This window comes from Haemaphysalis longicornis, unplaced genomic scaffold, assembly GCF_048455015.1.
Source record: "Haemaphysalis longicornis isolate Haplotype H1 unplaced genomic scaffold, Haemaphysalis longicornis Haplotype H1 scaffold_8, whole genome shotgun sequence".
Taxonomy (NCBI): Eukaryota; Metazoa; Arthropoda; class Arachnida; order Ixodida; family Ixodidae; genus Haemaphysalis; species Haemaphysalis longicornis.
This window is the reverse complement of record NW_027526445.1, coordinates 103,741,504-103,813,592: the sequence shown is the minus strand read 5'-3', so window position 1 is coordinate 103,813,592 and position 72,089 is coordinate 103,741,504. Positions and strand designations below refer to the sequence as shown.

General features: G+C 45.4%; 1 long non-coding RNA gene across 1 annotated transcript; it reads right to left on the bottom strand.

Annotated features, from left to right (window-relative positions):
* Positions 1-19,278: 19,278 nt before the first annotated feature.
* LOC144148184 (uncharacterized) lies at positions 19,279-26,085 on the bottom strand. The gene is made up of 3 exons (XR_013317995.1): positions 25,999-26,085; positions 20,569-20,705; positions 19,279-19,381 (listed from the first exon to the last, which is right to left on the bottom strand). It is a non-coding gene; the product is annotated as an uncharacterized LOC144148184 (long non-coding RNA).
* Positions 26,086-72,089: the final 46,004 nt, after the last annotated feature.

Genomic DNA, 72,089 nt, shown 5'->3' with positions numbered 1-72,089 from the left:
ATTGTTCCATAATAGCAAATATCCAGTAGTGGCTAGTCGTTTCTGTGCGTAACAAGGCTATCGTTGCAGTTTATGCTTTGATACTTTTGTCACATCAGTGTGTCGTCAGACATGGTGTCAGACATGCTCAAAATATTTGGGTATATCGCGTAAATACTTCTATTCTCACCATATTTATACATTGCTTGTGCCGTCGCACAAGACCAGAACGTAGGCAATAAATATTGCCTGGTGGGAACACTATGACTTCAGATTAGCTCGTGCAGCGCAACAACCACTGCCACTTTCCAGTTACATTGATTTGAAATCAATTTGTATCTAAGAGCTTGGAGGAAGCGATAGCCCCACCGCTTAACTGCGCAGACGTGTATGGAACATCTTAAAGGTAGCGCACTTAAACACGGACGCTAGGAAAAGACACGACACACTAGCCAGCCCAGTTGTCACTTCTGCACAGACGTGCTGTCTCCTACGCTGTAGTTCACAGATATTGCTATTGCATTTATATTGGACCTGGCGCGTGGTCGAATACAAAATTAAAAGATAGCCCGGTCGCGGAAACCTCTCACTATCGTAAGCTCCCTCGGCACCGTGGCGAAGCCCAGCGTTCTCAGATAAGGGGTACGGGCGTACACAACTATACCTGCGCTGTTGGAGACAACAAATGGCCAACATGTTGTGCATCAATAAAGGGACACTGAAGGAAATTTGTCAAGCTTCCGTTTTTTCTTGCACTGCGTAGACTGTCTCAAATTAACACACTTTTCATCGTTCATGGGGTTGATAAGTCGGTAATTATTTTATAAAGCCGGAAAGAAGAAAAACTACCACGCGTGGTCGGCGGCGGCCACCCAAACAAAGCTCTCTGAGGTCGGGAAGAGGTGCACCATGGCTGGACGATGTCCAAGATTAGCATTTAAACAAGTTTTGGTTTCGGTTCTGTAAAACAACGTGCTTGACATCCGAAGTTATCGTTGGATGGGAATTCTCGATATCTCAATAATCGTCATACAGCGCTTCTGCCTTAATGTCGGCTGTAAAATGCCTAAGATAAGCCTCTCAGGACGGCTTGGAATAGTAGCAATCACTAGCCGAGGCCTACGGAGTGGATGAACGCCCTCCGCGTCACCGCAGACGCTCGAATGCCATGCGCTTTTAGCCCATATTTTGAGCTTGTATCGTAAAAAGTGTGTTCGCACCAGGCCAAGGGTCTGCTGATTCTGGCCTCTGCCCACTGCCCTTAAGCAGTCGGGGCTCATGGCGACAGCACGCCGAGAACTCGCTGGCGCGTCAGTGTCAGTCTGCACGTTCTGCGGACTCGTTCGTGGAGCAGTCAACGTTACGACCCAAAAATAGTGAACACAGTATAGAAAACTTCAACCGAAAACGAAAACATCAACTTACAAAAAGGAAGTAATGTATCCTCAGGAATTCGAACTTGCAACTTGTAAAATTCCATGCCTGGCGCACAGACAGACAGACAAATGTTTTTATTTGGATGGCTCGAGGCCGCAGGCATGGAATTGGACGCCGACCTCGATATAACGGAACTGGAGCTTTTTGCCATAGAGGAAGGTATTCCTCTTGCACGCCAGGTTGTCAACGATCATCCAGAACGGTGTTACGACAGGGTGGAAATATTGACTGACTGCACTGAGGCACCGAAATGCCTCATTGGTCCACCCCGGCAAAACAGCACCGCCCACGCTATCAAGCAGAAATGCGAGGAACTTAGGGCTGACTCTGGAGTACTGGTAACGGTACGCTGGATTCCTGCCCATCAAGGGCACCCAGGAAACGAGAAGGCTCATGAACTTGCGAGCGAGGCTTCTTTACACCGTTCCCAGTTCATGCTGCCTGTAAGACCATATACGCTGCTTACTGATCCAGATGTGGAGCGCCACCGTTGACGTAATCGAAGGAGGCAGGAATTGGCCACTACTATTCACCTGGCGCACTGACCACTGGGACAGCGCTGTCTGAATTCGAAATATGAGGGTATATATTGTATAACCAGCTTACACTTTTATTCAGTTTTGGCATTTCAAGCAGCATAGGTGACTATTTGTTGTATAGCGCTCGTGCAGTAAGCTTCCCCAAAATGTCCACAATATCTCACGTCTAGCAAGTGCATTTCTTAGACGGAAGAGCATTCGCAGAAACGGAGTCGTGCTTCTGACCGCTGTGCTTGTTCACCCAGCGCAAAAAAGTGCTTTCTGCTCCCTAGTTTTACGCTGTAGGATAAAAGTTTCAGTTGATTTTATTTCCGTAGTACCTATATTGAATTCGATTACGTCTCCCGCCTTCAAGTGGCCTCAGATTTTCTTACTAGCGCACCAGTCAGCGAGGCGTCGGATGTGCGCTTGCGCAGCACTTGTGTGGATCGACCTGGACTTGCAGCTTCATACAGTGTAGAAACTAACAAAACGTGCATTCTTCCATTCACAAAGGTACCGTCGCTTAGTTTTAACTGAGCGAACGAACTGCGACTACCCGTCGGACTCCAGCAGAATAAACGCTGGGCCGGCTGACTCTATAGGGAGGTCGGCGAGCCGTGCAGTAGTGCAGTAAAGCCAACTCATCTCCTGCTTACGTGACACGACCACGCCACAGAAATTGGGCGTGGATGAAGAGAGGAAGACGGCATTTTAGAATTGATTTTTCTACTACATAAATTCGCGTAAACGGATTCAGAGTGATCGAAACAAGGCCTATGGGCGCCATACTACACCTTTGGCTATTACTTACGCAATGTTTACAAAAGTCACTTCAGAGTGTCTTGAAGAAATGAGAATGCTCTATGAAAAGCAATTATCTATGAGCGAGAACAAAAATTGCCCCTTCTCTTAGTCTTTACAGCCTTACGTTCAGAAATCATTTGAATATCGAGCAAGAACGCCACCGAAGCATGCCGTAGCAGGTGAAACGCGGCTTTCCTGGTGTGGTGAGGTAAACACGCATGCGCCGGCTGTCTCTCATTCCGATCCTCTTCGGCGTAGGCACTTTGGGAAACGTTCCTGCCATGCATTGCATGGTTTTTGTTCCCATTGCAACGCACTACAGAATTACAATGCAGCACCCAACTTCGCCATTACCAATGCAAAAATACAGCGGGCAAAATAGTTTACCTCTCTCCATTTCGACGCCACTGCTATCGCACAATTCTGACGTAATGAGCGGTTAGTTGTCGTAAACGTTTTTGTTAGGCGTTATACACAAACTCTTCCCCGCCTGATAGCTCGAGGTATTCACAGAGAGTTCACAAGCTAAACACCATTCATTCAGTATGTAAATAACAGTGAGCTGGTCTGGGCACTGAGCCGGGTATATTTTGAGGTAAATGTTTGTATATTCCCCCATGCCTGCGTTTCAGATTTTTGTTTATTTACAATAAATAAATAAACGTTGACATCGGGGCGCTTGCAATCTTTATTGTCGTTATAAGCAGGCGTACCATTGGGATAATAGTATCATTTTTTCTTCAAGTGAATTGGTTGATTCAGCAACTGCGGTTTGAATACTTATGACTACAAATTACTTGCTAACAGTCGTTTAGCTTTTTATATTAGATTCTTCGCTTCAAACAATCACGTACTCTAACGATGGTCAGCATCTTTTAGGAGTTCATTTCCAAAACTGTTTTTCGCAAAGCAACTGTTTCTTGCGGAAATGCTTCTTCCCCTATAACTTTCCACCGTACCTTCTCCTAAATCCCTTTTCGAGTGACAGCGCTGGTGCTCTGCTAGCTTAGTGGCCGGACGGGTACATTCCGTTGGAATTTAAACAAAAGCTCAGTCCAATATTGTTTTTATGTACAGTTTCTTCAAAACTGCCCGATATCCCTTTTGCGGTGGCTCTCTCTATAAATAATCTATTTGCAGGAAGCGTAGTGCGGGACGCTGAATGTACACAAAATGAATACATATACATCGATTTCAACGGGCTCTGCTTACAAAAAGTTCGAGTCACGGAGAGAAAAGTGTTCACCTAGAGTTATTGCATGATCCTTTTAATGAATTCGACGGAGGATCTCTTGTCTTTCTTGGATGCACGTGTGTGGTGCGGGAAAAGTAACAGAGCTTGTGGGAAACGTAATGTACTATTGCTCTCACAACTCTTACTGTTGCTGGCCGTATACACCCTAGTTCGTCGTTGATGAGTTGAAGACATTGCAGCATGGAAACGTGAGAGCTACTGCAGTGTGGACTAGGGAAAGGAGAGACAAAAGAATAAAATAAAAATTCTCTATCCCGCCTCACTGCCGCCTACATTCCTTCCGATTGTGTAGTTGATGCTTTAAAAATTCATATACCATTCTTACGTTCCCTATACCATATAACGTTCTTTCCTTCGTTGTTTCTATATCGAAATGTTTATTTGGAAATCTATTGTGCATTTGTTTTAGTGTTTCCTCCTAAGGCGGCTGTGAATCTGACTTTAACAGCACCAGCAGGGTATTTGTAACGTACCGGCCGGGGAAACCGTCAACCATGGCCTCCTACCGCCATTTGTGATGTCATCGTTTCTCCTAGGCTTTTGTTTTATGCAGTTGCGTAAAACTCAGCTTTAACCGCCAGCAAGGACGGCTTTATAACATTTATCGATTGCTGCAATATTGAAATACTTCCAAACCGCTATTGATTGCCAATTATTACACAGTGATTCTCAAGCTGAAAAAAAAACTCACTAATTCAATTCGTTTATTTATGACGTTTTGAGCTTCGGCACAACATTTTAAGCAAAGGTAGTAAAAACAAATTTTGTTATTTTTGTCCCATAATTAAAACGCAGGATCTCCATAGAACAATCCTGCATGAAGGGAAAGAATGTACCTAATTCCCTTCGGTGCTTATAACACCCGGTTCCAAACGGGAAGATGGAGGACAGTGGCAGTTATTTTCTGCGGAACAACCGTTTGCCTTGGCAGTACAGTCGGCACTCATCGCTGGACCTGAAGTTGTTTCTGTTTCCGCCGCAACCAGTATAAAAAAATAAACGGCACGTATGGGTTTTAGAGTCGTAGTAGTAACGCAAGGTGTACGAGTCGCAGACACCTTGGTCCGGTGGGAGGTGGCATATTTCTGCTGTAATAACTGAAAAGAAGTGGAAAAGATGTGCATACTTTCAGTTGGAAAAACTAAGACACAAATGGTCATTTCTTGTTTAATACACAATCCACCGTTCTTCAAACACAAATTAGAAATAAATATGGCTACTATAGTTTGAGTTTCCGTCAGTGGTGTCTGTCATGGCATGTGTACGTAGCCCGGAGTTACCAACTTTGTAGCAATTTGTTCTATACGCAGTTGGTGTCTGACACCGATCATTTTGAGCACTACTGGGATTTGCTGCCAATCGTTTCGATTGACATCGGTGTACTGCTATTTGTTTTTTTATTTCACAGTGCCCAGAGCATGCCGATTGTATAAAGAACACACAGAAATCATTTGATCGAGGAATACCTTACCATCTATGTGATTTCTGTGAAAATGTTTTCTTTAGGATATTGTCCCCATAAATTGATGGAAACTAGATTCATTCTTTGGCAATCTTGTTCAATTTCTTTCCAAAGAAAAATCACGGAAGAACTTTTAGTATCTGTTTCCCTCCGGCCTTTCGGAAAACAATGTAAATTAGTTTCTAGATGAAGGCGTCTTTTATGTGTGGCTGGTATAGAGAGTGTCTCCTTTTCTTTTGATAATTTTCGTTTGCTCCAGTGCAGTTGCTGCGCCCGTAACAACAGATTCAGGTATGAAATTGTCAGTATGCCATGATGAAAACATAAAAAGTCTCCAAGTATTGTGCAATGTTAGGAGAAAGGTGCAGGTGATATGGCGTCTTTGTTCTACAGTTTTCCAAATGAAAAATAATAGGCTATCTTAATAGTGTGTCTAGCAGTATTGAACTTTGGTGGTGGGTGGGAAAGACCACACGCTGCTCGCAACCCACATAATAGGTAGAGCAAAAACACCCAACTTGGTTGAAATGCGTTTTTATATCAATGTACAAAGCTTTTATCTCCGATTAGAAAAACTGCAATATTTACTTTGCGTATGCATATTTGTCGCGCCTAAGCATGCAAACAAACTGATAAATCCGAGCGAGGCGATAACCTGCAGGTGTTGTTGATGGCCAGCCTATTAAATACGCGAATCAGTTGGGGAAGGGAAATGGAATTTTAGAACGGACGTCCTGTTCATTTTCTGACATCATATATGAGAGACAAGCTAACAGCAGGACCTTCGTGTTGTACACTTTGTTTTGTAAGCGTATTTATTCATTTTATGTGCTTTTAACGTCCAATTTCTTTTTCGCAACAAAATTTTCTTAGTTCAGTATCCATTGATGTACCCAATCCTATACTTTCAATGCTTTGTTTCTCAATAAGCTAATTTTTGCGAACCACCGTTAACATTTTCAAGCTGAAATTTTAATCATTTTATTTCTTACAGATCCTTCACTAGACCGTTTGCGCTATCGACATTTGAAGACTCTGATAAGCCAAAAACAGTCTCTAGAATTAAGCAATGATACTTACAGATAGCAACAGCTTTATACAACTTTTATTTAATAAATGACCCTCCAACCAAACGTTTCTGGTCGTACTAATAACGCTAACCCCAATTTGATATCAGAGCAACGAAGATTTTTAAAATCAAGGATCATCATTACTAACGGTTTGTCGCAAAAGGAGCCGTGTATCCAAGCAACAACAAAGAGAACCCGAAAAATCTTTAACCAAAAAATTATCAAAAATATATGCGATTCTTACTTCTAGTGTGACGCTTACTGAACAGGATTAGTCCGTGTTTCTGTTTAATGTGGCGATATGAGTCTAAAAGCACGAGAGCGTTCTCTTTCCCTGCTGCCGTCTTCGGCTTGTTTTTTTGTTAATTTGATACCACATAAGAACATTCAGGGTGCACACAGTGCTTACCTTTCATGCAAGTCCTCATGCATTGGTAGCGATGTCTGAAGTTGTTGCTGTTTCCCCCGCAACCACCGTATATAAACAAGCGACACCTTCCCTTTCGCGGATTGAAGTAATAGCGATATAGGTGTCCTTTGCAGGGGCCTCGTGAGGGTCGATGGGTGCACCGACTGTAATCGTCTTCCTCTTCCTCTTCCTGTCCTTCTTCACCGCCTTCATTGGCCGTAGCTTAATTCGATGGCACAGGAAAAACATAAAATTTGTATTATTTTGTGCAGCCGAAAATCATAAAAATATCTCAAAACCAACATCTAGAGAAAGTCCTTTTTTTCCGGTCAGAGCAAAAATCACGCACAGCCGAAACTGCTGTTATACTTCTGTATACAGCGTTAATGCACTTATATTCACTGCTGTACTCTCATCTATAATACGTCTTCGCAAATATTTATCAGAAATTATGAAGGAAATTGTGTACGTATTTTTTAATATGTTATCACGCACTTGTGCATGCATTCTTATCTATAATATGTCTTCGCAAATATTACTGAGTACATTTTGAGGCGAATCTAGTTTTCAATAACGATATCGCTAGCAACATACCGATAAAAGGTAAGTTATTTGCCGATGATTGTGTGCTATACCATGAAATCGAATCTGCTAACGATCAAGAAATTTTAAACATATCACTGAACAATATACAGGAATGGTGCCTGAAGTGTCAAATGTCTATTAATCTAAAAAAACTTTCAATGACTAAAACCCGTAAAAAACATCCACTGAATTTTCGATATCATGTCAGTAATTGCTATTTAAACGCCGTGTCCAGTTACAAATATTTAGGTGTTGCTTTTACTTCTTATTTACGGTGGAATAAGCCTACGACGTATATCACAAATAAGGCAATGAGAAAGCTCGGATATTTAAGACGAACATTGGGAAATTGAACGAAGGAGGTGAAATTACTAGCCTATATAACATACATTAGCCCCGTACTAGAATATGCCGCGCCGGTATGGGACCCGTACACGCGAACGAACATCGACAAAGTAGATAGAGTAAGAGCAAAGCCCTAAGATTTATTTTTAATTCCTATAGGTGGGGCGTATCCCCATCGAGTCTCCTTCAGGCCGCAAACTTAGAAAAATTAGAAACGCGACGTCACCGGGACAGGCTAAAGTTGTTCTATTTAATATATCATAAACTTGGCATAGACAAAGCAAACTACCCCACAATGACCGATCGTCGCCCGACGCGTTCATATCACACGAAAAAGGTTACAGATTTTTCTTGTCGCCCAGACGTATTTAAACATTCCTTCTTTCCTCAAACAGTCGCTAGTCGGAATTTCCTACCTCAGAGTACGGTCGATTGCCCTACTGTGGATATATTCATGAAAAACCTCTCGTTTTAAGTAGCTGTCTCATTGTTCTCGTCTAACTTCTTCCTTAAGGGTATATTTAATATTGCTGTGGGCTAATGCTCCTTCTGGCTTTCATGTTCTCTGTGCCGTAGTGGTTTCTTATCTGTAAACGGTGCCTTTCAAAACAGTTGTGCGCGTACGCATCGTGTTCTCCTTTGTGTAAACAGTGTTGCCGTTTTTTTTCTTTCTCGTTTTTACAGCAAAGCTGTAAATTGCTAGGATCCAGCAGATCGTCTCCGGTCCCAGAGCGATGTAGACAGGAATCGCTAGCGAGCGTAGCGCCACGTTGGAGAGCCCACTCAAATACCCGGAATCGTAAAACTGCGCGCCACACCCCCGGGGCATGAAAAAAAATCATACAAATTAAAAATGTCCTAGGGCCTTCATAGAGCATGCGCCGTGATTACCATACCCGCGCTATAATAAATTTCTATCCACGATTCCTGTGTGTTTTGTAGCGTAAGCTACACTGGCCAAGGTTGATCAGTTTCGCGTGTGCCGTGAAGGGCCGTTCTGCGCAGGCGCGAGGGGCATTGGATTTGATTCGAAGTGATTGGCTTGGCTTTGCTCGGCTTGGATTTGAATTGGATTGGATTGAAGTGGATTTTTCTGGATTGTTTCTCGTCATAGCCGTGGCAGACGCACTGGCGCCGGTGGCCCCAGGTGTGCGCCTCAATTGCGCAGTAGCCAAGTCTGACCCTGCGTCGGAGCCGCTTGATAGCCGTTTCACGTGGCTCGTGAAGAGCCATGGTGAGCATGCGCGAGGAGCAGTGACTGGACAGGACTGGACTTTCAGTTAATAACCAGGAACAATGCTCAATCGCAAATTACAAACAAACGTGTTTTTCTTCGTGCATCCCTTGTACTACGACCCAGTCAATCCACACGTTGAGGCTCGGCACCGCAGCTTTTCTGGCCATTCCTCTTCACGGGGTGGAAGGGCTCTGAATTTTTTTTTGTTCTTCTTCAGCGATGTATAAACGTTTTTCTCCGAGTACATTTTCCTTTTTTAAGTTATTCCTTGTATAGCAATTTTTGGCATCGTGCCGTGTTTTTCTAATTACAAATAGTTGTTATCAGCTCACTCTTCTGCAGTGGCGCGTTAGTGTCGTGCGCGTAACATTTCTGTGCAGGTATGCACTTCCTCTGTTGTGTTTTCTTTCGTTTTCTTTTGTTTTTTGACAAATGTTGTCAGTGAGTGTCGTGTTATTTTTTTCTGTGTTGCATTAATATGTACCGAGTTAACTACTGCATCCTTCTGAATGTAAACATGTAATCCCACCATGCCCAAGGCCTGGCTCTCAGGCTGGCAGTATTCAATAAATAAATGAAATAAAATAAATAAATATATTTTCATGTGTTCTGGGCATTACTACATAGCGGAGCATATCAGGAAATAGCACGAGGACGCGGGTTGGACTCCAGGCCACGACAGCCGCTCTTCTGATGGAGGCGAAAAGGAAAAACGCCCGTGTGCACGAGATTTCGGCGCAAGTTAAAGATCCAACGTTGGTCAAAATTAATCCGGGGCCCTGTAGTACGGCGCACCTCACCGCCTGCGTTGGTCGGTGCATTTAACCATACAAACTATCAATCAATCATGATTATCAGGAATAATATAAACTAAGCAGAATCTCTGCTGTTTTCTTTTACAAATCTCCAGCAAGTGTACTAATTTTTCTACAACATATTTTGAACTTTATTACTTTCAACATGATAGCATACTGAAAATTTTGCTCGGGCGCAATGGTAATTTTTTTGTGAACACATGAGGGTTAACAACATCAGCTTATTTTGGATGAGTGTCAGGGCAAGCGTAAATGAAAGGGGCAGTTGCTTTCAATGGTCAGCAATGGGGTAAGCAACAGTGCCAAAAGGGATCATGTAGCGGCGACACAGTTAGATCACCGAACCAACCGCTGTAAGCGTGTCTCGTTGCTTTCGCAAGTTGCGTACGTAGGCATACCCCTAAAACGCTGCCGTTGGAGAGCAATGCGTGCTTCTTGATAAATACGGTGAATATTTGGGCAACCAGGATCAGCACATTGTATTAATATGGGTCTGGTTTGGCCTTGTTTATTTTGAGAAACCTGATTCTTTACAGTTAAACAGGTGTAAGGAGGGAACGACGTATTTCGAACTTTTTTCACTCTTACAAAGTCAGGGCGACCTGGCTAGGAAAAGTTTCACTTTGATGACTCAGTTGAATTGAAAACGCATTCAATACAGAAATATAAAGTCTTTAGGAAAATAGAGGTATGTGCAGATAACAAATACTCATAATATTATTTGTACAGAATTTGATCACAACTTTGTACCAAACAGTGCACAAATGCACGTGGAAAGCAAACTATGCGTGCAAATTTTAAAGGCTTCCTAAAGACTCCAAGTCACTGGATGAGTAAAATATCCGTATACTACCTCCTGAATGTACGACGCGCGTTGCGGGTAGTTCAATTGGTTAAGCGCTGTTATCACCTCTAAGAATAGCGCACGAGATGCAAATCTGGGCCATGAATATCCCATACGCGTGGATTCAAAATGTAGTGGCTTCTCGTAATAACTATATGACCATGTTTCGAAGTACTAACCTGTCTTATTATTGTTCACAGGGCGTGAGTGGCTTCTCTGAAAGGTTTTTATTATTTTACCAATGGTTGAAAAAAAAAATGGTTTGTTTTCCGGTAAAATGCCGCCGCTCTTTAGAACGCAATATTGCTTGCGCAAATGCTTATAAAGGTAACAAAAATTAAAAACCAATCGCGTTTGCCGCCGTAAGGATTTATTAATACCCGTACCCCCTACCATTTTTCTCGAGAGAGGTTTTTCCTAACGATGCCCAAAATTAAATGCGCCATGAAGAGACCGAAAACTATATAGCCTAGTATTTGGATTCCTTCCTCCACTCGAGCCGCAAGTAGAGGACATCCATGAAATTGATTTGCTCATGCATAAGCATTGCGAAATCTTCCCTTCAACTGAGTGAAGTGCGCTAATGGAGTGGAGGCGGTGATCAAAATACGGCCCATAGTTTCTTATTTCGGCAAGTGGGGAAAATGCTATGTATCGCATTGCCCACAGGTACTCCAAGCTTTGAATACGCGGAGGTAAAGTACCTATTTTGGTGTGTTCCATTATCTGATAAGATTGACAAATCGAACGCTTGGTTTGAAAATAAATGTAGTGTAGTTGTGTATTTGTAGTCTTGTACACTTCATTTTCTATGTTTATTTCTCCTTATCACTTTGTGAAATCGAATGCCCAACTTGAAACGAAATAATGCAGCCTTTAGAGTTTAAGACTTTTCCCCTTCTCTCTCTCTCTCTCTCTCTCTCTCTCTCTCTCTCTCTCTCTCTCTCTCTCTCTCTCTCTCTCTCTCTCTCTCTCTCTCTCTCCCTCCCCCTCGTCCTCTCTCCCGTTTATAAAGAGAGCATTTTTGCTTTACCATGTAACACAGGGTTCTTGTAACTCAGGAATATTACACGTTTTCGCAGTTTGATTCCAATGAGAAGCTATGTAAACACCTGCTGCATAAACCTTCATTTTCAATGGGTACCAGAGAGATAAAGGTTGCTTGTCTGCATTAACACGCACCGCTCTCAAATGGCGCGTTTTCTGTTTTTCAGCTGTTGCTTTAATACAAATTGGGTATATGTGTTTTTGTATTATATCACTGTACCCCATGACTTTATCCAAGTTGTTGATGGGGACGAATTTGTCTATTACGCAATGAAGCATGTTCGCCAGTGACCAAATGTTTAATGAGACTGGTGCAAATATCTTTTTTTTTTTGCATACACTAGGCAAATATTAGTCCCTGTCAGTCAAATGTTTCTTTCCTTGGGGGAAGAACGCCAGGCCTTTTTAACGACATTTTGTAGCTTAGCGCAGGACCACATTTTTCACAACACCGCTGCTGCAGCGTAATGATTGTTCCCCCATCACTGATCTCTCTCTCGGTTGCCTTATCCAACACATTTCGGACTGATCCAAAGCGAACATGTTTCCTTAGAACAAGAAGGTGTTCAAAAGTTTCCTAATATAAAGCACCTCCTTCTCAGGTTCAGGGTCACATGTTTCTTTGTGTGCACCTGTAATGCAGTTGGGGTGGACATGGTGTAAAAATGTCGCTTGTGTGAGTATGGGATCCATCGTGCAACAGGTGACTTTTCGTAAGCAAGCCTCTTATTTAGTGTGTGTGCCGATGATCAACAAATAGGGGCTATACGTCCGAAACAATAGATGCGATTCGTAGGTGCATAGAAATAACAGTTGAAGAATCAAAATATAATATAAGTATCTACGCATTGCCACACAATTTTGAATCCGTCATGAGGGAAGAATACCATCTTTAAACGTTCGCGAGTGTTATAGAAAATGAAATATTTCGAAGTCGCCCAATATTACCAAATTGGAATGACTGTTTGTGCAAAGCAAAGAACAGTCAGAAGTAATGTGTTTAAGTATGGTTGGTGAAGTGATCCTCCGTAGGAGATTTTGCAATATGTCCCAGGTTAGCAAAGTAATAAAACGACAGTTACACAGCTGTAGGATGTGGCACGTCTACCGATGGGGTAGGAGAAATGGGTCCTGGTAATAGGCAGACGACTTGACAAGCCCTCGACACAGTGCTAAAGATGATAAAAAGGGCAGAAAAAGGTAGTTCAGCTTCAGAGAGAGAGAGAGAAAGAGTGCAAGAGAGGGCGAGAGATCTGTATTCTGTTTTTTTTAGTCTAGCTTCCTTCATTGTGCGGATTCAAGGAGCATGTGAGATAAATAGGAAATATTTTCTAAGAAGGCCTTTTATTCACAGTTGTGAAACGGTATTCCAAACCGGCTCTCACTGATTCGTCGAAATGCATGGGAAGCAGGCAGCTCCGTTTGAAACAAGCAATGCAAACGAGCAATACACAGTCTTCTGACTTCGGAAGTTACAAACCATTTCTTTGTCAAACTTTAGAACTCAGTCATTGCGATTTTTCTGTTTCGTAAAAACGCTTGGACGCAACAAGCCAGCAAAAGATTTCGAAACGACGAGAAAGGCGAGTGGTGATACATCCAGCATATCAAGAGCAGAAATTTCGAAAATGTAAGGGCCAGTGCAGCGAAAACGCTGCATTGCACTTTAAAAGTTGACGAGTTCTCAGCCATGAGGGGCTTGAAGAATTCCTTAAGCTGCTACTGAGCTGCAAAGGAACCAGCTGACGGCCTTTTCGCCGACTTTTGTAGTTGTTCTTGTGTAAAGTGTTTAATAAACAGAAGAATCAGTATTTTCGCCGACAAAAAAATAATTTCTGTTCTAGTGCGCTGGGAACTATGAAGATTCCAGAACAGCAGCCCACGCTTTTTCACCACGTTTGGTAGTACAGTAATGTGCCTGTAAGAAGTCAGCTCTCACATCTGACATTTGGTTCGACTGAGTTCTATGCGAAGTTTTCTTTGTTACCCAAGGTAAAATTCACTTCTTTTTATCATAAAGACCGGAACGAAGAGAGATGTAAAAGAACGATTTCAAAGGACACAGAGCTGGGACTCGAGGAGCTCGTCGTTTCTATGAACTCGCTTGATGTGGCCTAAGAAATAAAGAATTATTCCTTGGGATTACCTAATACTCTTCGGTACCTCCCTTCTTTATTTTTCAGACTCCAGATGTAGAAAACTCAGTTGAGCTGAAGACGCATACGTAGAAGCTTATCTAGTGTGAACCCAAGGGCTAGCATGAATCCTGGGCAAGCTGGAGAATTATCGCAAGCGGGTGGCTCGTGGGGCAGACGCTGATAAAGCGATTGCAAGCGTTTAAGTAGTGACCACGACCTCACTACCTGTCGCTTGGTGCTTTTAAGTGCGAATGCACTTTATAAGCGACCCCAAACCATCCACCGCCGGCGGCGGCGGCGGCGTCCGCAGTGCTCCTCTATATTTAAAAAAGAAACAGCACCCGGCGCCAGGTTTCGATCCGAGGACTTTGCGGCCGCAGCGCGACGCTCTACCGACCAAGCCACGGACGCGACGCTGATATTAGTGTTAGTGACGCGCCTTATATCTTTAACGCATTCAAACTACGTCGTCAGCGGCGTGCGTTGGCGACTCAGCGGCGTTATAGCGGCTTGATAACTGCGTGGTGTACACGTGATACTACAAACCCGATGGAAGAGATGGAAGAGAAGGCGGCGAGGCGGTGGGCTGCGGGGGCCGAGCGCAAGCGCCGTAAGCGGGCCGACAACCGTGCATTCGCACTGTCACATTCTCCTCCTCGGGGAAATGCGGGGGAATTTTTTTTCAAGCATCGTGCTTGTGATCCCAAGTACGCACGCGAATCCAAGTGCCCCCTCTGGCGAGATATTGGAGCGCAGTGATGATATCCCACGTAATCAAATTTGATCTTGCGCCCTTCACTACGGCGCGCACCATGGCGAAGGCGTAGCTTTAACAAGTTGATGTACAAAACGTGAAGGCGCGGTTGCCGCGAAGTGACATCTATTCTCTAACCATCGTCCATAACTTCAATTGTTTCCTACTACCCACAGCACCATCACGTGCACCAATCCCTTGTATGGTCGAGAGGACCTGCTTCGAGACCAAAGCAGATAAGCAACGAGAACGCCTACGTGATTAAACAAGAGCGAGCGGAAAAAATCCCATCTAGAACGGCGCACACATAACAAGGAAATCGAGAAATGAGCATGAAAAATGGCGGATGTAAGCACTATGTCAGAACAGAGCTGAAAGAGGTCAACGGCGCGAAGAAAACGGATAGGAACGTCCCCGGCCTTCACGGCGACAGCGAACGTGGCCACGTTCCTGCAAAAAAAAAGGTCTAGAACTAGCGAACCAAGAACATTGCGGACGAACATCACGAAGTGACACAACTACCCTTCAAAGATGAGTGCGGGAATCACAAGCTACACGGATACCCACAAGGAAAAGGAACCTTCCCCGCCACACCCCCGATAATCAGAACTGTAAATGAATACGGCACCAGAGAGCTCACACATTCAAGGAAAACTGGTGCCGCGAAGTAACCCAGTCGAGGCTTTAAACGGCCACCACGCTACACAACCAAGCAACAACGCGCTGGAATCACAATCACTCCCACTCCTGACCTCAGAGGAACTGTCCTAAACTCTACGCAAGTGAAGTGCTCGACAAATGCAATACGTCCTTGGATATTATATATATATATATAGAGAGAGGGACTTATTTATCGATCGCATTGATGTCCTAACGGAAGTGGTACTCTCTTCCCTGGTATCCATGCGCTGTCTCAGCTGGAAGCTCTGACTCAATGAGCAGAAGCATGACGGCCGTGTAAAATCCAAACAGCGCCTCCCACTGCTGTGAGGGAAGGGTAGGGGGGTGGAGGGGTGGTAAGTTTGGGTTTTCCTCGCACTCTAGGACAATGTAGTCTGAGATTTCCTGGCTGTGGGCGGTATTTGCTTTAGGCTTCACACTGAACAGGGAACAGGAGGTGCATTTGCATTGGTTGTGGGGCCGTGTTTTATTGGAGTTTACTGAGCGTCGTTTATTGCGTTTTTGTAAGCGCTGGATTGGGGAGAGGGAGTGCTCTCTGGATGAGTCTGTATCGCTGTGTGATCTTTTGCGGCGTTGTTAGCCATGCGAGCCCGCTTGTCTAATCTATAGCCTGGTTTTAAAAGCCTGCGGCCTTACGATGGGACCTCTGGACCTCTGGACCTGGACCTCTGGACCTGGACCTCTTGGAGGCGTGGGTATTTGTCCACCTAGGTTCGACGCTCCCTATATGTTTCTTATTTCTTAGATGCGATTGGTCAATTCTGCAACGCAGGCCGACGTGAAATTTCTGCATAATAATTGAGAACCCGTTATCACACAGGTCAATTTGGTTTGTGCTATTGCTGGGCTTCAGCTAGCTTTAATGCTTCTTTTGTTGTGTCTTGTTGAAGGGTGGCGCAAATCACTAGATATGTTTTCGTTGTTACCACATCACTTTTACTCGCTTTCCATCGTATGGCTGCGTCCGTGTAAGCAACCCTAAGGAGTTACTCATATTTTTTGCTAAAGGTTTTGGCCCTTGCTGTGCGTGTTCCTTGATGATAGTCTGGTTGCATAGATATACTAATGACAGGAATCCCCTGTTTTCGTAGATCGGCATCAGCTGGACATTACAAGGACAGCGGAACTTTATACTTCTAAAGATGTTGACTGGGGCCTATGAAACGAGTTCAACAGCAGCCACTGTCTCGCAAAAGGATCAGAACGCGAACCCACAGTGAATGAACGAAGACAAAACCATGACCAACTATTTAAAGCCGACTGCAACAAACAAATGCGCGATGTGAGCGTAGATATCGTCCACGGTTGAAATTTGGTTTTGAGATTGCGAAGTGTGAAACCTCTCCTGACGAGATAACATAAATTGAAAGGGGATGCGTCTCAAATAGTAAGGAACGGCTCCCGATTCAAGATTTCACTTCAAGTGCCAGGTCGCCGGAAGAATTCAAATATAGAAAAATGATTTTACACAGCGCAAATAGTTCACATCTTTTGGCAAAACGAAATATTACATGTTTTTTGAAGAAAAAAAATTCTACATAATTCTTGCTCAGACAGAAATCTAAGTGTTGTAATTTTTATATATTCATCCCTTCCCCTTACAGGAAATGGGGGACTGCTTTTCAGAACGCCTTGATTGATCTACTGGCAGCCTCAACTTCTTTTACTCCTGTGGCTGTACAGAAAACAGGTTTAATAGAAGCGAGGTTACATGGAAAATCCACACTATCTATGTTGATCTTTCTGATTCCTTTGCAACAAGCCAATCGCGGTACTTTTTGTTGAATCGTGAAAGTAGGGACAGGGTTAGGGTTACTTGACATGTATTCTACAGAATTTTGAAGAAGCGGTTTCACGAGATTGTACCTGGTTTAGTGCATCAAGACTGGCTTTCCTAAGATCACTTGGACGATTTAAATCCAGTCTTACACATAACGGCTTACTCCTATCCGAAACTAATTAAATTATCTTTCACTGTATTAAGGTACACAATTGCGTAAATTTTCATTGCGTTCATTACTTTTCGCATATATTCGTAACTGCTAACGCAATGTCATGTATAAAATTTCAATTCCTGCGTATATGAATCAGCAAACCACCTCACGGCATCGTTTATTTTGTGCTCAAAATATTTGTTTTGCTCCTGTTTGTACGGTGTTTTGTTTAAAAAAGGCTTCGCGAATACGTCAAAGTAATAAAAAAATAAAAATACGAAACAAATCTTCTCACCAAGCATGAAGAAGAGCAGAAGTAATCCCAAGCAAAGAAAGCGCTTCATGTCGCCCTGAAAAGTTCATTGAATTTGCAGTTGCAAAAGTGCATTCACGTGTATAAAACGCTCAAGATAATATTAAGCCTTTTCTGTTTACCTAAATGTAGCCAAAACGAAGGGTACTCGTGCTTCTAATATACCTTATTTGACCAAGAACTCAAACAAGAGAAATATGGCACGTTTATAACGAAAACCTAGCCAGCAGTCTTGCTGTATGGTAGCAAACAGGCAATGTATAGAATAAGGGGTATTCTCAAGGAACTCACCCAAAACTAAGACTTATGCTGTCAATTATTAGGACTGATTTTTTGTGGCATAGACACCACTGATAAAACTATACTCGTCTGATATTTGAAATCACCTGCTGTTTTCTGCACAATCATATTTAAAAGAGCAATATGTTGTACTCAAAGATTTCCTGTTTTCTTCTGGGAGAACTTTGTCCTAGGTTTACTTGTCTTTTGATACGGGGTTTGAAAATATTCCTATTTTCGTTTGTTTTTCTGTAATACTATAGGTGAAACCAGTAATATACTCGAGGCAGTTTATTGAAACAATGTTGCATGCCTTCTGCTCTTTTCAAGTTCACTGTAGCAAGGACTATGTTATTGGAAAGCGGGTGCTCCATTTTTTCACATTTTACATAGCATACACAGTCAAAGAAAAGGTTATCAAGCCCTGATCTTACATTACTATGAATCTGCAACCGAAGCTGGAAATATTTTATCACACGGGGCATTCGACAAACTTCAGAAAGTGGGGAGCATGGCCACATGTCAATTTCTGTACAACATCCATTTGCTGTAACATGCACGGTCTCAGCTGAGTTAAGGAGACCTTTGTGTGGTGTTACGTAGGCTGTAGTACCTTAAAAATATCCCGATACGTCGTAAGAATGCGATAGCACCTTGGAAAGGCAAGTTATGGCCTAGGTGAATTCTTGCTGGCGGATTAAGACGAAAGAACCGGTTTACTGAAGTTGTGGATAATTAATTAGACGGGGGGACAAAATACCCAATTTGCAATGTCAAAAAAATGCTCCTTCCAAAACCATCGTTGACAATTTCAATGGAAACTGTCAACGCATTTTACTTGTTGCGGATGAAGCCGTGACCTCTACGAGAAACATTGTCGTCAAGCCTAGTTGGTTCTGCTTTACTTCTTGCGATTTATTAAAGCTGTACAAACAACCGCCAAGAATGGTTAACCTGGGATATACTGAGTCACCAGCTTTATCGGACCGTACCACTGAAATCCTAATGGGCACATACGAGACTTGTAAACACGTTTTCAGTGTCCCCAATACACTGGTAATTTCAGCATCGCAACAATTATCTAGATTGAATATTTTCTTATGCATCGTCTATTAACGAACGATGTCTCCTGGAACGGAATAGAGTTCGAATAATTTACAGGGGCTAGAAATGACCAATCAAACGAAGTTAAGTTCTTGCCTTGAACCGTTTTTATTAAATTCGCGATATTGTTCACAATGCGTGTCATCAAGATACTTTTATGGCATTGCCTGGGCACAACACCAGATATTTTGGCTATGTCTATGGATTCCCCTAAACCATCTCGGCTACTCAGTTAGTAGCTTCCGACAAAATTACTTTAAACTTACTTCTCTTGGGCCAAGGCGTTTGCAGTGTAGAACATACTGCTTTTTTTATACCCGCTTGCATAGAACGCAAGTATTTCTGGTTGCTCTTGGTGTTTGAATTATCTACAGGCTATTCAAAAATAAATTAGTTAATAGTGTTACTTTGTCTCAAAAACCCGCAAAGGCACTACAATGTGGATTTCTAAAAGCAGGTGTTGGGAAAATGTGAATTTGATTCTAAGGAAAAACTCTAAATATATAAAACCAAGAATGTTTTTTAATCTTATCTTGGCGCCTAATACATCCTTGAGCGGAGCCTTCCTGGCATTACCAAACGAAAGCGACAAAATGATATACGAAGCTTTGTTATGCGGCACGGAATGTGTCGACGACGCCTGACACAGAAAAAAGAATTTGGCATGGGCTAGAAACATTTTGAGAGGCGCAGCCTTCAAATATGCCGCTAAACCTTAACTGAACCGTATGAACGTTTGAGCCTACATTAGTACGGAGCAGTATATGTATACCTTCGAATTTTTCATTCGGTGAAGCGGATTTACTCGGCGCCTCTATATATAAACCCGTTTTAAAAAGACAGCTTTTACTGGTGTAACATCCTGGATCCTTTTAAGCGGTCAAAACGTTTCTGGTACTACTTGCCGTGATTACTGAGAGCAGAGAAATATAAACACTTGCTTCCATGTTGGTAAAGCATTGGACTTCATAACTGTCGATTAAGAATATGTGCAGAAGCGTGAACTGTAGCGACTAGGTTCAAATTGTTCGTTTGGAACAGTGAGCGAGTGACGTGCTTTTCCCTTCAGACAAACTAGTATATCCAGGGCACATACCAAAGGGTTTAGAATTAATATTTCTGCGTAAAGAGTGTTATTGTAGAAAGTTCGTTAAAGACAAGTGCAGTAAAAAATTACGTAGACTCTGTGTGGAGGAAGCTGTCAATCAGAGGAAATGGGTGTCGCTCTTCTCTCACAGGCGTAGTTCATGCTTACACTGCTATCAAAACATCTTTTATCTCGGCGGAGCTTTCAAAATACGAAATAGCTTTGTCTGTTTGGAAACTTTTGGTTTCAAAATTGGGAAATTTGAAAAAAGTATTATGGCAAAGAATTCCCACTCCCCAAAGAAGAACCGCCCACGTTATCCTGAATCATACATTATAGATTATCGAAGCCGACTTGATGAGCACACAGGTCACCAAATCTTTCCTACCAGTAACGATCTAGTCTTACTTATAGAGCATGATCAATAAGCTACATGGATACATTTATGCAATGTTCAGACGATCTCACCCCTGTGAATAGTAACCGTCTTTGGTAGACGCACTAACAGCGTGTCCGCGGAGGTACTTGCATTGCAAGGGCTTTGTGACAGACGTCTGCAGCTGCAGGCGCTTGTTCCTCGGGCCGAACTGCGCAGCTTCTTCATCCTTCGAGAAAAACAATGCCCACAGCCTTTCTCATTGTTTCTGAAATTATATTCAACTGCACAACCATTCTCTTCTTGATTGAATAGTCACCGTAGACCACCGAATGTTCTCTGGGGAGTTAAAAAGAGTGCCCTGCAGGTTTACTAACGCCGACAATGCCACGTGTCGTTCAAATTCTCGATTTTATGCCCACATCGGTTTACCCTAATAATAAAACTTGACTCCACGTTTGCTCTCCGCAATGATCTATAAAATGGGTTTGCAAGACAGGATGATGGGTGCCATAAATTTTTCCCTATGAATGTATGTCATCTCACAATTTCAAAGTTACTTTCCCATAGTTACGGATATTTATTCGAGTTGTCACTCGAATTCGAAAAGCACACACAATGCATTGTGCTGTTCACTGTTGCGCCGCCGTCCTCGGTGACGACGTGTATGACGTCTTTCATGTTAACATACACCCTAGTAAATGCTTTAAGATTGGATCAGACTGTTCTGCAGCCCCATATTATTTAGTTATTCAACTTCCGTACGGACGCTTTGTACCAATGGCGTTTTCTTCTCTTTAGCCGCGTGAGCAGACAAAATTGTGAACAATTATTCGTTGCGCATTTTAGCAGGTAAAACTACATATCTAACTTAAAGGCGTATTTACTTCAGAAAAAAATTCTCCATGTACATCGAGTAAGCTTAATTTATTGCATTCAAGTAGAGATAAAATTTACAATGTCAATCAAACCAGTTTCCAGAAATTTTTAAGGTAAATGCAATGACTCCAGCCGCAACACAAATTTACTTGCCAGTGGTAGCTAGGCATCTTTTTATTCCGTGCATGTTTGGTGAAATTTCATTAAATGGTAAAAACCTTCAGGCAAAAGGAATACTTTAAGAGATGAAATAGCTGTCACGAGCACCAACTATAAATTACATTTCTATTAACACAGGCAAATATATAAACAAGTAGGCAAGACAAAAATATTTGCTCCAATCGAAGCTGTGAAGGTTGTTGGAAAGCAAAACTTTAAACGACAACCACAACAATTGCCCATGCACCAAATCCATTGCCGATGCGACATATGTGGCTCCACAAAGAGTGAAAGCAGATGTTTTTCCAGCCTTTAGTTGGAATTCGCAAGGGCGGTGTTCCCGAACGCAGCAGCCGCGTCGGCCACGGATGCGCTAGAGCGGCGGACGCCGCCGATGTAGCCCTGCCGTGAGTCGGAACAAGAAAACGTAGATGGCCGTATTTTGAAGAGTGAGACAGCGGAACCTACCCATCCCGATGTGCTAGCTTGGAGCTGCACCACTGCCCGACACAAAGGCCGACACCTAAACAATTGGGCATGTGAGCTGAGTGATTCCCCTTTATGCAGAATTAAATTCGTTAGTTGAATAAGCTTGAATTGCCAGAAAACTAAGGGGACTTTAATAATTGCTATGTATCAAAACGACTTTCTTCTTTCGTTTTTAGTAATACCTGTTAAAACACTACTGAGTTGGCATTCACCAATTTAAAACGCAATCCCATTCGCAGCAAGCAGTCGTTTCTCTAGCGTTTCGTCAGCGGCCAGATGTCTGTATGTGGTCTCTTTATTTTGTTTTCCCTCCATGGAAGCCAATACTTAACGTATCTTTGCCGTACGACCATATAATTTCGTCGGGTTCTGGATTGCCCAGGAGGTTCTTTCGAACAAGTTAATTAAGGCGTTCGAAGAAAGTGTGATATGGAGACGAATCTATGCCACTACAGGCCGAAAACAACTGTCGCTAAACAGATGACCAAGCCGACGGAATAGTCCCACCGACGTGACCACCGGCGTGAGGACCTCCAGCCCGGGGGGAATCCTGAGTAAATTCGCCGCGCCATCTATAGTGTGCTCTGTGAGTCAAACCCTCAGCTCATTATGCAAGACCAGGCCAAAGCGGGGGAACGACAGCAGTGGAGGCTAAAGTGGACATAATTGACGCACGACGCTACACGACAGAAAAAGGAGCACATCGGGAAAGCTACGTAAGGCGTCCCCGCTGACTATCCCAATGGGGACTTCGGACATGTGGAAGCGGGTACAAGTGAACGTTGTGGCGAAGCCTCTTCCAGCCAATATCCGGTTGCAAACCACTTCGACGGAAGAGAAGAAAACCTAAGGTTGGATACTGAGAGCAGCGGTTGAAACTGCGAGAGTCTTGAGTGACAGTCAGTGTGACTGATTATCAGACGTAAGCTGCGTGTTACAGCAGCTTCAGTGTCTTTTTTTCCTTTACTGCATGGAAGACTATCCCGAAAAGCTTTTAAGTCCAACCCCAACTAAAATAACCGTAAGTTCAAAGACACATATTTTAATAGTCGGGCAGGCACACACACGACTCAAGAAGATGCAAAAAGTCCGGAGGATGGTATTGCGACGCATAGACACCATACAAAAGTGCAAATTGTTCGCGCAAAATTGACACAGTTCAAAGACATTCCTCCGCATTCCAGTCAATCTTGTGACACTTCCATAGCTAACCAATCCGATCACCACGAAAAGGTCGCAGGGCACGGAGCATTTCATCGTTACAGGCAGAAATGGTATACTGTAGGGGGTGATGTCTATGTCCTTTTTAAGAGACCGCTACAGAACATTCGCCCACCACCTTCCCCAAAAGAACAGAGCATCCCGACATAAAACAAAGCAGTGATCAATTGATTAGGGCTGGTTACACAAGCGACAGTTGCCAGAACAAGTCACATATACATATTTACTACTGAGCCAAGTTTTAACAGGCAACGTAGATGTGTGCAACTTAACCAAGGAAGTTTTTGCAGCCGCCTGGATGGACACGTTCTTGACGCCCTCCAACACACTATTATCCAAAATCTTCAGATATAGTTGGCGGTTTCTTGGCACGGAAATAAACTTTCAATTAAAACAAACGTCAATTCATTTCAAGAGAGACCGTACAGATACTCGAGAGAAAACCGCAAAATAAGAAACTTGAAAGTTTCAGCAACATCTTTGCGATGTGGGTTGGAGCAAACTTGTGGGTGGGTTGGATCAGCTTAGCATTTGCGATGTGGGCTGGAGCAAACAACAAGGCAGAGAAGCACTCCATTTACGCTTAATAAGAACCTTTAAAGATCATTATCAGCCTTTTTGAAAAAGAAGAACAGCGGGACGAGCTGAAGAACTATCAAATGCACCAATCCAACACCACCAGACCTTAACGGGATGAAGAGGATATGGCGGAGTATGGGCCCCCGCTTGGACCGCCATACGAAGGTAGCCAACACTCCATGAAATGCTTGAACCTTATTTCGTGCACAACTAAGGACCTGATGAACATAAACAAGTTTGGAAATGAGAAAGACATTACACAGTTTTCGACGTGCCAATATAGACACCTCCCGGCCCATTCATGCCTGCATTTTACGCTTCACTACATTAACTGCAGGAGACCAATGAGGTACACTGTTTCGAATTTGATGTAGAGTAACCCCAATGTACTCTATTGTTTCAGAGTCCCATGTTATGCCTCCATATTGACGCGGCTGTGTACCCCACCAGCACTTCTATAAACCTCTTGATTGTTCAAGGTTCGCATTAGCTCCACTCACATCGCAAAACCGCTGTGTCAGCGTTATTGCCTCGAAAACAGTTTTCCTGTCCTTACAAAAAAAGGAAAGATCATCTGTATAGGCTGAAAGTTTGCGAATGAGAAACCATGAATTACACTGATTTGGAGAGTATTAATGCACAGGGGCTCAAAGTACAAACCGAATAAAAGTCGTGATAACGCGCGACCTTGCCGTACAGAGAATCTAAGGGTGCTAGGCGTAGAGAGTTCGCGGGAAATGATCAACCAGGTCATACAGCGTTTGTAACAGAGCTATACCTTTATACAAAGATTCCCTAAGCCCATCTGACTCAAGAACAGCGAGTAGGAACGACCGGCTGGCCCTGTCAAATGCTTTATCAAGATCAATTTGAAGGAGCGCAACCTGCCCAGCACCATCCAATACGCACTCCATTACTGAACGAACAATATGGACGTTCGTGTTATTGCTCCGCCCGCCCCTGAATCCCGCTAGTTGGTTGCAAAGGTATCAGACGTGTGATTACTTTCTGTAGCCTGCATGCCAGCACCTTCTCCCAATGTCTTGTAAACCACACAACATAGGGACATTCACCTGTAACCATCCACCCTTTTTTCTGCATTTCCACTTTTAGGGAATAGTACGGTATAACCCCGGTAAAATATTGCTGACAGAACGTCACGTTCGTAGGCCTTTTGTAAATACATCTTGTAAGGAAGGTGCCAGAACACTCCAGAATTTTCGGTATAACTCCGATGTGAGGCCATCAGGTCAAGGTGACTTATGGGTTTTCAGGCTTGAAATGGCACATTTCCCTTGTTCAGGCATATTTGGTCTTTCTTCAAGAGCCCGCTGGTCGTCACTGATCACACTAAAAGGCTGGAGGAATACATTAAAAGAAGGCGCACTATAGGTACCCGTGTTTCCAATAAAGAGTTTTCCATAAATGGAACAAAATGCCCAAAGTATACCGCGTGTATCAAAAAACGTTTAGCCACCATACTCGATTTCAACTACAAGTTTTCCTAGTGCCGACTACCTTCCATCCACAATTGTGAATCCTGTTTGCGGATCCTGCAAAAATCGGTGTGTTCTTGAACGAACAAAGGCTCTCTGATATTTTTCAGTCATATGCTGCTGCATCTCAGTTTTAACATTACACATTTCATCAAAAAAGGTTCCGGCCTCAGCTTTTTCAGCCTAACGCAATTGTATCAGGGAACTCCGGAGTTCCGGCATGCGTAGTCGCTTCAATAAAAATTACGAGCTGACGCCTCTAACTGAAGGTTTTATACTTTTGTTTAAAAAGTTCCCAGTTTTAAAAATACTAAGGTTTGGAAAATACTAAGTAAAATACTAATACTAAGAATGTATCTTTCAAGCAAGCTGCTACTGTGAGTTAAGAAAGTCCGTCCAAGAGTACACTACTGTTCCGTTCCCACAGTTCGCAAGGGATGGGAAGAGCGCACCATCCCTGTGGACAGCTCCGTGCAGAGACCTTTCGGTGACCAGAAAAAAATATTGACCTAATAACATAATCACGCCTAATGGAGCACCTTCATGCGAAATCGTAAAATCGGTCGTGCCTTGCACTAGGAAAACGATGAGCATGCGTAAAGTGCACAGTCTTTCCTAAAGCGTTTAGTATATTAACTAGGCAGCATTCACCAATCAGGTCACTGAGAACCACGGCACTGGAATTATAGCGCCAGTTACCTGCCGAAGGATGCTCCTGAGTACACACACCGTTAAAATCACCTAGCAGTAGCAAACTTCCCCGGGTGCACAAACATTGAGCAAGGCACATGAAGAAACTCCTCCTGTCAGTCAATTTTTTGGGCATACAAAAGAATAATGCGCCATTCACTTCCCGACATGTCAACGTCGCAGTAGACAAACCGCCCCGCATCATCCAGTTTGCAAGCAAGGGCAGTCGCATCAAGGTTATTACTCAACAATAGCATACAACCACGTGATAGGCCAGCCGAATGGCTAGTGCAAACACTGTATTCAGATAAAAAGGCCTGTGTATCCTCATCTGTACTTATCTTAATGAATGACCGCAATAGTTATAGAATAACTCTGAAAAACCTGCAGCAGCTGATACTGTCTGCGTGTCTGCTATATTCTCCTCACATTATGTGAGGCGACGTGTACTGCTGCGAAGTTCGCTATAGGAATCAGCTAATCGCTCCCCTTACAGAAAGAAGAAGTCAGCCTAGTTTTGACAACCGCTGAGACTGCCTCTGTGGGTTGGGCTGCACATTTAGGCAAGTACCTCCCGGATCTATCCCTGTAACTGCTGCAAAGTCAGGCGCCTGCCTCTCTTCTCTGCCCGTTTAAATAGTTGACAGACATAAAATACTAGGTATCACCTTTTCTGCAGACCTCACATGGACGTCTCACGTGGAAACGCTAGCTAGATCCCTGTTATCCGCCGCTGGTGCGATATGGCGATGTCGCCATTTTCTCCCGGAACACATTAAGCTAAAAATTTACCACGTCTTATTTGCTACCCACATTTACTGCCACCCATGGAGGGGAACATCTACGATGCTTAACCTAGATTTAATATTACGCCTGCAAAACAGAGCACTTCGATTTATTTCAAATGTCCCTTTCAGAGATCCTAGTGCACCGCTGTTTTCCCGACGTGAAGTAGTTAGCGCGAGGAATTTCTATGATTTCCGTCTACTTAATTCGTATCTTTTTTCTAATGACAAGTTCAGAAACTTTATTGGAACAATTTCAGGCATTACTCCTCCAACAAGCGACTCTCGCACACGCAGCGGTGACAGGTGGGTCGTTCCCCTTCGGCGCACCGGGTATTTTTACAGTCCTTGCAATACCCTCGATCCTTCACCAATTTCAAAAAGATGGTATCGACTACAGAAAGTGTACGAAGACGAATATTTGAAAATATTTTGTTGCCATATAGTTATTGGTCTTACTTTTGTGCACTTGCATAGGATTTTATTGTTTGTTCTGGTTGCTTTTTGTTTCACACAGTGAAGTGTCACATGCCTTGTATAAGGCATAGCTGGTTCTGGTATATTTCTAATTGTGTTTATTGTGATTATGCATTTTTTTCTATTGTTACTTAATGTATGTCATGAATAATGTTATCTAAGAGTGTGTACACTTATGCATTGTTGTTCTTATAGAGGTGTGTTTTTACATCTGTATACATCTGTTAATTTCACGTATATATTACCATGTGTATGCTTGTAACCGCTGCCAAACAGCTGCTGTATTTACGGGCGGCCAGGCACCCTTCAAGTGGTCACTGACCGATTTTTCGCCTGGTGGACCCCCAACACTGTAATGTTGGAAAAATAAACTTGAAACTTGAACCGGTCCCTCTAAATAAAAACAGGCCGGCCGCTTTAGATTCCCTGAAGCAGCGTCCATCGTCTCTTAACAAAAAGGGGAAAAGTGGAAGCATCAGCCCACAATGCTGAAGGCGAAGGATTAGGCTCCGAAGAACCATCCTCAGCCCTGATGAAGCTTGCAAAAGTCGCGCGGCCTTCACAAGCCACTGCGCTGCAGGGAAGAGCTGCACTTTCAAAGGGGCTCTCGAGCAGTTCGGGATCATTTGACGGGCCAACGTCACCAAACTACCCGAAATAGCAGCAGTTTCAGTGTCTGTCAATTTTTTATACACTTAGAGAATAAAACGTTCTTATTTTCGGCAGCCTTAACTGGATACGAAATCAAGCAGCAAAAGCAAATAGCTGTTAGCAAACACAAAAACCTTACAAACACGTAGTGGCCTTCTAGAATAAAACCTTGGGAGAGCGGAGCCAAGCCACAAAGGAAAGGGAAATTTGGTGTCCCTAGCAGCAAGACACGTCATAGCTGCGCATTTGTAACGAAGGTGGCCAGCTTCAAACGGAAGTGTTTAATGTGGTGGGGAATAGCGCGTTGTTAGGAAGAAGGGCGGTTAGAGCAGCGGCGGTGCCAGAAGGAGTTCGCGCCCGTGGTGTTGCAGCGGCCCTGGACGCAGTACGGGGACGCGACGCGAAGCCCGAGCATTAAATATGCGGAAAATCGTCTGCACAGGGGGAAATGCGGGGCCGCTGAAGCGAAGGCGTTTCGACCAAAAAAAAACGTTACCTATACTGTAACATAAATATAGTCGCAATGGCGCACCACCGTGGACATAATACAGATAATACAACTTCCTTCACTGGGTGTAACGCGAATAATTTTGTCAAGTACTTTAATAAGGAGACAAGTTGACAGCAGTAAGAAGTCGTTGCATATAATATTGGTGAGACCAGTAGCTGGTTTGTTTAATTCGGTGAGGCTGGATGTGTCGTGTAAAGGCGAACCCATGGCTAATGTGCGCCAGATTTGTTTGTCGTGGTAGGTATCACAGCGCAAGACCTCGCCAAGGTAGTCAATAGTGCTTCGCTTGTTGCCATTTCTCCTTAGGTATGCTGCAAAGAACGATTTTCGCATGATTAGACATCCATAGATAATCATTTTTCGTGTTTATTTTCGACCCTGTGTCTACGCTTTCTATCTGGAATACCTGAACAGTTTCGGCAAATGTTCTGTAGTCTCAACAAAGAAGACTACGTCCTCCGCGAACATTAAGTCGTTTACGTATTTCCCGTTTATCCGTTATCGCGCATTTTTCAAGTCAAACGTGGAGGCACTTAAGTGGGAGGAACGGTAGAGAACTGTATTATTTTGACGAGATATGCAGCTGAAGAAGCAAATATTAATGGTTCTTGTTGTAAAGGGGGCCTTCATGTACATTCAGTGAGGGAGGTTCTGTCTACGGAGAACATTGTCCCTTAGACATGGATAAGCGTGCGTGAAAAGCCGGTGTTAGACAGGAGTTAGAAGTAAGGTCAGATAGTGTGGTTGGATTTACCTCGCTATTGGTAAGCCGGCTGGGCGGTGAGCAGCGGCGTGAAGCCCCGATCAAGCCATACGGCGGACAGGGGGCGACCGGCAGTTCCGATGGAGGAGTGTCTACGGGGCAATGCCAAACACCAGCCCTACTTCGCTATGCGTACCCCACGCGTCATATGTACGTCCGAGGAGCAGGTAACTACTGATCAGTGACACCGCGATTAGGAACCGCAACATAACAAAATACCACAACCACACAGAAAATTTATTAAAAAGACTTTTATAAACCATTTAAAGTGCACCACATTATAAAAACTGCCCGTACGTTAATGGTTAGGCGTTGGCCTGTTTCTTTGCTTGTTTACCGCTAACGCCACATCAGTGCCGCTGCCATAACCACGGCGGAAAGGCAGAATAAATTGTGACGCAGAATGAACCTAATTGATACAGCGTGAGACCCGTATTCCTAAAATCCTAGCCTCAGAGTCATGGTCATGAGGTGCATATTTGCCGTTACTTCATGACCAAAAAATAAACCGGCTTCACTCTGAAAAAATTGATGAACTCTCGCCAATGCCTTCCCCACTCATTCTTAACTGCTTTGTTTCATTTGCCCATATTTGACTATTCTGCATTTATTTGGATCGGATGATTTATACATTTCAAGTTACTGCTTCCCAGATGCGAAAGCACGACGGGCGAATGATATAATACTCGTGAGCAACAATGTCTTGCAAGAACACCGAGGAGAAAAACACTGGGGAGCGTTGATGGCGAGCAAATTTATATGGATCAAAGCGAAAGTATAGAACTGCTTGAATGAGGTTTAGTGAGCCCGAGCTGCTCCAAAGAAAACTGTTTCAGTGTTCTATGGCCTGGTTAAAAATATTGAGACCCTTCCGCTTCCGCGAACAAACGTTCACGCGAAGCTTGTGCAACCCTGTATAACATAAACAAATCTCTTGTTAAATCACGGTCAAATCAGGCGCCGAAACTGTGCTCGCTGAGCATCTTCGGAGGCCCGAAATTCTGGTTCATCCTGGCTTTCCGATTGCCCCAATTCACGATTAGCTCGTTGAGAAGGTGCACGTGCACTGGCCCGCTCCCGCTACTTCTTTTACGGGTGCCTGTTCCATGGCGGAGCAGAACAAGCGCTGGATACCCATGGAACAGCGGGTACTGAAATGGAGAAAAACGGGTTGCGTCGACCAAGGTAACTTTCCCTTCACTTCTCCCGAGGGAGGGAGCACCTGTGATTTGGTGGAGTCTTCCGGGATCCAGGGTGCCACCTGTAAGGGCGATAGGTTTCCGACCACCACCTGCTCGGAAGGTGGAACGCAAGGAGGATAAGGACGAGTTTTTGACGTAAGGCGTAAGCAGCAGCACCGACGACGAAATCTGTCAGCCAGTAAAAGCTTGACCTAAAACAAAGTTTGAATAAGTTAGTACGATCAAAGCACAGGGTTAAAAACGAGTGCGGCGGAATAACCTGTTCGTTGCGTTCTCATAAGTGTAGGATAGTCGTGAAGGTGGAGAGATTGTCTGTGGTTTAAAAATGATGAACAATTTTTGCGCATGCCAATGTGAGGCTTAACGGTGAGGCTTAACGGTGACATTGGTACCAGATATGATAATGCTGGATACGTAGCTACCCCCTTTGAATAAAAAAAATACAACAAGACGCCCTTCCTCGCATTTTAAATAATAGAACAGTTTAGGTTTTTAGTTCCACCGTTAAGCCTTTCACAAAATGCAGCCCAGGCGAGCGCACATCAGCGTACGACTGGTGAGGAGTGCCCGGAGTGGTCCAGGTTTTCGCGTGGGTACCGCCGCGTCAACAGCTCGCAAAAAAAAAGAAAATTAAAAGACCGAGTTTAAGTGAGATTGCGCCGCGAGGGGAGCGGCCGGTGGCATCCAAGTACACAGAGCAGAATACTCTGCCCAGTGTCGTGACGGTATTTTTCGCTTGCTGTTCTCCCCAGATCACACTCATTCAGACGGGAAGTGGGGAGTACAAACGCAAAGTTCGCGAAGCCAGTTGCCGCAGCTTCTAGTGCGTGCTAATTTGGTTCATTTTGAGAAAGAGGTTACAACCAAGGAGGTTGTATCAAACTTCTGGAGTGGAGATGGCGCTCCAAAACTGACGCCGACGGCCGCCATCTTGCCGTGGGCAGAAAACTTGTTGCGCAGTCGCAGATGCATTGTACCCGTCGCACATGTACTTGTTTTAGGGGCGGGTTACGTTATATTTTTGCTTCCGTTCTTTTTTTGTGTTGCTTTGTTTTGCTTTGTTTTGTTTTGCAAGTTGATTCTCTCATGCGGCTAGCTTCAAGCGCACCGAGCTTTTCTTGCGCGCTTTCATTTCGACGCATCTGGTTTGGGTTATGCCCCCCTCTTCGTGTTTCTAGTTAAGCGCTACGCACGTCTTTTGTGCGTGCGCCGGTGGACGCACACATCTCCTAATTATTTACATTCTTCGGCGCAAATAACTAAAATAAACAGACGACACAATGAATTTTTTTGTGCCCCGTAAGTCGTTCTTCCGAGTTCTCTCTTGCCAAAAAACAGAACTCGTCTTCGTTCGATTGTCGTTCGCGGATGGATGCTCCAAAGGTGTAGAAAGCAGAAATGGTCTGCTCGTGCGTCGCGTTCGGCTGCGCTAATCGCGCGACGAAGACGTCGGCGATCACCTTTCATCTTTAAGTACTAAGGGTCTCCGTTTGTTTTGGGTCTCGATGGCATTACTAGTATTAAAATGTTATAAGTGCACACTTCCCCGCCGTTTCTGCGTGATGTAAAGGGAAAATTCGCCGTAGCACCTGCCGTCCGCTTACTGAGCATGCCGTGCGCGCTTGTTTACGCAGATATGCGAATGTTTTCGCTCGTAGTTGTGGTGGTCAGTCGATTGACTGCGCGAAATCACCTTTGTAAATATGTGGTGCGCAAATTGTTTTTCCGCACTAATCTAATGCCGAGAGAGTTACCGTCAAAAATCAAGGCACTCTTGTTTAATACATTTCATCTGCATCCAGCCCTACGGGAATACTCTGATGTTTCTCGTTAGCGCTGTTTCGTAGAAGTCTTTTATGCACCGCAATGCTCTCCCGCATTCTTCGTCCGCGTGATTTTCTTATCAATAGCACGCTACTATCGGGCGAATGTGCGCGGTCAACGAGGTTGTGAATGTCATTGATTAACCTCCTGCGGGTAGTTTTCTTATCAATAGCACGCTACTATCGTGCGAACGCGCGCGGTTAATGTAGCCGTGCATCCAATTAAGTAGCCTTCTAAATTTGAAAAATAAAGAAAGTAAATGCGATTGAGACATGTACGTGTGATGATCATGCTTTCTGTAAAGTTCACGCGGAAAAAAGACCTGCTTTAATAAGCTTCCATGTGTGCCTAATCCTTTTTGCAAAATACGATTGAGAAGCTGTAAATAGACCCGCCGAGGCGGCTTAGTGGCTAAGGCATTGGCTGCTCATCCCTAGAACGCGAGTTCAATTCCCGGCCGCAGCGGCCGCTTTTCTGATGAAGGCAAAAAGCGAAAACGCCCGTGTAAAAAAGATCCCCAGTTGGTCTAAATTAATCCGGAGGCCTCCACTAAGCGTGCCTCCTCGCCTGCGTTGCGTCGGCGCGTTAAACCCCACAATCAATCAATCAATCAATCAATCAATCAATCAATCAATCAATCAATCAATCAATCAATCAATCAATCAATCAATCAATCAATCAATCAATCAATCAATCAATCAATTAACCAATCAATCAAGCAATCGATAGATCAATCAATCAATCAATCAATCAATCAAACAATCAATCAATCAATCAATCAATCAACCAACCAATCAATCAAGCAAGCAAGCAAGCAAGTAATCAATCAATCAATCAATCAATCAATCAATCAATCAATCAATCAATCAATCAATCAATCAAGAGCTCGTGCTTAATTTGGTCTTTTTGGGCAAGGGAAAAACTGGGCATGTTTAAACCAGAAAACGTGCATGTTCATTAAATACAAAGATTATAATATCCTGATGCTTATGATTCCTTGCAGTACTGCCTAAAAACCATTCGAACCGCTAAACTGTGTCTACAGAGCTTGTTTGGGTGTCAGATCAGAGCTGCGTTATTATTCATTAACCATTATTGAATAAGCATTCATTAATCCCAGCAATGCCGCTAAATAAACAAGCGTCCAATACTCGCGCTGTCGCGTGTCCCGCACTTTCAGCATGAAATCACGGCCAATAGTAACCTTATAACGTGGCATATCTTTCCATGGCGTGCAACATGAGGTAATCTTAATGCTAAGGGGGGCGGCCTATAGCGTTAGATATACAGAATAAAGGTTTATTGAAATAAAAGCAGGGTGGTGTCTTTAGCCAAGCGCTACGCGTTTTCCCGCGGCGACAGCTTTGTTCACCACCGTAAGATATACACACGCGAACTCGCTGCTTGAGCCATACCTTACGTCAATACCTTCCGTGTAAGGCAAAATTCAGGCTGCTCTCAAATATAGTAATCGATAAACCAACTTCCCATCGTTTTCGCCCTTGTAAAGGCAAAAAAAAAACGCGACCGTACTTCAGCGTCCCTGCCGGCTTAGCGCCTTTTCTGCCCACGGCAACATGGCCGCCTACCGTTTCGCCCGGCTTCACCTCACCGCATTGCCCGCTATGGGCGGCCTCCACTCCAAAAGTTTTATACAACCTCCTTGGTTACGACCTGCGGAGAAAGATATGTGGCCTTTCCAGTCAAGGAGACGTTTCAGCGGGGAGCTCGGTAATCCATGTGAGGTGCAACAGCCGGGTCCCCGAAGAAGGCAGAGAAGCCACCAGCTCTGATTTTTCTCCAGCCTTGCACCACTAGTGCAAGCTGTACCAATTTATAAAGCAAAGCTTTCTAGCTCTACCAGCCAACGGTTCCTTTGTGGCTTGAAGCACAACAAACTCCCAACGCTTCTGGGGAGGCGGAGGGCGCTTTTAACTCACGGAGCACAATGCAGATGGCGTGGCGAATGGGCGGTATATCCCCGCATGCCCCGTGCTCGCCCTGGCGGGTTTCTTCAGTGGAACCCTTCCGTCAGCTTTGTCTCCTCTTTCAGCGACGGTTATTATGGGCGAAGCTCCTCTTGCTCGGGGCAAGTCCCTCAGCGCGCCATGTCCACTGGTTCTCGAGGCGACCGCTAGAGGCGCAGCTGTGCAATAATTCATAGGTCGCCTGCTAGATTGCACGCCGCCGCTGAAGGCAGAGCGCGCTCTGGCCACGAGGCATCTTTTGCCCTCCAAGGTTGAGCAGCCGAGCAGAGCAGCTTCTCAGCTATCCCGGGTAGGGGGAAAGGGGATGTGATTGGGGAGACAGCCGGGTTATATGGGCATGCCCACACCATGTGGAAAGTATCCGCAAACAGATGACCACAGTGTGGGCATTCCCCAGGGAAGGCCGGTTCGAAATGCTATCGCAGGGCACAATACTGTTTTAGTGTATAGGCGTGTGCAGATTGAAGCAGTTGTTCTATTCTTTATTTTTTTTTGTCGGGCGTGTTATTTCTTTTGACAGGAAGAGCGTTTAGAACTAACGTCAAACGCCAAGAATAATCTTATTTGATCTACATTGTTCGGAACGTAATTCGACGGTTCGAGAAAGACTCACACCACAACATAATGCCCGCAGAGCAGACGCCGCAGTATTCGATCGCCGCCATTAGCCTGCGCATGTCCCTTTGTTGACTGCTGCTTCGTCGCCTGTTACTTTTGAGTTCTTTGGAGAGCACAAGTTTGCTTCAATAAACTTATTTTTCTATCAAGAATATGTGCTTCGTCTTTGGCTTTCTGAGAATATACCCCCACCGATTTTAGGGTAAAAACTCTCCAATCCCCACGTCAGTTACTGTATTATCTGCATATGTTACATGGCTCCCCGGTTGTTGAGAGATTTTGCTGGTTATCCATAGCGGGCGAAAGGAATGAATTTGCGGCGCAGTTCATAGTATTTAATTCTTCGCGGGGAAACTTTCCCCAGTACATCTCTCTAGCAAATAATATTGCAAGACTATTCATATTACAAACACAGATACTGGCTTTTTGTCGGCAGGGGTGTTTCGTTCCCACTAACTGCACTGCCCTTCGGACACTAGAACAGGCCACTTGGATGCAGCCGCAGACATTGCTCCAGCACCAGAAAATTGTGCGACAACTATCATAAACAGTACTTTGAAGTTGACTTGAGAACTAAAAGATGTACTTCATCAAATGTTTTCTACCGTGAACTAATGGCCATAAAAATGAAAAAAAAACTGGTAAAAACTATATTAAAAGTTGATACTCTTTTTGTATAAATATGTAAACTTTGTAGTATAAAGACTCTTTAAAATGAAACTATATGTGCAACTTAAGTGAAAAGGGAACTGTAATGCTACTTTTGTAGAGAGCACACAATTTAATTAAACTATCGTTATTTTTTTTGAACTGTTCTACATTAAAGCATTTCAACATATTTGTGTACCGCGATAAACTTGTAGCCTATATCAATACTTGTCCGCTATTCATAGTGATATTGTTCGTCGAGAATCTACATGGAGATTCAACTGTCTTCCTTGCGGAGATTCTACCAGCTTTTGAACAAACAAGGGCGCAATGCGCTATTCGTTTGTCTCCGGTGCGCAGTTTTCCAATTTACTGGGTTGCTCGCAAAGATACAGTTAAGCGAACCTTAAAAGAATAATTCGCGCTTGCGAACAGAAACTACCAAGGCTCCACATGTCTTCCCGCTTTGTGCCTGTTATTAGGGAAGGTAAGCAGCCAAGATGGACGCCGTTGAAAACCGGGGTTCCAGGTGAAATTATGGTTCATCTTTTGGTTACGCATCTCAGAAGGATTACTCATTAACAAGCATAATTTGCAAGATGAAAACATCCCATTAATCTTCAAGCTGATCAGCTGGAGCACTTTGTGTGCATTGTGAGTGGATCGGTTATCAACATGCACCATTTTTATGTTCAGTGAAGAAACAATACAGCTTTGAGAGTATATAAATGTCTTGGTTAGGAAATACCACCGCCTACGCCCAACAGGAATAAAATGCACTTTTACCTAACTGAGTCTCCTGTTCACCCTGTACGTCAAATTAAAAACCTGTTATAAGCCTTAGGTACTCCGTCGGGGAGAAACGTGTAAGTGGTAGCAGGACGAGTGTTGTTCGTGCGCTTCGGTACAAAAACGTATGACACAGTGAAGGGATAGTGGTGAACAAAAGACATTTGAGTTGATATGGAAGCAGAATATTCAGAGTATGAGCAAAATGCGCAAACCCCGCGCTACCTTAGTACCCTGTGACCGGCGGTCATAGCACCTATCGAAGTAGCGGGGAACGTAACATCACGCCACTGTGAAACGTCCACGCCTGCAACGATACTGGGACTCTGATACTGGGTAGGGTGGTGTTTTAGGTATCGCCTGCCTGAATGTTGAATAAATCCGCGACAAAATGCAAATAAACGATCGCGATGAATCAGACAGAAACACTATGTAGCAATAAAAAAGTCCCTGACAAACATGGCCAGAGGAAGCTATAAAGTTTTCGCCGTCAAAGCACGCGCTTAAGTACTCCGGAGGAATTTTTACGAAGGACACCAGAATTAATTAAAAATTTCCGGCGAAGTCTTGCAGTTCTAATAATGGTAGCAATCGGTGAAATTAGTTTCTTCATGCCTACCTGTTCCTTGTCATTGTCACGCCGTCCAACAGGAGTAGGCGATGATGCAAGAAAAACAATGCCTGCAGAGGCACGTTTGCCGTTAAATAATTGGGCAAGAATCTCCTCACTTCACGGTACAAAGAATATAGTCTTGGGCAGACGTTGCTACCAAACTGCCTCTCCTCGGCCACTCCCTGAACATTCCACGCTGTTATCTTTCGTTCTTGGCGTTCATATGATAAACGAAAATGATTCAATTCAGCGTTCTCGCGTTCCCATTGGTTGCCCTTCTTCTGTAGGGACATGATACTGTTTCCCTCGCGCCCAAGACAGGAGCTATAGCCTTGAGAGCCAGGGCTTCTTGTATTTTGGTGTCAAAGTAGTGTTTTCGTACGTTTGTTTTGCGAAAAGTAGGGCCATATATATTTTTTATTCGAAGAAAAAAGAACATATCAGTCAGGCATATATGGTTAGCAAAAACTATACCTATTTGTGACCTCTCATTGTAGAATTCTTTCAACTTGTGGCCGGGAGCGAGAACAGACAGACAGACAGACAGACAGACAGACAGACAGACAGACAGACAGACTAAGCAAAATATACCCGTTTAATACAGACAGACAGACAGACAGACAGACAGACGGACGGACAGACAGACAGAGCGACTAAGTAAAATATACCCGTTTAATTAGGTAGTTGAAGAGAGACTATTTCTTAAAAGGACTCCGCAACAATTTTATATAGGCAGAGTGACTCAAAAAGTCCGTCCATCATGGCCAAGATACAAAACTTTATTACCGTTAGCAGGCAACCGCGCAGTAGAAACAAAACTTTTGTGTGCGATGTGCTTATTAGCATGTATTTAGCAATTATCTCAGTAAAGCTAGAAAAGACAAGAGTACCCTTGCGGATGCACAAGGATATAAAAGATTCGAGGTGGGGTTTTCAAGGATGATGATGATGATATGAGGGGTGAAACCTTAAACACCTCGAAAAGTCAGCGAAAACAAAAGTAAAATCACAAAACGACAATAAGCATGGCTGGTGTATAGGGCAAGGGAGTGATCACGCGTGGTATGAAATGATGTTTAAAAATTGAACTTCTTCTATATATTTAAAAACGCACTTGATAGAAAACATGGGATCGTCATAGAGGAAAAACGCTAGGTGTGGTGGGACGTGTAGTCTGTATAGCTGTGGGAAGTGTTTGCGTCGTGTTGTTTGAAGTGCTTTGCATTGAATGAGTATGTGAACTACGGATAGGGCCTCTCCAAACCTGCCACACTGGGGTCTTGAAGACCCCGTGAGGAGATACGAGTGTGTGACGTGTGTGTGCCCTATCCGTAGCCTAGCAAGGGCAACTTCTGTGTATCTGTTGCGTGTGTCAGTGCTGTATGGTCCCAAGCGTGGTTTTATAACGTGTAACTTGTTATCTGTTTGTTCACTCCAGTGTGTTGGCCATCTATTGCGAAGTTGGTGTCTGATGTGTTGCTTCATGTCTCTGTATGGCACTGTTGCTATGTCCATTGTATTCAAGAGTGTAGCTGCAGCGGCCATTCGATCTGCGGTTTCGTTCCCGGCTATTCCAGAGTGCCCTGGAACCCAACAGAAAGTTATTTGAAGGTTTCATGCATGTGCAGACATGATAGCCTTAAAAACATGATTGATGACAAAGTTTCTAGAATGCTTTCCTGATGCAAGTGCTTGTACAACGCTAAGAGAGTCCGTGTACACGATGGATTTTATGATTTCATGTTGGACTATGTGATTTATTCCATTAAAATACCGTATGCTTCCGCTGTGAATATACTACTAAAAAGGTTCATTGTTTTACTGACGTTAATGTTTGGCCCATGCGCAGCACAAGCCACAGCAGTTGCAGTCTTGGACGCATCACTGTAAAACTATTCACAGTGCTACTTATGCTGCACAAACAAGAAATGCTGCAGAATCGCAATCCTTGGGGACCTGTTCTTGCTAAACTACATAAAAGACAGGTCACATGACACAGAGTGGAGATGCCATGGTGGAATTGAATCAATGATGGGCGTCTTGTGAATGCCTGAAAACGAGACTTCTAGCTCAGAGGCTTCTTGTCGCACTCTTAGAGAAAACGGCATGGAGATTGATGGACGATTTGAAAAGAGTTGCTGTGAGGATGCATCATTAATGGTCGAAGTAAAAGGATGATTTGTCATAGACATGATTTTTGAGGCATATAAAACGTCCATGTACACCCTCTGGTAATCTAGGGGCCATTTATTGCATTCTACATAGAGACTTTGGACAGGGCTAGTGCGAAAAGCACCGCATGTGAGGCGTAGCCCTAAATGCAGCACCGGATCCAGCATTTTTAGTGCCGTTTTTGTTGCGCCACCCATATACAACACTGCCGTAGTCCAAGCGGGATCCCACTAGGGCGCTATAAACCCGCAAAAGGAGTTGCCTGTCTGCACCATACGACTGGTGGGAGAGAACTTTGAGAATATTCATAGTTTTTAGGCATTTTTGCTTAAGATGTTTCAAGTGTGGAACAAATGTTACATTGTTATCGAATATTATGCCTAAAAACTTGTGCTCCTTTTTAACACGAATTGAAACGCCATTCAGAGTAATATGTGGGTCCGGATGGATCCCGCGCTTTTTGGAGAACACAACACAAGAACTTTTTCCTGGATTGAGTTTAAAACCATTCTTGTCTGCCCAGCTGGCAAGTTTTTTAACACCAAGCTGGACCTGACGTTCACAGATTGACATATTACAAGATTTAAAAGATACCTGTACGTCGTCTACATACATAGAGTAAGAAATGGTAGGTGGCAATGCCTGCCCAAGAGAGTTCATTTTAATTATAAAAAGAGTACAGCTGAGACTTCCACCTTGCGGCACGCCGTTTTTTTGCACATGAATCCTTGACAGTGCGTTACCAACTCTCACGCGAAACGTTCTTTGGGACAGATAACTAGCCAGAGTGTTGAGCATATGGCCCGAAACCCCGAAAGACTTCAGGTCACTGAGGATCCCGTAGCGGCAAGCGGTGTCGTAGGCCTTCTCTCGAGGTCGAAAAACACAGTTACGACATACTGTTTATGCACGAAAGCATCCTTAATATACGATTCAAGAGCTACGAGTTGATCATTCGTGGGTCGCCCTGCCCTGAAGCCTGCCTGGCAGCTCTCGAGAAGACCGTTTTACTCAAGGAAGTACACGAGCCTGCGATTTATCATCTTCTCGAACAGCTTGCACAGGCAGCTCGTCAGGGCAATAGGACGGAAACTTGAGGGGGACGACGGGTCCTTTCCCTCCTTCAGGAAGGCTACAACTATAGCCTCCTTCCAAGAGTTTGGAATGTGCCCCGAAAACCATATCTTGTTATATAGGCGTAAGAGTGTTAGGAGAGTGTCTGCGTGTAGGTGTTCTATCATTGTGTATGTGATGTTGTCTGGGACTGGAGCTGAGGGTTTGCACGTGCTCAAAGCAGCCCTCAGCTCATGCAGTGAAAACTCTGAGTTATAAGAAGATGTTGACCGATTGTTATCTAGTATAGGCATCTTTTCGGCCATTTGTTTGTGTTTCAAGAAAGTGTAGGTGTAGTGGGCTGATCTAGAAACGTGTTGGAAGTGTTGTGCGAGTGTGTCAGCTTGGTCTTCGAGTGTGTCCCCTCCAGTGCTGACCAGAGGCAGGCTGCGTGTTTGCTGTCCTTTTAGTTTGCGTATTCTGGTCCATACTTTCCGTGTGTCTGTGTAGGAGTTTATTGATGTTATGAATGTACGCCAACTCTCTCGTTTTGCCTCAAGGCGCACACGTTTTCCTAACGCCTTGGCCCGTTTGAACAAAATGAGGTTATCCGACGTGGGTTACCGACGAAGGACACCCCACGCCTTGTTCTGGGCCTCTCGCGCCCGCCTACAGTACTCATTCCACCACGGCCTCCGCTGGTTGCACGGGGCACCAGAGGCGTGGGGAATGGACTTTTCGGCGGCGTCGAGGATGTGCGCCGTGAGCACTTGGGTAGCTTCTTCAACGTGTAGGTGTCCTATGTATGTGTGGTGTAGTTTGGATGTCTCTGTAAATGTATTCCAGTTAGCTCGTGCTTCATTGAACCTATTATGGGAAGATGGACTGCATGGGCCTTTACCTATGTATGTGAGTGAGGTGGGGAAGTGGTCACTACCGTATGGGTCAGTGCCCACACCCCACTCAAGGAGAGGAAAGAGAACTGCGGAGCCAATCGCCAAGTCAAGACATGAGTATGTGTTGTGTCCTATGTTATGGTATGTAGGCTGTTTATTGTTGAAAAGGCATGCTCCTGAAGATGTAAGGAATTTCTCTATCAGGCGACCTCGGGCATACGTGCGAGAAGAGCCCCAAATAGAGTTGTGAGCATTAAGGTCGCCTGTCGGGATGTATGGTTCGGGCAGCTGGTCAACCAGCGCCTCAAAGTCAGAGCTCGAAAGTGAAACATCAGGAGGAATGTATATGGAGCATACCGTTATTAACCTATTAAATATTATTGTTCGAATTGCCACAGCCTCAAGGACAGTGTTCAGAGTGACAGGGTGGCATGCTAAAGATTTCTGGGCAATTATGACCCCACCCCCAGAAGAGAGCGTGCAGCCAACCCTGTCCTTTTTGAAGACCTTGTAACTATTCAAGAAATTTGTGAGCTTGGAATTCAAATCTGTTTCCTGAACACACATTGCACTTGACTGATAAGCATGCAGTATTTCGTATACATCGTCAAGATTATTCAGAAGGCCTCTGCAGTTCCAGTGTATTATGTTTTCTCTTCCCATTATGATGTGTTCGGAGCTACTGGAGTGTGATTATTTATGTAGGGTCTTTCGGGGTTTGGACTCTTGGGAGGGGCTTTCTGGCCTTCTCTATAGACCTGGACGTCGCAGCCCGTTCCTTCTGCTGCGATGAAAGCCGAAAGGGCTCGACGTCCATGTCGTCATCTGAAGGCAAGGGGGTGCCCAGAGGACTAGGCCCCATTGACGTGGTACCCTTTCGGGTGGTCTTTGCCTGCGCTGCCAGTGCCGAAGGCGTGGGGAGCACCACAGATGGCACAGGCAGTGAGGCGGTAGAGGGGGTCGCTGCGACTGCCTCCGTCTCCATCTCCGTGCCCTTGCGTGTGCTTTGGGCCGGTGGAGAGGAAGCAGTGGATGAAGCGGCATCCCCAACAGACGTTGCCACCACAGCCGCGGCTGGGTGAGCGAGCGGTGCAGAGGCTGGTTGGGCTGCCTGGGGCAACCCGGGGGGGGGGTGGGGGCGGGACCAAGTCCGACTCGCGGTACTGCGTCCCCGCCGAAACCAGACGCCGCTCCGCGCCCCGGCGAGCTGCGTCGGCGTACCTGCCGAGAGGGAAGGAGGCGAACCTCTTTCGCGCCTCGGGGAAGGAGGTGTTCTCGTATACTTTCAAGGCAATGATCTGTTTCTCCTGTTTGAACTTCTCACAACTTCTGGAATAAGCAGCATGCGGTCCCTGGCAGTTCGGAGATGTGAAGTGCTCAGATTCGCAATTATTGGTTGGATGATCTTGTGCTGCACATTTTGCGCACGTCATTTTCCCACGACAAGAGTTTGTGCCGTGGCCAAACCGCGGACACTTATAGCAGCGGCGTGGATTCGGCACGTAGGGTCGGACCGGACATTTAACGTAGCCTGCGTTGACGGACTCAGGAAGTGTTGAGCGGTCAAATGTCAAGATGATGTGTTTGGTAGGTATGATTTGATCGTTTCGGCGTATGGTTAATCGCCTCACTGCCGTCACGCCCTGATCATGGAGGCCCTAGAGCAGATTGGCTTCAGTTTCTCTTATAAGATCTGGATCAGAGATCACGCCTTGGCACCTATTAAGGCTGCGATGAGGTGTGATCTTGATGTCAACATTGACCATGCGCGTTTGTGAAAGGAGGTTTGCGGACTGCTGTTTGTTGTCTACCTCAATCAAAAGTTCTCCCGTTTTCAGTTTCTTAGCCTTGTACGACTTTCCGACAAGGCTTTCAAGATACTTGGAGATTAGACACACGGACTGGGAAGTGATTGGTTTTGTCTTGTCAAGAGGCTCTATGATGAGAAAGCGTGAGAAATTATCGGGCTTTTGGAGCGAGATTGATTGCAACGGGGGAAAAGATACTTCGGTGCGGCCCCTTTTCGGGGGCCGATCACGTCTGGGAGGGGGGTTTGGAAAATGCCATACGATACATTTGAAAGCAGGGAGACGGGGGTACTTTCTTCTTTGACCTTACCCTGGTAGTCAAAGAGGTCCCGGAGCTCCGTGGCTGGTAGACAGGCAGAGAGCCCATCGACCGGAGCTTGACCAAGGCTCCCACGGCCACCGTTCACGGCTTCTAACCCTTCACCTTTCAACTTATAGCCACGGTAGGTGACAGTGGCGTCCACACCCCCACAGTGCATGCCTGGCCAGGCACCGCTGATGATGATTTTGGCAGAAGACCCTTAGGGATTGGCCAACCGAAGAATCCCTCACGAAATAGCTTCGCGTTCAACCACCGTCGTCCTCTTCCCGTACGGGAACCTCCTCCCGCAATGCCGCGATGAGTGCCAAGGACAACGCCGCCGGTAACGCTACCTGCAACGCCATTGTCACTACCTCGGACAGTGCCGCGGAAAAGAGGGCGCAACAAGAAGAACAAGAAGAAGAAGAAGCAGCACCTCTTGCCATGATCGTCCTCCCGGAACACGAAAACGCCAACCTCATCCCGAGCCCAGACTTGTGCGGCTGATGAAACACGCGAGTGCGTGCGCGGCCGTGCGCAAGCGCCAGGACATCATGGGCCGTGAGGAATACCACAACTTCATGAGGATGACAAACGCGAAACAACATGAGCTACTGTGCGGGATCATCCCCCGGCAGACTACGCCGCCAGCACCACCGCTACGAGTCTTCTTCACCGGACCGGCCGGTTGCGGCAAGACTTTCGTCCTCCGGCTTGCCATGAACCTTGTGGGCTTACGTACGGGATAGCAGAGGACCCCGGCTAGCTTTGCTAGAGAACGCTACGCGCCGTACACTAGCCCTGCGGAATCCGAAGACTCACGCACGGGTTCGGGTACTCACATGCGGTAGGCAGGCTCCGGCACTCCAAAGTAAGGCTTTATTGCCTGGCAGATACAGTGCATACACCAGACAACACGACTATCGCTCGCGGGGAGACAGTGGCTCCTGTCGCTCGCTCAAGCCGCTGGGCTCAGACCTCGATATCCGTCATCAAGGCCGCGGGAGCAGGGGAGGCATCCCGAGGCGACCGATCAGGGCAGAATCTCTCGGCAGAGTCCCCGCGGACCATTCGCGCGTCCCGCAGGTCGGCTCGGGGGGAGAGGAAGTCTCCCCCAGCGCTCGAGGAGAGGGCGGCGAGGGAGAAAGCGACGACCGGTCCTCCTTCCCACTCGCCCTCGCGCACACGTTCGCGGCAAGCCGGTTCGGCGCGTCGCGCGGGGTCATGAAGAGGACACGACCTACGTGACGCGCCGGCTACCCAAGATGGCGGCTCCCAGCTCGCGAAAACATGTGCAAGCGAGGCGTAGGGGAACACGCGCCCCCACAATCTCTACAACCGGTACAGCAACACCGTCAACAACAACGCCTACAACGCGTTCGTCATCTGCGCGAGCACCGGAAAGGTGGCTGTGGCAGTGGGAGGAACCACGGTGCACGCGGCTTTCAATCTCTCTCGGAAGACCACCGTCTCCTACAAGGACGGAGGCCCCAGCGCCAGCGAGTTGAACACCTTCCGCGTGGCCTTCCGCAACGTGAAATGCGTGATCATAGACACGGGAGCATGATGTCTGCGAACAACATAAACGCAGTCGACTTCAGTCGACCCCATGGCTGCTTGGCATACTAATCAGGGTTCCCCTACGGGAGATGGTGAATTTTTTTGATAATAACGACCTCTTTGGTTTTGCGAAATGTGCTACACGGGCAGCCAATAGGACCGGCTCGCAATTGCTAGCGCCAAACCACCGTCTTGAAGCGAACCGCGTAAGCCCGCAGGATTAGTCGAAGTTCCCTATCCAATTTCGGAGCGCTCGTTCAGCGGGTTAGAGTAGGTCACTCTATAGAAAGGGAGAATATACTTTTTAGACATCACTCTGAAGGACGAGTGTACGTGCTGTATGAGTGTACATGCCATACGAGTACATGCTGCACATGCGTATATGAGCGTAGATGCCGTACACGAGTGTACATGCAGTGTACACGCTGTACCAGTGTACGAGTGTGCGTACGTCGTGTGTTACCATTACACGGGGGTCAGACACACGTGCACCCTTGCGGAATCTTCTCCAAGTGTGATGAGTGCAGCTGGAATCCCGAGGAGAGGACGATCAACGCGGCATCCCCGTTTTCAGTACAGCGGATTTATCGGACACTCGAATTTATTCGGAAATTGCCAGATCACGTGTTGTAGAGTGTAGACTTCTATTTCCCACCGCTTGCATGTGTGCGTATAACTAACGGGGTAGTTCCGGAGACACAGGACGAGCTTGTGGAAGCTATTTGATTCCAACCCGCCACATGCAACTGTTGGGTGTTAGTTTTATGTGGAGTTTTAATGCCAAATTCTACGAAATACACCGCCGAGAAAAAATTGTGGTGGATTTTACGTATGCATTTTTTTTTCTGAGCAAACGTCGCGACATCGAGTGGTAAAACTTGAAACGCGGTAAACTAATTCAAGAGTTTAGTCTGAAACGACATCCCCAAAGTGTCCGACCCCCAACATCGTACCTTGACACAGACATGCCACCTGATCATGCATATTTGATAGTGAAACTCAAACCTTTTCGTAATAACGTCATCGTATCTTCAAGAAGATACCGACAGCACTAACTCACATTTCAATGTTCTGTGATACCCATAACAACAACTCAAACAATTGAATAATTTGGCAAAAAAGCTACTCCTACTTCAGACAGTGCCGCGTCGCACATTCGGAATTGCGCCTTTAAAAATGAAACGTCTACAGATTCATTCCCACACAACGACAAAATAGTTTCTTCACAAGTAACAAATCTCGACGCTTCCAAATACTTTGAAGAAATTAAAACAACGCATAAAATTACGGACGTTTTTTTTTATTAGATGCGGCGCATCTCTTGCTCTGAGGCATGTCCCTCGTGCGTCGTCGGCGTCCGTCCGCACGCCACCTGCGCATGCGTGACTCTCCTCCGTTCGTCCCTCCCACAGCTGTGTGCAACACTCTCACTCCGGCGCATTAGAATAACGACACCTGGCGCGCTTGGTTGGCGGGCGCTTCGCTGCGTTAACGCTGCGTTAACAGCCGCTCCGGTGCTCATGTGCGCGCATGCGCGAGTCTCTCCCGCGGTCTCCTCTCCTTCAAGCGCTGTGAATATAATGCTAGTATCGCAGCGCGGCGGTTCAGTCAGCGCTCGCTCTCGTTCTTCTCGAAAATCGACGATAAAACCAAGATTCGACCACCGCTGCGGCAACCGCTAACTGTGCACTAAAACTGACCATCAAGTCACCATTCTTAAATGCAATAATGAGCTGGGTGGTGGTCGGTAAAACACGTGTACTCTCTGATTTCGCGTATGCATGCGCCGCATCACACCAGGGTTCCCTCGGAGTGAGATGGGGGCAATTTTTCATTTAAAATATTAGCTTACTTGAAAGGAAGTGTTTGTTTTTTCAACGTCAACATATCGAAGTGTGTCTAGTTTTTATTTAGGAATTTCAGCAATTATACGTAATGCTGAAAGAATTATCCCGCCTTTATTACCGAATGAGCCTAAAAAATTAATTCATCATACCGACGGGGGTAAAAACAATATTGAGGGATGGACCGTTTACAAGCAGTACGGCTCCGATTAAGCATCGTTTGTTTTGCACCTTGTAAATTATCGTTGGGTTCACATCACAGATAATTCTTATTCAAGGCATTTTTTTAAATCTTACAATACGCTATAAATAAATTGAGCACTCCTGGGAAGCGCAGTAATTAAGACTGCTTGACAAACGGAAGAAACTTGTTCAGCAGATCTGAAGCTCCCTGGTGCATTCATGGAACTCAGATATTCCTGCGATGCCATTCATATCCAGATGTTTTGCATCGGAATCAGAAACCAGGAAGAAATATTATATAATCTGTTACCAGCATTAGTTCTTTAAAACCCTCTATGCGTTGCTCCAAAGCTTCGTAGTAGTAATACAGAGTAACAATAGTATTCCCGAACTCGTCACTGCTAATGCAGGGTTACATTGTTTCGAACAGCAATGCGGCTAGTAATTCCTAATTATTTTGTAGTTATGATACCGCTGCGTAAAGCCGCTGAAAGATGTTATAAACAGCTGTCTCCAACCTCACTTATGAGTAATTTCATCCACACTTAGTTTCTTTCAGACCCAATAGCAATTACAACAGCCCGAAAATGATTTTATGTTTGTGTGCCCCAAACGTTTCACTGCACAAAACTAGAGCCAAAACACGGAACGGTGCATGTGGAAATTAACTCTAGCCTCCATAATCTAAGCCAAATGAGTAACAACGGCACAATAGCGGCGGCCCGTCCCGAGTGGCCAAACGGGAGTCATCCTAACTCGTGTCTATTAAACATTACTGTGCAGGAGCAGAACAAGTTCACCAAGGTCACCGGGTGCTTTCTAATGCGGAAGCTGTAGCTGGAAGGATTACGTTTCGTTCTGCCACAGGACTTGTCTCCAAGACGCGAGGAAAAGCAAAGGAATCCAGAGACGCAACAAGGCTGTAGCAGTAAATACGTTTTTGATAGGCTTCGGTAGGCTCTAGCCTTCAAAATATTGCAGGCAGACTTTACTGCCAGAGGATTTTTTTCCCGACCGTGGCTCCAAGTTCTCAGCGTCCTCTCGGAGGTAACGGAAACCATGAAGGCATGAGCTGACACCTTGAGGCGTGACGTGGTGCTCTGTGCAAGAAGTGTCGTTTTTTAGACGTAATGATTACTTTAGATTTAAACATCCGCGCTGGAATTTGATTATTTTAACACGATGAATGGCCCGATTTTTGTTACGACTGGGCCGTGCTTATTGAAGACAACCGAGACGCGCGCTACGGGGCGCCGTCCAACACCCAAAAGTACCATCATCTTCATCGTCTTGTGTTGTCACTCACCCCACACTCACAGGCAGGCCATTCGCATGACGCCACGGCCGAAAACTGAAAAAGAGCTGAGCCCGCAGACGAACACCGATGAAGTCGGAGGGGGGAGCGTGCTTACCTTTATTTTGTTTGATGTCGCGCTAGCCGAGACGAGATGGGGTCGAATAGCGCGAGGAGACCCTGCAGACGCTTTTTTTAAGCGACGTGCTTTTGTGTCCACAAGACGAGGAGTCTGGGAGAGTACTTACGTAAATGAGTCGGTCACTCCAAAATAGTTAAAAACGATGTTAGCACAAGAAAAGGATATCCTTTCCTTCGTTTCTAAGAGTGGCACAACGGACCATTGACACCTTAACGACCGCGGATAGCGCCATGAGCAAGGTCGAAGAGGACGTGAGCTGAAAGTCAAAGCGTGAAAGCTAGGAAGAGAGCACCAGAAGTTTTGTCTACCGCGGTTAGAGTGCTGAAAGCTAATAGGCGAAGTTTGCATTCGGTCCACCTCGGGCTCTGGTAACTCGCTGGCTGATATTTGTCAATGGGTAGGCGACCGGGCTTTTGTAGACGCTGAACGTGTGTTCTAAAGCAAAAAAAAAAAACATTTTAGAGGCGCGGGGCATAATTGCAGGCGCGCAAGGTATATACATGACTGTAAAACGAGCCGCCTGAAAACCGATGGCCTTTTACGGTTTGCTTTTTGCTGGTTGATTTTATTGGTGTTTTGCTGAACACCTCCGGTTTTCTGAATGGGGGTGACAGCTGGGAAATTAGAATATTTTGAACCCACCTAGCTTTGTTTGTCATGGTGCTCAATCATTTGCCTAGTGTGGGCTAATCAATGAGCAATGCCCATTCATATTGTGAGTCCCTTTGTGCCTGTGGTTATCGTGGTCAAACCGTGCAGTTTGATATTTTGGAGGAAAGAGAAAGGCAGGGTGAGCGCTGCTAAACGCGGGCCTTTCCCGACTTCTATTATGCGATCGTGAGCCTCCTGACTTCTATATACGTAGTATTAATAAAGTGCACATATTGTACAATTCATTGTAGTAGCTCATCGTTTGCCACGTGCCGTTGACCACTATCCATGGTTTAATCGGATCATCAGCAGACCGATTCAACCAATTTGGGTGACATTCATTATATTCTGATCTCTTCGTTATTTTAACTGGTGCCTTGACAAGGATCGGTCGAAATGCCTGTCGGCGAAGTACGAGGAGGTTGCTCCCAGGCGGGGGCGACATCGACGTGAGAGGCCCCAGGCAGCAGATCCTGCAGGCTGAAAGGGCGACACCAAGCCAGAGTCCGGGGGGACATCTTGGTGGTGGGAGTCAATCGGGAGAAAAGCTCTAGGCTGCGCCGGTGAGGACGACCTCTAACGAGAACGGGAGAGAACTGTATTCTCTACGGAAGCCCCCAAAATTAGCAGTGCAGGTGTTCAAGGGTCCGAACTGAAGTTCGGGGGCTCGGGCGACATCTGGGTGGGAGCAGGGTGTCGAACCGCAATATTTCCGGATTCGGTTGGGGCTGGAGTTCCGCTTCGGTGCACTATTACATTCCGGTTCGAACATGTTAAAACGGGATCAGATGGGTTCGGAAGAAAAAAGTTTTTTTTTTTGTTGCATTTTAGTGCTGATTTTTGTTGCTGCGTTAAGTCGCTATAAAAACAAATTCTCAATGTAAATTCCTTCGCCCAAATGTTTTGACTAGGTAAAGTAACAATGTTTTTATTGTTAGCTCAACGATTACAACACCAACTGAACCAAACTAAAAGGTTCGCTAGGGCACTTAAACCTGCGTATGCCTGTTACTATTTAATATGTTTGTTATACTTTACTCTTTCTTTTCGGGAGGTTATTTCCTAATTACTTAGTTTGGTTCACTGACATAATTAGAAGCAATTTTAATCTGGATCATAAATCCGCACCTTCATAGTCCGCAGTTGCAGCGTTGACGAAACAAAAAGAAATGGCTGACGACTGGAAAAACCTTTACGGTAAAATTTTAGCACAGCGCCAACTGCTGTCTACTCGGCTACTGTGCATAGCTGCTGCTTCTGAAGAAGTGATCGCGTCATCAGCCAGCGATCAGTGGCACGCGCTATAGTCTGCAGTTATATCGTTGCGTGTTGCCGCCGGAGAGCATGTATCACTCGGCCTCGGCATAACGGCCTGCCCCTCACACTTCCCCTATAATTTCGTCCTCCACTCTCCTGCTGGCTCTATCTTCTATGGCCTATTCATTCTCCCGGCTACCACAAGGCCCACGCTGAGGGGCTACGCCCAACCACACGCCGAAGTTCTGCGCAAAAAATCATGACTGTATGTAGTCGCCGCGGTGCCGCTGTTTGATGCACTCCCCTCACCGACCAGTTACGAGGCGCACATCCTCTCGAAATTATGCACCCTCGCCAAAATCTTCTGGTAAGCAGGCATGTAACCTTCTGGCGACGGGGCAGCGCCTGGTGCCGTTGATGCCCCCCCCCCCCCCTACCCTTCCGTCTCCCCATTGTCGAGTCCTCTACTTGTGGCAATTGGCAGCCTCGCTGCACGCGGCCCAATGCCCGGTCAGTCCACTAAGCAGACGACCCTCTCGCCCACCATCGTTTTCTTGTAACATCGAGTGTCAAGGCAGACAGGTAGTTTACTGCAAGCGGGCAGCCTGTTTGGAGGGCAGGAAACTCCTCTGGGTAGCAAAGAGCCTTGGCAGCCGCTGATGCTTTTGCTAGCATCAAATGTCTACAGATGTCGAGTGCCCGCAAATGCATTTTCCATAAGTGAGGTAAAAATCCGCATTTTAATAAAACTAGTTTGTCTGCTACACTCTTCATGTGCCTATAATTCCAGCGGTGGTTTAGCTTTAAGACGTGATCATTAGCAATGCTAGAACTAGCAAAAGTTCAGCGTCGGCGTGAAGCTCCACCTGCAAAGCATGGCTGGTGGCGTTTAGAGCGATTTTATTCTCCCCACCTTCCACGTGGTAACAGACCGCATAGAAAGACGGAACGAATTAAATGACCCATAGAATATAAGGAAACACGGACGATAGAAACTTGTTAATGACACTTGAGGGACAGGTGAGAGTGAGTAATATCACGTGAAGTTAATTGATTGTAGGGTTTAAAGCGCCGACGCTACGCACGCGATGAGGCGCGCCGGCATGGAGGGCTCCTCATTAGTTTCGACCACCTTAGGATCTTTAACGTGCACCGCAATCTCGTACACGTGGGCGTTTCTTCTTTTCGCCTCCATTAAAATAGCGGCCGCCGCGGCCGCTATTCGAACCCATCGCCTCGTGCTCAGCACCACAACGCCTTAGCCACTGTGCAACCACGCCGGGTAATTTCTAGTGAAGTTATTGGCTTAGTGAATCCACTAGTAGCGTAACAACCTACATTTCCATAAAAAAGAAATTTAGCAAAAATGACCCCTGTAATCGTTATAATAACCGAAAAGAAGATAACTGGTGGGACAGAATTTTGGAGAAACAAAGAAATTGAAAAATAAAAAAGAATATTTATCAGAAAAATCATGACGAACATGACCTAACAAAAAAAAGGACGGGTGTATAGATTCGCCCAAGGCCGAAGAATAAACGAAAAACTTCAGCGAAAGATTGTTGGACCTACATATAAAAATAGCGTAAATTACCAACTCAGCAGTATGCCTTTCATCGTCGAAAAAACATCCAACTAGCGAAGCAAACGCCCTTCATCGCTATACCGATATATATCTTTACGTTATACATCATTGGCAAAAGGAAACAAAATATTTCAAAAAGAACAAAATATTTAATTTTTTTCCCTGCTTACAGCCATATTTGTGTAAAAAGAACTCACAGCCTACACAAGAGTCACAGTAAATGCTATGCATTAGCAGCCAATTCTGTCAATTTCTGCAGGTCTCTTTCGTTCAGTTTTGTTGCTTCCTAAAGAGTTACATCATGTATACCATGGAACCCAGTTAATTCGGCTTTTACGAGACCGGAGAGATTGTCCGAATTACCCGAGCCTCCGAATTATAGCGAGTACTGTCATAACAACCAACTAACGCTTTCAATATCACCGAAGCATTATTTCTTTAGTGTTAATCATGTTCGTATCCTGAGAACACAAAAATGTTCGACACAAAAAACAGAAAAAGACATCGTTATAGTCGCCTAGTTTGTCCGCTAGATGATGGCCACACATGAGCACTCTGCTTTTCACTTGGTTATAAAGCAGAAGCATGTGTCTTTTTGTTTGTGCCTCCGATATGTACACAAGTGCGTTCGTATCCCGATCTTTTTTAGATACGCCTTTGATTTCTGCTGCGAACACGAATTAGATAAACGCGGCCGCGAATAGATGCCCGGCTCGTTTCTCGCCCGAACGCGGCTGGGAGTCCAAATTAACTGAATTACGTCCGCATCTGTCTAAATTAACGAGCTTTCAGCCGCAGAACAACGCAGAATTTGGACAGGACCACATGGCGCGAAAGAATCACCCAAAATTCCGAATAAACGAGGGGGGGGGGTGGGTGTAATTAAGATAAGATCAAGCAAAGTGTTACTTTTAGACCTCTGCAATTTGCGTGAACATTTTTATATCATTCTCTCATTGTTGTTTTGTTCATATTCAGCAATATTTTACTTAGAAAAAATTACCTTACAATAAAAACATTTAGGACTCGACATGGTGGACATCTTCCGCTACCTGCCCGTTCGACCCGGACAAATTTTGCGACGCCAGTCTAGGAAAGTATTCCCAACGAGCAATACGTAAATTTTCTGCTCAATTTACGCCTGGTGCACTGTTCTCCAAAAACATTTGTTACTGGAAAAAATAAAATACTTTTGCAATGAAAATGAAATTTGTCTAAAAGACTAATTTCTTCCATTTTCTTCCCGAAATGTTACAAAATGTACTTCGCAACCGCAAATTTTTATCAATTGTGCTGCAATAATTTATAAACAAATCTACTTGGTATTATAATTGTATAAAACTCGGATTAGATGCGACTGGCGCGCAACTCCGAAGAAAAGTTTGAAAAACACATGGTTTAGACGCTAATATAATAGAACATAGCTTCGATTATTGGGAAATTCCCCGCAGATGCAGGCCTTTACATGCTGTTTCGTCGTCATCAAAAACATGTTACAATATTGTGTTTCTCGATCTCTTACAGTGCGAGAGAGGAGCCCTATTGACCTGCCTGTCCACGACATACTGTAGTCATGACGACTGCCCTCATAATTGTATCAATTATATATGCGTTGCATAAGAGGCAAGTTAGCCCTCCACGGATACAATATCTGAGAATGGAACAGAAAATAAAACAGAATTTTTAATGTCCACTATTTTATTGTGGAATAATGCTATTCAGCATAAGGGGAAACTAAATGTACAAATACACCCCGGATTCCCCAAGAAATCGTTGCCAGGGCCATGATGTGGACCTTGTATCGACGCTGCGAAATATCGCGGTCCTCCGGGGCGCGGGCCGCTAGTGGTGATGTGCGCAATTCGTAGACTTCGCAGGACAGGGCAACTCCTCTCCGGGTGCACTGCTGTAGCCTGGTCAACAGGAGCGGAGAAAAAGGGACATGTGGACTTGATTGGGGCATGGTATTGAGGCGGCCAGGTCCTCATCACAGCCGGCGTGAGGGCTACTCCAAAGCGAAGACGTATGAGCAGGACCTTATCGTGGCGAGACAACCCGCCAGGGAGATCCTCAGCCCGCGGGGGTATGAGAGCGCGCGCGGTGCGCCGTAGACATTCTTTTTCACTGGCAAGGCCAACACCGTTATGCGAAGGTGCAAGAGGAGCTGGATATTGCACACGCACGGGGTGTGTTCCTGCATCTGCAGCTTGTATTGAGGGGTGGCTGTTCCGTTAGGCGCTATGACAAGCGCACACGACATGGGTAACTGTCCACTATGTTCTGGGTTTCAGGCAAAATTTCGTTGGACGTAAGAGTTTTACGAAGCTCTCGTACAGCTTCCGACGAATTAGTGGAAATAGTGCACTGTGGTGAAGCGTGGTTGATTACCAACGATGAGTGTAGCAGAGCATGCCGCACTGCAAGATGTTCTGCCTGCCTTGATGACCACTTCTCCGTTGTTATGAAACTGCAGGTCACTGGATCGGGAGCCACCGCCGGGCAAAGTAGACCGGCATGAAGTATGGTAACTGAAGCTCTGGCATCGGCAAACATCAGCGTCGAGGAAGGGCTAGAAAGTTTCAAAGAAAGCGCAATCGGAGCCGCAACCGTGCGTGGCTGAATACAGGCAACAGGTCATGCATCCATTAATTGGTGGCACTTCTATGGGGCCCGTATAGTGGTGTTTGATAGTGGTGGGCCTGGTGAACCGGTAATTTACGCTCCAAGAGCGCCGGTATCTGGGTCAAGGGCTTGCTTTTAGAGGCGGTCTTGTAAAATGTATTGAGCTCTGCTTCCTGTAGCAGAATAAAGACGGGGGTGAGGGCTGGAATACCAGTTATAGCTTGCACAGCCGAATTTTTTATTGATTCGAGTAGTGGCCAATCTGACTTGGTAAGAAAGTGGAAATAAGCTTGATAAACTAAGCGAAGGTGAAGAATGGCTCGGTCAAGCATGTGGGCTATCTTGGATGTCGCACCGCCGGCTTTTGGAGATGTGTGACGAAACAGATGCAGCGAATTTGGATGTCCACTTTGTCACCATATCTCCCAATCTGCGCCCAAATGAAGTAGTACAGATTTATTAAAAGACGACAAAACACTTACGTTCTTCGCCAGATTTACAACGAAGAACAAAGAAGCGCCCCGCTTCATTTTGATGCCCAGTGCCCCGAGTTTCTTTGAACCACGGGGCTGTTTTCAGCCCACTACTGCCACTGCAGCATTACGCCCAGTAGCAATTACGTCGGAGGCGCCAGTGCAGCTGCGACACCCAGTGCTGGACTTGCAGGCAGCGTCGCTTCGAACTCCTGCGTGTAAAACGCCAGACATAACTCCGCTGGCCCCACGGACCGCGGCATCGCCGCCAACGGCCCTCGATGTGACTGCCCCACAAACGGTGCCGCGCAATTGTACACCTCCAAGCAGTTCATCTACCACCAATGGAACAGCGCCCCATAGTGATCCCACTGCGGCTTGTGAAGACGTCCCCCAGAGTGTTTCCAGCTCAGTGCACCCCCTAACTACCCAGAAACAGACGCTCAACTCGGACATCTTCATGACAGTGTTTCAGGGAGTCGGCAAAGCTCTTCCACTAGCAGAACCGTGAACAAACCTGATCGGGTGAGTAGGCCACGTTCTCTGCTCGTGCTCAGAGCGCCCGCTAAAATCAGCGCCCATGAGATTCCCAAACATACCCTGGCCCATCAAATTGACACAACTGCACCAAACCCTTACCTGGCCAGGCTGGCTTCCCACTGGTAAGGCATACTCGGCAACTGCCTTTACATCAGAGTGTACGACGATCCCCAGAGGCCACGTTTCTTATCAGCCACCTAGGTACATTTTCTCACACCGGATATTAAGTCACCATTCCAACTGAAATCAAGCTGTCCCCGTATTGACCCAATGCGTCCAGCGGTGTTATTCCAATAAAACACACGAAGAAACTCTGAAATTGGTCCGCTGTGAACAAGCCAAAATCATAGCATGTGACCGCCTTGGCCACTCCAATTGAGAAGCCTTAACAGACGTTCCGCCGGAGTTCTCTCTGAAACTCCAAAAATGACAAACACAATATGGCCACAATCAAAATGTCGCCATAGCAACCGCAACGTAAGGTCTGTTACAACTGTCATAACATCGGACCCATTTTTCCACATCGTCCTTCCCCAACCGTTTGCCGCAACTGTGGGAAAATTCCTTCCGACACAACAGACTGGGCCCACCATCTTCTGCGTCGCTTGCAATGAATTGGGCCACATCGAATTGGATCCTACCGGTCCTTGAAGAATTCTCACGCCACCCAACAAGCCCCCTTTCCAGGTACATTGGCGTCTCTTGGGCGGACCTTGTGCGGCAAAAAGATATTTCATTCCGTCGTCTTCCTGCTGCACAAACCATTAAAAATGAGCCCAAATATAATTTTCAATCGAAAAACTCTGAGAGCAATATGGCACATATTTTTGCTGAACTGAATACCTTTTTCGCGGAAAATAAGCAACTCAAGGTCGAAATCATAGAACGTAAACGAGCCCAACAACCGAGACTCCCACCGTCCTCTCAAACCACTCACTATCATCCACCCTCCTCCGAGCCGTCCACATCGACGGCTCCTTCATCCACAAGGTGCACTCGACGTCCTAGTACTAAACGCACACCTACCTCCAGATCCAAACTGGACCCCCAACTTACTCAAGTAATAAAAACTATACGTACTGGCATACATCAAGAACACCTCACTCGATAGGAATATTGCACAAATACGCATGACTTTATCGACGTGCAGGTGAACAAACTACGCAAACTTCTACAACAAGTCATCAGTTGCCCTCCACCGACTGACCCAACCAAAGAACCCCCGACAAACATCCCACCTCCACGTCCGCAGGTTGTTTCATGACTGCCCCAATAACTGCACTACAGTGGAACTGCCGCAGCTTTTAGCGTCAAAGCACAACTTTACTGATGAAAGTTAAACGGTCACAACCTTCCTTTGTCTCCTTTAGGAAACACACGGAACTCCTAGTATCCCCGGTTCTTTTTCACATACGAAACCATCTATCCCGCAAGTAATGTGTGGTAGGACCAACGTAAAATCAACTTAAACTTCAGGAAATGCCACCATTCTTCTACAGTGTTATATCGCTACCTCTCCCGCAGCCCTCATCCTGTAATCACAAAGCCATTGCAGTTCGCACACGCCCCCTACTGGCCGCAAAATTATTCTACCCTCAACCTACTACAACCAATCGACACTTCCTCACGTTCCTCCGAGTTTTCCGGGATACTGGCTCTCGTCACACGTCACCCCAATATTCCAATACTCGTTTGCGGGGACATCAACACCCCTCACCCACAATGGGGCCCAGCCGCACATCTTCTCGAGGAAGCACTCTCGCTGCCAGCATAGATCCGCACTATTTCATTTTTGTGAACCAACCTTCGCAAAAGACAAGAATCGGCCTTAATAAAGCTCAGGAAGACACCACACCGGCCCTCACTTGGGCAACGCCCGTTCTTATCAAGATCTGGTCCCCCTTCTCAACAACCTGGGGTAGGGACCACTTCCCCCTTATAACGTTTCGTGGCAACAAGACGTGCACCAAACACTCTTACAACTAGACTGGGACACCTTCCGAGAAATGTTTGATCAATACGACCCCCTGCCTCCTTCGATGATTTTGCTAATCTTATTCGATCTTGTTTCCGGGCAGCCACCGAGGAAATTCGGCACTTTTCCGAAACACCGGCTCTCGATGCCCATGTCACAAACCTCTGGAAAAAAGTGCACTATCTCACACAATTGTGCCGTTATACCGCCAAACGTCATACAATCCTTGTCTGGATCCGCCACCAGTATAAACTCAGCACGTCATATCAACGTTGCCTTTGCAATAACCACTGGAATGATCTCTGCGCCACACTCGGTCATGGAAAAGACATTCAGGCTCTGTTCAAAATTCACCAAGGTGTAGCACCTAAGAAAAAGCAGCGACTTTCACTATTTCCTACCCTCACACTCACAAAAGACCCAGTCACCGGTGAACATGATATTATTATGGCTTTCTTCCCTCCGCCCTACTCTATCCTGCTCCCCGTCTTCAACACATAGCCATTTCTTCGCCATAGCACGGTCTCGAGGTTTTCTTCATCTTAAAAGACGTTTACACGGCCATTTGCCAAGGTAAACCCAAATTTTCCCCCGAATATGATGGTGTGCCCTAGACACGCCTCCACAACTTGCCAAAACCTGTACTTATTGCTTCACTTTGCAATGCTAACCGCTCCTGGGAAACTCGTGAAGTTACTGAGCATCTTCCGATCACTCTCATCTTCCGTATTCCCAAACCCATGAAGCGTGGTACCGGCCAAAATATTCTCTCCAACCTCCGACCCATCTCTCCTACTCCTGTTTTCTGCAAACTCACAAAACGGCCAATCAACACCCGTATCACCCATTATCGCGGATATGTCCAACCTTACATTCACCGTGCGCAGACTGGCTTTAGCCCTAACCCCAGCACTCACGATAGCCTTTGGCTATTTCGTCGAGTGATCAATCGCTGGCATAACTGCTAACCTCCCTAGCTGATCCTAGCTGTTTACCTGCGCAAGGCTTTTATTCGCGTCAATGAATCCGCCATACAAGTTCCTCTAGCACAAGGAACTTGTGCACGCCTACCCAAGCCCCCGGGCACAAATCCGGAACCTAAATTTTCTGAACGCTCGGAGAATATGACTTCAATTGTCTTACCCAGGCTACACTCCTCTTACTTACTACATTGACCGCGGAGTACCTCAGGGATCCATACTTTCCCTGATAATATTTAACCTCGCCACGGTGAGTGCAGCTGGATATCTCGAACGGGACTCTGCTGCACTATTCCAAATATGCAGACAACTTAACATTATGGACTGAATCAGCTGACTTCTTATGCCTTGAAGACATGCAAACCGAACTCCACGCCGCCGCAAATAGCCTTGAATGTTCCTTGGCTTCTCTTGGTCTCGAATTGGCCCCGAAAAAACCGAATTATTCCCCATATTTGACCGCAAACGCCCTTGGCCCTATAATCTTATAACTCCTATCTCACCGGTACTCCTACAACCGCTAGTTTTCAACCCATAGGATTACTCAGAATCTCAGTCGGACACAAAAATAGCACGTCAATGTGGTTACAGCAACTGCAAGCTTAATGGAAAACAATTCAACAAGCCATACATCGCCTCTCGAACAAATTTGGTAGAGCAAGCCACAAGGCAACCCCAACTTTAGACCACGCGGTGGCCATTGCTACCATACCTTACGCAGCCCAATCCTACGACCTCAGCAAAACAGCCATAAGAACACTTCAACATCTGCACTGAGCCACCATTCGCACCATCCGCGAACAACCGAAACATACCTGTCTGGAGAGCTTGCAAGCTGCAGTTGCCCTTCCCGTTTGGCAAATATGTTTAAAGCGCATGTGAATTGATCCATTCATAAACGCACATTAACTCAGCAATTTGTCTCTACCATCGCCTGGGACAATCTGAAGCCACCAGAACCCCCGACATCACACCGCCTCTCGATCCCTGGAGGCGCCCTTCTGTCACGGACTCTAAGGCCAGCCATCCCATCCCGTGTAACGCCCGCCCCGTCCGCGCTGGCCGCATCAACTCTTTCCGAAACATTAATCTCCCCCACGGAATCAACAATTACACTGATGCGAGCAGTTCTCCTCCGCTCGTTGGCACAGCATGGGCTTCGCCTGATCTTCTTTTTATCCAAGGCAAACGCTCCCTTAATATTCCATGTGCTACATCCTCGAAGCGGACCTCTATGCTATCATTCAAGCCATTAACAACCTCATGTTTGACTTTCAGTCCTCCGTGCCTTCCCAGAGACGCATCCTGACGGGACACTTTCGCAGCCCTAACGATTCTAAGAATTCCCACGTTGACCAATGCCATCGCCAACAACACCCTTCATCAGATCTATACTGAAATCCAGCGGCATTCATGTTCGCATGGACTGGTCATCTGGACACGAGGAGTCATCACCGGAGAACCAGGCAGCCCACTCGGATGCACGGCATTGTATTGTCTGTAGTCCTCCGCTGGTTCCCAACTTAGCTCCTCCACCTACATAGACATTACCACCAGCGATACAGCTTCTGCGTTACAAAAAGGAAAAAAAGACCGCCTCAATGTCCTAACTCCAACCGGCTTTTTATCCGCTCTGCCCTCGCTACCAAGATCACCCGAAATTTTAATAAAGAAATATGTTGCCAATGCTAGCCTTACCAAAGAGACCTTCCGTGAATGGTACACCCCATGTCTACCGCCTTGATGTCCTTTCTGCACCTTACCCACCCCCGCCAATCTCCAGCACCGAATTTGGCTCTGTCCAAAGTTCGCACGCTACAGAACCTTCAAGCCTCCTCCAAATACAACCTCTCTTTACATCGACCCTCGCACACTGGAACCCTCCATGCTGGCTTTAATTGCACATTTTCCCCCAAAAAGCAGTCTAGTGCGAGCAGGTTAAAGTCGTGAGCCTGCTCTCCTCACGTCATGCGGCCTCTGCACCCTTCTCAAGGAGCCCAGCTGTTACACACCACCTTCTAATCCCACTTCCCCCGATTGACGTAGAGCCTTCCTCCCACAACAAAGGCTACCTGCTCCTCCTCAATTTCTGTGTATTTTCCCAAGATATTAAGCGTTAAATTTACTTTGGTTACAACTAAAACACCATGCAATATGTTGAACATATCAAACATATAGCGGCCTTTAGCTACAGAAGCGGCAGCGCTTTAATGTACCCTGAAAATGGGCACCGCAAGGGAACGGAGTCGTTCGGGTTTAGTTCTTAGGGCTTCCTCGGGATGTCTTTAACTACTGACATTCTTCCTTTCGATGTGCTGTTTTGTCGTTCCGAGCTGATTCATGTCTCGAACACACTGGGTGCGTGCACACCGCTATACTTAATTTTGGGGTTACATCCAATATTTCCAAATTTTATGGACGCACATAACAGTGGCTACTACCTGAGAACCCCGCGAGAAGCATGGCTGACAGGAATCCATCCCCGTGCTGCGAACCTTTTATTATCGATATAATGGTCGAATACTTATATTTCGAATGAAATTTAAATAAACGGTGAACAAATTTGGAAAGTATCAGAAAGAATGAGAGTGCTTTTTAAATCTGTGATAGAACCTTAGAATTTTGTCGTCTTTTACTTAATTTGTACACTGTAAACTTGGAAAAATTTGTTTTTTATTGTTCCAAAGTGTAGATAAAAGTGGACCTCTCTCTCTATCGTACATTTTCTGTTTTATTCGTGGAGGGATTATTTGCCGTTTATACAAAACATATACGATTTATACAAATCTGAGGGAAGTCGCTATCACTACAGTTCGCCGTGGTGAGCCAGGTGGATAGGGCTCTTCTTTCGTGCTGTACGCGCTCCAGGAACACAATAATGACACATGTTTGTTTTTATAACGAAACAACATGTAAAGGCCCACATATCGGAATAATTTCAGAAAATCTAACATGTTTTTTCTTATATCAGCGTCTGAACCTTATGCCTTTCAGTTTTTTCTTCAAACGTGTGCGCCATTTGCATCTTAGCGATACAGTATCCACTTATATTATTCCGCGTGTTTGCTTAGCAATAGAATGCGCACACGTGAGTAAAATGTGAAGGAACTTTTTCTAATATAGGCTCGAAGTTCGAAAAACCTTCGAACCCTTCGTGTAACGACCACGATAGTTGTACGGGAAGCTTTCTCGTGGTGGATTCTTTAGTTGGCCAATCCCACACTGCCAGCATATGATACTCTGGAGCTACGCACCACTTGTCCAGAATACTCACAGCAACTTTCGGGTGTGCAGTTCGTAGGACTAACGTTTGGGTTTTTGGTTTCACGGCGCGAATTTGTACCTTCTCCTTGGCGCTCGCTTCAACCGATGCGAAATGGAGCAACCGGATGGACGCCGGCTTCACAAAGCGAGGGACACAGTTTTGATTCCAGCTACTTCACCCACCATCATTCAGTATCATCCTCAGAGAAAGTTGGCTTTCCTGCACAGTGTGTTTTGTACAATGGCAGGAGTGGGGACACTAAACCATTGCTTTGAAATTGGGCCCTGAGCCGAATTTAAGATTTTATTGCGAAAAATGTATATTCTTATTAGCGACAAAACTTTCAGGGAGAAGTTTACAGCAGGTTTAACTCCAGCATGAATATCCGCATTGGCCCTCATGAATATTTTCGTAGATAGATGTCGCTTAAGTTGACCGAGGTGCACGGGCAGGGAGTGGAGGTGGTCCAGCATGGTAAGTTTGAATTTTTTACACTATGAAAAAAAAATTGGTGTATCTGAGAATTAAAATATAAAAGATTGACATAAATAAATTTCAAGCTTAATAAAGAGGTCGACCAGGCACCCCTTGTTCATTCTCATCTCAAATCACCCGGGAGGCCAATTAATGGGGTTTTATTCTATACTGGTTTTATAACTCGTGAATGTATATACCCAGTGTCTGGAGTGCCATCCGACGGCACTCTAGCAAATCGTTGCAGGCATGGCTAGAGTGCCGTCCGACGACATTCGAATATTTATCACAAGGCTAGCACCGGCCAAAGAGTCTGTCGTTGTAGTGTAGAGGATCCGTCTTAGCCTCTTGATCTCAAATTCAGAGGCTCGAGACCGGCTCTTGCCTCGGTTGTTGTTTTTTTTTAATAATTATTTGAAGTGTACGTTTTGTGCCTTAGGTTAAGTTTGGTGTGTAAATGATTTCTTTGTGTGCGTTAGTTCATCTCATGTTATGTTTAGGTTAGGTTGCCTAGCTTTACGTTATCTAGAGCGATGTACTGCCACACGCGGCAATTTTGCCACAACACACCGGTGGACGTCGATATAGTGGAGTGCTTATAATACCATCGGACGGCGCTCTAGACGCGGCTCTTAATATAAAATAGGCATTAGGCTAGTATTTTTACCTTCAATGTGACATGGCAATCTTACTCTAGAAACAACACAACCGCGCAATACGCGCACAAATAAAATAATTTATAGCATTCAGGTAATTGCCATATTCTGTGCGCAACAAAATTTTCGAACGGGTCGATAGGAGGATCACTACGATATTTCCAAATGCCAAGGACTCCAAAAATATTGATGTCTGTGCAACCCGCTAGTCGACCTTTACCAGCACGCTAATTCGTTTAATTTAAGTGATCGAATACACCAATCCAACTAATGCATATCACTCGCCCAATCATCTCATTAAAATTAACCCCAGATACCCGCTAATCCGCACCAATCGTCTTGAATGCATACACCCTTCATTTTGTGGTCGAGCTAATTCAAGGTGATATAAAATGCTGTCGCATCTACTTTAAATTCGGAGTTGAGAAGGCACCAACGGTTTTTTTAATGGTCACATTCTCTTAGAGCAGTAAAAAAGGACACACGGTCCCTGTATAAGAATTCCAGAGTACGTAGGAGAGTGCCACTGTTTGTGTCCCACAACGGCTTGTATATAACTGCCTGTTCGAAAGAGAATAAGTGGAAGATATTCATTTATTGTTGGTGATGTGACTGAGGACTTTCACAAGGGGGATGGGCGCATTACTTTCAAACAGCTTGAAAACTTTACACAATAGATATAACACCATGGATATAGGAAACATGAATAATAAGCCATAATATGTTGCCTCGGAATATACTTTTCACCAACCCTATTCTAAATTCAAAAGAAACTGTGGGAGATTGGCCGTAATGTAAACTGATGGTATATACGTACAAGTTTAAAATAAATGCAGGGAAATAATAAGGAATCCCGATGGGTCATAGGTCTACAGAATAAGAATATTGTTTGTGGTGCGCTCAGGCGAGTGGTAAACGTATCTTGAGACGCGAGGTAGAGTAAAATAATCAAAGAATAAAAATTACACTTTTGAAGCCCCAAAACCGGTTCGGAACGGTCCCTTGGATTCGTTCTGCTTCAAGTTTAGTTCGAAAATCGCGGAAAAAATGCGATTTCGGTTCCGGTCCAGTTCCGGTTCGACACTCTGAATGACAGGCCCCAGGCAGCAGACTCTCCACAGCAGCGGGACGACTTCGGGACCGGGAGAGAGCTGCATTCTCTGAGGCAGTACCCCTATCCAGTGACGGCGGGAATTGGAGGGCTAGAGGGAGCGAGAGTAGTCGACGAGGCGACTAAGACGACCGCCTGAAAATTCGAGCTAAGGCTCGACGAAGCGCCAGCTTTTTGCGGGTCTTGGCAGCACGCGCCTAAATCAAGAGTCGAGATCGGCGGAGCGGCCTTTTCCCGACAGCGTGCGGACAGTGGCGCACAGTGAGTCCCCTTCACCCTTCTTCTTGGTGCGACCACTTCTGTCCGAGATTGTTCCCTGGGAGACGGACTACCCTGACTCAGGGTAGTTTTTGCTGCGTTGGATTGGCCTAAATTTTTCACGATGGCGTGGGTTTCTCGACTAAGGAAGTAGAGAGGAGAATGGCGGCACCCGTCGCGGTGATTGAGCAGCTCGAGCTGAAGATTGTGCAGGCCACAGGGGATTTAGATCAGTGGCTCGCGAGGGAGGGGGAGCAGGCTAATCTTGTGGTAATACGTGCGCTAGAGGCATTCCAGCCAAGGTAACGTATCGTTGAGGTTGTTCCCTATGTAGAAACGCCTGCCCCAAATGAGCGTGTATCACCCGGAGGCTGCAAATTACTAGAAAGTGTATGCGATCACGAGCCGGAGTTGAGTGACTACGTGTTCAGGACGAGTCTTCAGCGCCCTTAGTAGAGCCCGAGCCCGAGATCGCTGCCCTGGGGGAGGTGTTGTGAAGCCTGTCGTCAAGCTTGGCGAGTGTGCGGAATGGGTTGTCGGCTTATTGCCGGAGAGCAGGCCCAAGCTTGCGTCGGCCGCATGCGAGGTCGCGGGCCAAGCAAGCGACGGCGATGAGGGGCATGCGGGTCAGGATGAAGAGCAAACTTGCGGTACAGGGGAGCCGATGGAACCAATGGCGGTGTAGCAAAGCGCCTATTTGCCGTTACTGGTCTCCCGAGTGCCAAAGACCAAAATTTGAGATAATGTCGAATGGATGCACCTGTTTGCACGCGAGGCACAGTGCTGCTGCGTGCAGACGGGGGCAAGAAAGCCTTCGATAATTTTTCTGATGGCAAGGGGAAGCGTTCTTTCCTCCCTAGAGTACGTCACTTCAACTTTGGGTCGGCTCAACGGTGAGTTACCCTTGGGTTGGCATTCTGGGCAATCCTGGGCTTGTTGAAGTACGGGCTATGGCTTTCGGTCCCGAGAGCTCCATCATTTAATTGTTTGCCTCTTCCTCTCCTCTCATCGGCTTAAACCGTAACTTCTAAGGTGGGCGCCCCATTTCAGTTGTGTTGCGGTCATTCCGACTGCCGTGCTTGCGTCGAGGTGTAGGATAAGAGGGGAGCATGCGAGGTGTTTTCGTGTGAGACAGCGCCCTGAATGCTCGGGCTGGGCCACGAGGTGAGTGAACTTTGAGTGACCCCGCGAAGTGCTGAACACTTTTGAGTTCCTGATGTAAATTCGGAGAAAAGCTTCGTGCGGGAGAACGTGAAAATACTAAGAAAGTTTTAAGACATTTTGTAAATGCTGCAGAAATAGCCGCATTTTGTTTCTGTAGGTTTGCCTGTGTGTCTCTTTCCCTTTTTAAAGTGAACGAATGATTGTGCTTGCGTTTTCAGTGGTATTGTGGTTTGTATTACAACTTAGTTTGGTTTTTCAGTGTTGAAACATGTATGCTGAGTATAAAGCGAGATCGCCTTTGCGTTTCGATGTGCTGAATACTTTCGCCTTTTGGAGGCTAGTGACGAGTTTGTTCGCTTGCTCATTATTTATAATGTGGGTCCCCTTACACAGTTGGAAGTTGGCATACTGTGTGCTGTAACGATTAAAATAACTTATAATTTAGGATAATGCATGCTGACGATATTATTTATACCACTTTTATTGCTTTTTGTTGCCATTTCCTGTATTGGGTTTTTGAACCCACCGCAAATGTTTATATCGTACGTGAAGCTTGTGTAAGGAAAATATTCTTTTTTGGGAGGCATTAGGTTCTCGCACATCACTTCATTCATTCATACAGCCAAGCAACTATATTATGCTTCGTTAGGTATAGCGTGTTTACCTTTATTGTGTTTGTTGTTACGGCAGACGATATGACGGGCGCGAGAAAGGCGTGAGGACGGATGGCGGAGGCTTCTTTTGGTTCGCCGCGCTTTTGTTTTCCCCCTACGATCGGGTTGGGAGAGGACGTATACAAATCTACCGGTCACTCCAAAATAGTTAAAAGCGATGTATGCACTTTAAAATGATTTCCTTTCGTTTGTTTGGAAAAGCGGCGGCGGGCAACCATAGACATCCTAACGACCGCAAATACCGCCATTAGAAAGACCGAAACGGGCGGGAGCTAGGTCAGTCAAGGAGTGAAGGGTAGGAAGAGGGCACAAGACGTGGTGTGTATTCCGATGAACACCTCCGGTTTTCTGTATGACAATGAGAGGTTTGTCACGTGAGCATTTCGAAAACACCTAGGTTTGATTTTCACGGTGGCCAATCATGGCCCAGTGGGGGCTAATTATTAGCCGTCCTCACTGAACTTTTGACGTCTGTTTTGTGGGCGAGTTTCTTGGTAAAACCGAGGAGTAGGACGTTTTGAAGGACTGAGGAGAGCAAGGCAAGCCCCGCTCGACGCGGCCGTTGCCCAGCCTCTCTTAGGCGGTCGTGAGCCTTGAGAGTTGTGAATACCTTGTAAATAAAGTCATATTGTACACTTGCTTGGAGTAGCTAATCGTAGGCAACGTGCCGTCGATCACGAGCCATCGTTTAATCATATATTCGACCAACCGATCAAACTGATGTGGGTAATACACATCACGAACTGATCTCTTCGTGAAACTACGAGTGCAGCGTGTACACCCCGGTGGCCTTCATCTAGTGCTCAATGGTACTGTCACCGAATGTTGACAGCGGTAAAGAGTTTGTGGAACGCTTCTTGTTTACATTACAATGCATTTTTTGACATTGCGACCTCCTGTAAATAATGCGAGCAATGGTACTTGTGATGCGGAACTTTCTGTACAAGTGCAAAAAAATTCACAAACGATTATTGCGGCTTATGTTCCTGCTTCAAAAATGAAATCCTCCGCGAATTTTGGCAAAGAATCACACGTAGCGGGAAGTTCAAAATGAACGCACGCAATTGAATTGTGAGGGTGGTTGGTCCGCCAGCCTGAAGGAAGGCTGAGTGCAAAATATAGCATTTTAAAGAAAAGCAGTTTTTTCATTTAAATGTTTTCCCCTAATCTCAGCCTTTATTCGTTGTACACCCCCCTCACCCCCCCTCCCTGGCGGGCGTGTCCTGATTTTTACCTCCATAAATAAGGCCAAGCGATGCATTACCGAATTCCTACGTCCTTTAGTGCCACAAAACACTTTACAAAATTTTTCTTCATAGGACATGTGACCCGTCTTGTAGACTTTTTTTTGAGAAATGATACCATCCTTCGTAGGGCGTGTGATGTTGGCGTGTTCCTGCTTATCCAACTTCTCGGCTGTGCGAAACCGCCCGGGGTGCGCAGGAGTTGCGTCATGCAGCGGCAGCTTGGGAACCCGTTGCCTACGCCATACATTGCGCACATTTAGAAGTACTCACCCTAGAAAAATCGGCGTTCGCGGGTTTGTATAGCACAGCGACAACTCTCAGAGTCTCATAATAAATGTGGGTATGCCCCCAGTACTGTACAAGGGCAGTACAATCTTCTGGCCGAGTATTCCACTGAAACCGAAACTTATTTGGCGTTTGGCTTCGCCGCGTGATCTACCAATGTTTTAAGCTTTTTCTTTGTTCCTCTGCATTAACATGACACTACAAAAACTTTCACTGAAGTTTTTAGTAACTGCTGAATGCGCGTTGCTAAAATATTGGTCACGCAATTTCATGAGGCTCTATGCATTCGTAAAACTTAACTGCCAATATTCTTTTAGGAGTTTGTCGGGACATTATTTCGAGAAATTGCTCCAGCGTAAACTCTTTCGAATTGTCTTGTTCTGGAAGTTGTGTGAGTGACGCTGCACGGCCATATTCGCTGCCGAATTGGAGGCTTTGTTAAAGTTTATAAATTCACAAGATGAAGATCATGCCCCTTGGTTTGTACCGCACGCTCAGTGAATGGTGTGCTCACAACTACTTGCTATAACGGCGTGCCCGCACAGCTAGGAGGGCGGAGTTAAGCGGATAAGACGGGATACTTTTTGTGACCAAATTAATCCTCTGATTATATCTATTCCGACTGCCAGCTTAGAATGGTGGTTGCAAAAATTAAACGCTAAGTAACAACTTTGCTTGGAGACCTATATGACCGGCAAGTGGTTTCAGAGTCTACTCGGCTGAAAGGATGGCGCTACTTCCGACAATATTGAAACTAGAAACATCAGTTTCAGCTTTGCATCAAAGTACAACCTGGCTGGAAGTGCCTAGGGAACCTTGGTAGTGCATCTTGGTATCTTGCAGCCACTGGCAAAGCACTAAACTTTCCACCGGTTGTGACACAGCGCTAAAACCAAAAGGGGTTCTTAAAATGTAATTTTGGCCTTCACAAATACATCCACATAGACCTAAATTAGATTGTAAAGCACGAAATCTTGGAATATATATGTCAGAGAACCAGAGCCCTAAGTATTTATTCTATCAATAAATGATTAAAACGATTCAGGCTTGCTTTGCCCATCGTACATAAGCAAAGATATAAACATCTGCAGTAATACTGCTGAATAAAAAAAATTCCCTCGCACTTCCCCGAGGGGGAGAGTGTGCAAGTGCGAATGCACGGTTGTTGATTGCGCGATTACGGTGGACATCGTGATCTTAATGAGTAGTCGAGAGATTACACACACGCACACAACTACAAAGAAAGATATTTCACTCGTTATTGCTGGTACCGTTGCCCGGTCCGCCATCATCGTTATCGAGATGCAGTACCAGCGACCGCTCTCGATGACGGTGCGCGCTCGACTAATACCCTCCCGCGCCACGCGGCCGCTACACGAGCGCCCTCACGCGTCGGAATGCGGAGCGCCCGCTACGCGAGCGAGAGCTCTCCCGCCCGAAGTGGAGAGGAGGCGCCCAACACCCGCAGTCACTGAGCGGAGAGAGAAGGAGGAGAGTAGCGCGCGCCCATCTCCCCCCGTTGCTAGGGAAGACGAGGAGCGCGCACCCGCAGCTGTTGCTATGCGGACGACGGCGGAGGACGATTCAGGCTCGCTTAAGAAGTGCATTCGCACTTAAAAACTGTTGCTCACAGACGAATGATTCCATGATATATCACCATCAGTCCCCGGGATGAGAACTCCGCCATGCCCACACCAAATACCTGAGTGTCTGCCTATTTGAACGTGGCTCTCAAGTTGCTCATAGATTTTGTGGGTTATCAATGGCGGGTGAAACTAATGGAAGTCAATTCACCCAATTCACTCTATTGCATTTTGCAGTCAACTTACTGCATTATTTATTTCTTGCGAATATTATTGCAAATGCAAAACTATTCACACCAAAAATACAGAGACTAGCTTTTTGTCGGTAGATGCGTTTCGTTTCCAAGAACTCCACTGTCCTTCAGGGACTAATTTAGGCAACTTGGGTGCAGCCAACGACGTTGCTCGAGCGCTGCGAAACAGTGGTAAAATGTACCTATACACTACCTTGAAATTCTACATAAAAGTAAAATTGTGACGGATCCTTGGTCTTCTACATTAAAATAGTGTCTACAAAAACGGCAAAGAAAGATATAAACTCTGGTAGAAAATGCTTGCGTAAAGTTTTGTGCAATATTTTAAAATATTATTTTGTCAAATAGCAGGCAAAATAAAATTGTAAGTGCAATGCGCTGGTTAGTTGTTAGTAGGAACCGCGTTTCTACTGCAAATAGACCTCTTATATAACAATATGTATTCTTTTATTTGTAAAATCCTAGGTTGGCAAACACGCACTTTCCAGCAATGTGCTAGCAGTGCCTGTCGTGTTCGTGATTATAAGAATGTTCCTTTAGTCTGTTAGTTTGTTGACTGGGCCATAAGTTAAATCCAAGTCCTTCCACACAAGTGCTCAAGCGGCGCTTTGCTGCATCGTGTGCTTATATATACCTCGATCGCTATATAAAGGCAGGAGACGAGTAACCAAGTTAATATAGGTATTAGTTTCAGTTTCAGTTTATTTTTATGCATACTTTCGATGCGGTAGGCCCGGGAGAAATATGAACTGCTTCACTTGAGGAAAGCCCGGGCCCCCCTACTGGCACTGGTCAGCAAACAGTGCTTCTTCAATACAAATCAGGGAGGTATAAAAAATTAAAAACATGGAACCCTTCTCGATACAGACCTTCTGATGTATTTCCTGTTCATACGTCGAATCAGGGTAAATATTTGAATACAATCATGTGTTTAAATCACAGGTGTCACCCGAACACAACCGGAAAAAAGTCAACATAAATACAAGAAGCAATAGAACAGCTGAATACAACAACCAAGAAAACATGTATATAAATGAGAACTATACAGGCAATACGTCAAATGTTAATAGAGTGTGGTCTCCAAGCTTTATACATGGTTACTTTAACATACACAAGAATGTACATCAGTTCTCAAGGTTTTCTTTCTTTTTTTTAGAGCTTGACACTAGAGGCAGTAATATGTAATATCATGTACTTAAAAGTATTAAAAATGACAAAATAAAAGCAAGCATAGGCGTGAACAGTGTTAACAATAAGAATAACTGCCTAAACACACAAAAAGTCCTCCTGTCTGAATCTATATTTTGGGATCTCAACTTACTTAGAAGGTGTGGAACTGTAAGACGCAGCAAGTTATGACCGTAATACGTACGGCAGAATAGCATGTGCCAAAAGTCTTGATTGCGGGTGCTGTACACCGAAATATTTACTCTGAGATTAAAAAGTTGCAAGAAGCTATGTTGCCTAGATTTAATAAATTTAGGGTATCGGGTTGCTAAATAACACTCATACAGTTTTGGAATCGGGATAAGGGTGAAGCGTTTGTACAAATGCTTCGGGTGTGCTGATTATGATGTTTCGAATGTAATGGTGCAAGGCCAACTGGGGCAAAGAGCGCCGAAACCATGATTATGTATCAAAGGTGAGAATGTAAATACTAAAATCAGTCAGCAAGAACAAAAGTAAAATCAATAAAAGACAGTGAGGATTGGTGGTGTATAAGGCCAGGTTGTCATCATGCGTGGTATGAAATTAGGTCCAAATATTTAGCCTCTGCTGAATATTTGAAAACGCGCTTGACAGAAAATGTTGGATGTAACGGATTGTGTTGTCTGTAAAGTTGGGTGAAGTGTTTGTGTCGTGTTGTGTCGAGTGCTTTGCATTGGAGTAGTACATGGATTACGGATAAGGCCTCTTCACACCCGCTACACAGGGGTCTTGGAGATCCTGTGGGCAGGTTGGAGTGTGTTATATGAGTGTCGCCTATCCGTAACCTAGAAAGCGAACTTCTGCGTGTCTGTTGAGTAAATCGGTTATGTATCGTCCCAAGTGTGGTTTCACAAAGTGGAGTTGGTTGTCTGTCTGTTCACTCCAATGTTTTGGCCATGTTTTACGTAGTTGTTGTTTTATGTGTGGTTTCAAGTCAGTGTAGGGTACTGTTGTGATGTGCACCATGTTAGTGAGTGCAGCAGCGTCTATATCATCTGCGGTCTCATTTCCCGCGATCCCCGAGTGGCCTGAAACAACAGTCACGTCAAGGTTTGTATCATATGCCGACATAGTTGTTTTAACAACTTGATTTATGATGTAATTTCTGGATTTCTTTCGGGATGATAACGCCCCGTACAACATTTATTGAATAATTGCGAATGATGGATTTTGGGATATGATATTTCACAATGTGATTCACAGCAAGAAATATTCCTTAAACCTCTGCTGTGAAGGTGCTACAAGTTACTTTCACGGATTCAGTAGCTTTAAAATTGGTTTCGTGGCAGCACATGACACGGCGGAGGCAGTTTTGGAGGCGTCGCTATAAAATTCTGTATACTGGCATAGTTTTTCAGCGACACAAAGTGCTGCAGAATCGCATTTCTGAGTACCCTATTTTTGTCGAGTTGAGTGAAAGACATCTCGCACGAAAGAGCGCGAAGCTGGCGCGGCGCTATAAAATCAATGCATGGTGATTTGAAGGTATTTAAAAAAGAGACGTTCAGTACAGTCGCCTCCTCTCTCACTGTTTATGAGCAGGGAACAGATTTGGATGGGTGATTTAAAAAGAGCTGTGATGTGGATGTATTCATAAAAACAGGTTTGAAATGGTTTTCGATTGATGATATTTTAAAAGCATATAACAGATCAACATATATTGGCTGGTGCTGTAGGCACCATTTGTCGCATTCCACATACATGCTTTGGACAGG